This window comes from Helianthus annuus, chromosome 8 (genome assembly GCF_002127325.2).
Source record: "Helianthus annuus cultivar XRQ/B chromosome 8, HanXRQr2.0-SUNRISE, whole genome shotgun sequence".
In the NCBI taxonomy this organism is placed as follows: Eukaryota; Viridiplantae; Streptophyta; class Magnoliopsida; order Asterales; family Asteraceae; genus Helianthus; species Helianthus annuus.
Genome location: NC_035440.2, coordinates 3,738,228 through 3,810,316, shown reverse-complemented (window position 1 = coordinate 3,810,316; position 72,089 = coordinate 3,738,228). Strand labels below are relative to the sequence as shown.

Sequence of the window (72,089 nt, the reverse complement as noted above, 5' to 3'; positions counted from 1 at the left end):
TTGGGAAAAATACGTCAGTTTACACTGGTAAATACAAATCAACTGACTCATTTTAAAAATGATTGAAAATTGATTTAAATGCACACGGCATAAAATATTTTTATTAACTTGGGATAATTATGCAATATAAACTTGTGAACGAATTACATGTACTCGTACTTTTGGTGGCCCGGGATCTGCTGTCCGGGCTAAAGATTAAATGACACACCACATTAAAGAGTTATACACGACGGGTGTACGCCTACACCCTGTGCTCTGGTCGTGGCCATCTCGTAAGATAATGCCAAGGATATCCGGGACACGGTCAATAACCCCCCAAAGCCTAAAGTAAGACAAGACTGTTTAAACGAGTCGCACAAACTATTCAAGACTGTACACCCAAGGCGCAGGATTTGTGCGCTCGATCAAGCGGTATTCTATATACCGTACCCCAAGCCCGTATAGGGAAAATAAGTCAAAATGTATTTACCTGAGCTAAATATAAATTCAATCTCAGCCGTATACCACCAAGCAAGTACAGATAGCTTTTACTGGTTCTCCTATTCTGGAACAGAGGTTTATAATAACCTATTAGATTCCTAACGGGTCTTTATTTAAGCCTAAGCTTAGACCGGTTAGTTTTAAGGACGATACGGTTCAAGCGCACGATTAAGCGAAATACCGGATAGAATGTGATTTAGACCCGACAAGTTTGAATACTTGTATAATATGGGTATACTAAATACATTCTGGATTTTGAGATAAAAATGATAACGTTTGACCCGTTTCGGTCAATTTATGCAAACTAGTCACATAAACCGAACCGAACGCTAAAAGAGCGTTACGGGTAGGCAAAAGAGTCATATGCAAGTTCCCTGAGATAATATGCTCTAAATATGATATAATATCAGTAAGTTATGTTCTATTATGCCCCGAATGGATTTAAACTCAATTTACGCCTCATAAGGGCATTTTGGTCATTTAAAAGATTATAAAAGAGTCAATTTGGAAATCTGAGTTACGGGTCTGAATTATACAGTAAATATACTTAATTGTCATGTTATAACAGTAGGGTATGACCCGTAGACAAAACTTATCATTTAAAATCAAACTATGCACCGTAGGGGTATTTTAGTAATTTCACAAGGGCTAAAAACGACAAAACTGGAAATCTGAGTTCAAAATCTTATACTTACTGTTATTATATGAAAATATGCTAAATACATCAGTAGGTATGAGTCTTATATGTTTAATATGAGTATAACGCTTACAATGCGCTAAAAACGCTAAAAATGCGATTTAGAGCCGTTTCCGGGTTTTTGAAAGAAAGCTGAGATTTTTATATTTCCAGAATGCCCAAAATAATTTATTTAACAAATAAAATCAGTAGAAAAAGGTTTGGGGTCAAAAGAATGTATAAAACTCATTTTATGGCTTAAACGGTCAAAACCGGCATTAACCGAATCGACTTGGCGACGTATGATCCGATCAGCCAAAAATTAATTAAAAATCTTCAAAAATCCCAGAATATTATATAACATCAGTGGGTAAAAAGTTTTATATCGAAAAGTGGCCTTAAATAGGTTATACGCTAAATGCGCCGTTTATTAAACATAAAGATATAGTTTTACGCTATCGGCCATAACTCAAAATCTGGACCACCAACTAACCTCAAATTTTCGGTGCAAGTTTATAAATTAATAATAAAGATTTCTACTCTTTCACTTTTCCAAAAATCACGTTTTATATCAAAAAGGGCAAAATAGTCAACTTTTAAGCATAATCGGAAACATGCATATGGATCGGTTAAGCATAGACTTAAGTTGTAAAAATTCCAGAGAGTTGAACTTAAATAAAAATGGTCAAAAATAAACTCTAATACAGATCTCAAACATGCATGCACGGATCCGAATCGAGAGTCAACGAAAAAGTCGTTTTGCAAGACTTTCGGTTCCGATTCGTGTTTATACTAAAGATTGTCGAGTTGATTATGATAAAACACATTCTTATATTCATTATAATTTATTTTTGATGATCAAACTGATTGCATGTCATCCACATTACCATTTATGCTATATTTCGCAAAAACGATTTCTGTTGACTTTTTAAGAACACCTTTGACTCGACAAATAGCATGCTTAGAGTGGGAATCAGAGAATACCCTTTTGAGGGTTTGTTTCCCACATAAATACCAACTTATAAGTGGTTTCAAATTGAGAAATGACAGAGCCAAACTCGTTTAATCGAAAAGTCAAACTATATGAACAACGGTTTGACTTTTAACTAATAATCTATGCTAGAACGGATTAGAGGATGATATGAAGGCTTACAAAGGTTCTAATGAAGCTTAGATAACACTAGGAGGCTGCCTTGTCGATCAGATTATCCCTGGAGAAGCCTTGTGAATTCTTGAAGTTGTGAGTGTTCTTGTTACTATTACAAGAACTCAAAATGTGATGCCTTTGATCAGATTTTAAGGAGTTTTAGAGGTTATGAGAGGCTACCAAGTGTCCCATATTGCATGTCCATCTATTGGGGGGAAATGGAGGTGATACCAGCTGTCAAGCACTCAGAATTTGGACTCAACAGCAGCTGATCGCAAAAAGCTGCACCTGGGCTGCCAAACTTTGATTAAAAATGGCAGCTTTGGTCCCTGTCTTTGCACGCGAGGTTTTGGCTATGAATCTTGACTCGTAAACCCTCAAATCTGGTTTTTAAGAACCTTGGGACATTTACCAACATGGTAATGTCCTCGGATAACTTTGCGCTCACCCGAAAAGCCATGAAATTCGACGTTGACGCTTTTAACCCCTCAAGTACGGTTTTGGCCATAACTTTCTCATACGATAACGAAACTTCATGAAATTTTTACCACATATTCTAGTGAGTATATTTTAGCATTACAAAGCTTCGGGTCTGCCAAAAGTTCATTCAGAGGTATAAATTCAACATGTTGACACTTTTAGCCCCTATAGTTTGTAATTCCTCACTTTTGTGCAATTTCCGCTTCGTATGATCCATGATCCATCCGTTTAAGGTTATAAACATTATGTAGGGTTATTATAGAGTCTATTTATCCATTGTTGACACTTTGGACCCTTACGTTCCATAGTTTTCACCGTTTGTCAACTTTAGTCCCTCTAAAGTTTGTTTTTGCATATGCAAAGTCTATGACACGTGTCAATACATTATTGGACGTAAATTTTCGAGGTGTTACATCCTCACCCCCTTAAAAGAAATCTCAACCTCGAGATTTACTGAAACAAATGGGGATATTTTTCTTTCATCGTGGATTCCACTTCCCACGTATATTCGGGACCTCTACGGGCATCCCATTTAACTTTAACAATAGGCACATGCTTCCTTCGAAGCTTCTTCACCTGTCGATCCTCAATCGACAATGGTTTTTCCACGAACTTCAAACTCTCATCTATGTGTATATCTGTATGCGGTATAACCAGTGATTCGTCCGCGAAACACTTCTTCAAATTACAGATGTGGAACACATTATGAATAGCGCTAAGTTCTTCAGGCAAGTTCAACTTATAAGCGACTGACCCGACACGTTCGACAATCTCGAAAAGTCCTTTGGATCTCGGGCTTAGCTTGCCTTTCTTACCAAATCGCATCGCCCCTTTCCAGGGCGATACCTTAAGTGACACTTTTCCACCTACTTTGACGTGAAAATCTTTGCGCCTTGGATCCGCATTCGATACGGGTTTATCATTATCTCACAAGTCTTTCAACCGTTATGTGATAGTGCCTCTTGACTTATTGGCTAAATATATCCCTTAATCCTTAGGGTGTAATACATCACGAGCTCCACCAAGCTCCTTAAATAGGCTTTTAGCTCATGAGTTATATGATCTCTGATACATTCGATTCCTTCGAATGATTTTTATATATAATCAGCGCTTAACTAGCCTGATACTTATTAATTTGGCACACCCTTCCAGAGTAATGTCTTTGTTGAACCTTATTCCTTATCAAGGACTTAGGAGGGTTGCTATTTTCATAACTCTTTGATTTTTCTGCCAAAACCGGCAATCTTACAGATGATCATGGATTTGCCTGATCTTATTCGTTGTTTCCAAGGCAACTATCAGACCGGATGATTGGACTTACCAATCTTCTATTTTAACAATAGATAATCAGCATTCCATCTAAGCAAGGTCCCCAAAGGAGTAGCCTTGATACTTATACATCAATTATTATAGAAAAGCTTATCTTAATTGTGAAATGGTTATTCCAACCATTACTTAAGACTAATCCTAAGGGATAGTTAATTCTCACAGTTAGTCGAGCAGTCGACGATCCTGGGCAACTGATGGAAATTCTTAATTGTTGCCTATTTTGGGTTGCGGTATTTCATGCATAAGCAAAATGAACCGTCTTTCTTAATTAACGATACCGATTTCTTCAGGATATCGAGTTAGGCTATATGAATCCTTTATTTTAAAACTTACTTAATTGGGTTTCGAATTATCCAATGATGGTACTAGCCGACTTGGGGATTCATAAAGATACAACCCTATAAATGGGATATAGAAATCTTAATTCTACTTGCCTCTCAGAAGGTAAACAAGATAATCTTAGAAGAAGATAATCAAGATACAAGGAGATTACAGAGATTTTCCAAATCTCAGGCTCCAGTTCATCCATCATTTTCTGTGTCAGATAACTGACACATTTATGTCACAAGTCCAGGAATTCCTTAATCGGGAACATTTGCATGAAAACTTCCATTCTGGATATCTTCTTTGAATACCATTAGTTGACTTTAGTACCATATGACCATCGGGATATCTTTGTGGTCCCATGCATTAAACCTCCATACTGATCAGGCATGGAAGCAATCTATGGAACATGTTAAGATACACAAATCCTCATATGGCGCTTTTATCATACCATCTGGTATTCGTAATCGATTGAGATCAAGGAGATATCGACTATATGTGCTGACGCACTACCTCTAGAGAGAGGCTACTTCTAGACTTTTGCAATTGGAAGTTTCTGACACGAACAGAAGGGATGGTTCTTATGATTTCACTTGTAAGTTTTACCTTACACTTAATGTCAGGGGTTCTTACGGGAAAATTTCTTAAAAGTTTGCTAGGCTTAAAATCTTATGAGAGACTTAGCAGTTCCTGAATTCAAACGTAACCCTTAGCCAAAAGAGTACAATAAGGGTTTATCTGGAGTCAGTATTAATGTGAACTGCCTCTAATTATTCATCAGGAAGGTTAAACGCCTCCATTCTTAATCCCTTTTAAACTTAGCTATAGGATCTTTGACAATTTGTAGGGCAGTCTAAGCTTGACTGGTTATTTCTTAATTTATATAATCATAAGTAGCGGAGGTGGATCCATAATGGATTCATAGTAAGCAGGCTTTGAAACCTTAATGTGCCTGATACGTGGGTGAAAACCGGTGCTTGTAATTGTTTAATTTGATGTTTTTACACAAGTTTTAGTTTCGAATTGCCTACTCTTGATTAGATTTGTGTTTTGCAGGTTTAAGGGAGTTTAAGGAGCTTTTCGGGAGCTTTACGGGTCACCGGAGCGAAAACGGAACCACCGGGAAGCGACACGGGTCAACCGGAAGCAAGGAATGCGAAAAACAGAAAGATCAACGTCCAGGCACCGTCGCCGACGCCCTTAAGGGCCGTCGCCGACGGTCTATGCATATCTCCGTAGCCTAAGTTTCACCGTAGACAGGAAGTTAGGCCGTAGGCCAAAAGTAAACAAATAGGCACCGTCGCCGACGGGGCTTCAGACCGTCGACGACGGCTCGTCAATTGTTGGATCGCGAGATTGTTTGTTTGGGGGTTTAGAACGAATCAAAGGGGGTTGTTGGCCATCAATTCGGGGGTTACACTTCATTGGGAGTTTGAAAACAAGTCTTGGAGCCATTATTCACCGATCATCTCATCCCCAATCACCCTACCATCGATCCTACGACCCGAATCAAGAAATCATCATCATCTTCTTCTTGATTTCAACAACCCTAGTTCCATCCTCCCATCAATTCACCACACCACACATCCATTTACCATCATCATTCAATCAAAACTCCAACCCTCATCCATCATTCCATCTTCATGCTTCATGATGATCCAACTCAAGTCTACAACATCCGGTGATCAAGTTTCTTCGATCATGCGCGGCTAATTCCTCGGAGGTTTCACCCCGGTGTAGGTTAATTGTAAGTCTAGGGTTAAAACATTGTTCTTGGATTGATTTTGTGACAAATTGCTTATTGATTTGAAACTTATGATAATTGTCTTGCATTTGTATTGAATTCGTAAACCGTCGAGTGAAGATTAAACTTGACTTTGTGAAATGAATATGTGCAATTATGCCTTGTCTAGGTTAGAGTTTACATGTTCTTGGTAACGAAGTGCATTGTGGTCCGTTCTTTATAACGTTGATAGCTCTTGGCACCTAAGCCGTGTAACACTAAACTTGTTAATCGTTTTTGCAATTCAATCAATCTTAAAACGTGTAGGAACCTTAGGAATGCAATTACCGAACCGGGTGTGAGCCTTGTTTTCTTATTATTGTTCAACCAACCATTTTCACTTTTTGCGTTTAGTAATCGTGCGTAGTTAATTTAGTTAATCATTTTAGTTATTCTAATTCACAACTTCCAATCAAACAAAAACACAAAAACATATTTAGCAAGCTTCATAAAAGTGACATTTTCAACATTTCATTCAAAGTCCATTCGCAAACCACATACTCTTCGTGGTTCGACCCCTTGCTACCACTAGCTATTTGTTAAGGGTAATTAGGGTATATAAATATTATCTTTGACCGGAGTGCGACTCTCCGATCAAATTTTGGCGCCGCTGCCGGGGAGTGCGTGCGCTTTGTGCTTGGATATTGTTTGAAATTTTGTGATTAACTGTTTAATTTGTTTAGCTTTCTTTTTGTATTGTCTTTTTCCTTGTTACGCGGGGTGTGTTACTTGTGCAGGATACAGGTAGTGCATGCGTACACGAAATTCCGGGAGGACTTCACCGCTAGTCTACGAACCGGAAATTGAAAGACTCGCAAGAAGAAACTTAGCAAGCCGGTTAGAAGCAACTCTTGCTTCTAATCAAACCAACCAAACACCACCATTCACACCAACCATTGAAACCGATTCAATGGCAAACCACAATTCCAACCAAGATTTTAACCCGAACCAAAACCTCCACCCAAATCAATTCCAATCTCGAGGAGCCTTTTATCCCGCTCAAGAGCAACCGGGTGGTAACACCAATGCAAGACCACCCATTCCACCTTTCCGAAACCAAAACACCAACAATACCCAACGAACACCTCAACAACAACCTCTTCACCGACAAGCATCGTTACCTATTAACCTTGATGATCGGAATGTCAACTCCGATCGAAGAGGTAACCGTGATCACGGCAATCCCGTAAATGAAGACCCGTTTTTCAACATCGACGATCTAAGGAATGCTATTCCCGATGACGAACCGTATAGTGTTCCCGGTTATCAATCACCGGAACACGTGAGCATTCATACGGAAAATTCGGACGATGGGGGTTATTATGATGATCGAGCCAATGATGATGAAGATTGGGGTTACTTGAATAGGGGAAACGTATACAATGCTCGAAGGTACGACGATGAGGAGTTTGGGTCTCAAAACGCCAACTATGTTGGGGAAGAGGAATATGGCTACGGGGGTGGAAGAAACAATGGTTATGGGAACAACCGTCAACCACAAAACAACAACCAACGGAACCGGAATGAAGGGTTTTACAACAACAACAATAACAACAACAATGTAAACCCTAACCGGATTCCTCGTTTTGTGGGAGGTGGTAACCCGAGAGATAATCGAAGAGAGGAGCGACGGGATGAAAGACGGGATAATCGAAGACCGGTCGATCAAGAAGTTAATGGGCCACAACGTCGTCAACAACCTCCACGGGGAGTAAATGACCGTTTCCGACCGATAGTGACCGAGAACAACTCTCCAATAGTATGCGAAAGGAGGATGTTTGATTGTAAGCCGCATTACATCAACATCCTTCCTCATTTCAACGGGAGGTCCAATGACGAGCCGTACACTCATTTGACGGAGTTCTCGTCTATTTGTGATACTATTGGAGGGCATAATTTCGCACTAGAGGAAGTGAAGCTTCGGCTATTTCAATTTTCATTGAAAGATAAAGCAAAACAGTGGTTCTTTACACTTCCGGCCAATAGTATTCGAACTTGGGAGCAAATGCAACAAGCATTTTTGGATGAATACTACTCCATGGCCAAGACCGACGATGCTAGAGATGAAATTCGGTCATTCCGTCAACTTTCAAGTGAACCTCTACATGAAGCATTCACCCGATTCAAAGAACTCATGAGGAGATGCCCACATCACCAAATAGAAAAATGGGAATTGGTGAAATGTTTCGTACGGGGTTTGGATGATGCGACTTGGAATCGGCTCGAGACGACAAGCAATGGTACACTCTTGAGCAATCATGAGGATGACGATTGGGAATTTTTGGAGAGGATGAGCAAACGGTCCAAACAAAAAGAATCGGCCGATAGAGCAAAAAGGCATCCGGTTTCCCGATCACTTCCCGATCTCGATTCCAAGGATAGGATTTCCACCTTAGAGCGGGAAATAGCTCAATTGAAGAAAAAGAAGGAGGTGAACGCGGTTCAATTTGAAGTGTGTAAAGATTGTGGTGATATTGGGCATAGCACCAAGCAATGCCCAACGGGATCGAGTGACTACACCGAGGAGGTAAATCAAGTGTATGGGGATCGGAAGCAATACGACATGAATTCCAACACTTACCATCCGGGTTTGAGAAATCACCCTAATTTCCGGTATGGTAACGCCTCAAATCAAATGAATCCGAATTTCCAATCGGGTAATCAAGGTAGTCAAGGTGGGTCCTCATACAACAATCGTCAAGGTGGTAACCAAGGGGGTTACCAAAGGAATTACAATCAAGGGGGTAACCAAGGGTATCAAAACCGTGAAGGTAATTATCAACGAGGTTACAACCAAGGCGGAAATGGGAGTAGTGCTTCAAACTCTCAAGGTGATGACTCGATAAATTCAAAATTTGATGCTATTATGAATGCTATCAATCATTCAGTGCCCTCTCGTTGCTGATGCTAAATCATAATATATATAGTGCATTATGCTTAAATTCTAGGTTAACCGAATAAGAGCACTATCTCAACCAATGAATTAATGTTTGCAACCTACTGCCGATAGTTTCTAGTTCTTATGGGGGTCGGAAAAATTCTTATTTCCTCTTTTCCACTTTGCAAAGTGGATACCAAGTTTTTCTAATAAGGTCCTTAAAATTTGGATCATCCCATACTGTATAAGGGGACTCCATTATTGTCCTCATAATTTAAGGGTATTACCACCGAATGTTTATGACGCATACCTTACCGCGTGCTTTCCAGCATAACCACTGTTATATCTAATGGTTTCTACTTCTTTCAACAATTCCTTGCAATCAGTGGCCCCTTTTTAACTATTGAAGTCTCTTGACTTTCATGAGGCGAAGTACTTTTTAAGTACATCCTAAAAATGGGCTCCTTGTCACATATGATTTTCTTTGGGTCATTCTTCGCATATGGAGTATGAGTAAAACTCTTATTTGAGTAGCGACATGTGTTCTAGCGTAAACAACATTTGGCTTTCTTGAATCATTTCATGAGTTTTCCCATAACCTTTCTAACAACTGCGTTAACTTTGGTTTTGGAGATTAACTCCTTTAACATTGAGGTTCACTCTTGATGCACCGTTAACATTTGTCGCATCTCTAGCATTGCGACTGTTGTTTGTCTTATACGAGTTTTTCCCTACTCGAATCTTTTGGTATTAAATACCAAATGTGACAATTTATTGCGTGCATTTCAATCAGCTAGTCATTGCTCTGATGACTTATCATACATTAATCATGGTATTATTAAACCATATAAGCATTCCTAAGGAGTGTTATCTGAGTGTACATCAATCATATCCGGCCTAAGACATAAAAGGATCATTAATGGCCTTTAGGGCTTTGGCCGAGTCCGCTACCCTTTTAACAGGGGATCAAAATGTCCCAGCTGTCTTTGGCATATCGATGATTTTAGATAACTCGAAGGCTTGCCATAATGGCTTTCTAAAGTATGAAACATTAGTCCGCCAGGGAGGACATAAATAATCATATGGCACGAAGGCCTTGTTGCATACGACGTTATAAAATATGGTAACAAATGCCTGTCATAGAGGACATTAATTTATAATCCGCAATCTTATTAGATTAGGGGTTTTAAGATTTGAATCTAGTTCTTCACCATTGGACAGGGAGTCATAGGCTACCCTTGTCATCGTCTTGAAAGGCGATTTATTTTTATTTTGGCACATAGGCAAATCCTAGGACATCATTAATGGATGTTTACATATATACATATATGTATATATAATTATCATCATTGAGTATATCAGTCATGATCTTATCGATCTCATAGACTTTAAGGCTTGGGCATTGCCCATCACCTTCGACGATGTACCACAATGGTCATATCTGACAATGTCTCTAATGGACAATATAACATATAACCCGTGGGTGATATAGATCTTATCGGTGATTCAGGATAACACCACGAAGGGTAGTACAATAAACACACTTATATATAGGAAGTACCAGCAGCGTATCCACCATGTGTTTATTGTATTACTCTAGCTTCGTTATCTAATTCACTGTCAAGATGCATACAATCATAACCCTTGAATCGGGAAGTACTTTCGAAAGCTCCTTATGAAGATAGGAAGGCCCAAGATTGTACCTTAAATATTCTATAAAATAATAGGATCATCGTATCAGATGATATTAGTCATGATCACACTGATCATATAGACTGTAGGGTTGGGTATAACCCACCACTTTGAACAGGGGGTCATAAAGTCCACCACTACCTGGTCCTATTACAAATAGAACCAGGTATAGCCCATAAGCTTTTCATCACTAGGGAGGTTAATATTATGGTGACCATACTGATGATACTGGTCAGGATCACGTTGATCATATAGACTATGGAATTTGAGCATAGCTCACCCCCCTTGGGCAAAGAATTATAAAAATTATAATTGTCTTGTCACTATTGGACAATATATTATATCTCGTAGGCAAAATATCACTAAGAGATGTTAAATAACATGATCATCATATTATTAGTCATGATCGCATTGATCTTATAGACTATTATGTTTGGACCTAGTCCAATATTTTAGACAGGAGGTCAAAGGCCATCACTGTCGTTGTCTTTCGGATAACAAGTTTAACTTACAAGCATTTCATCACTAACGGATGTTTATAATATGATTGTCTCGTAGGATGATATAAGCCATGATTTCTACATCACTAGGGTAGATAAAGGAATTGGAAGAGTCCCATATAAGGATGACTGTTGTGATTTTTCGAATCACATTTGTCAAGAGTGCTAACACGTTCTTAGGTATTAACAAGGATCTGAATCCCTTGAGTAGGTTTCACCATCTTGGCCGTGAAGGCTAGGTCTTACCCTTAAGATTCTTTTTAAACTGTATACCGGCAGAGAAGGAAAGATATTTATTTTATTCAGGATTTTTATCATAATCCTAATTTAAAAGTTAATACTGGCACAAATGGCCTAGTCGCGCAGACAAGTTTAATTTATGAGCCATGATCTCAAAGAATCGCGGCAGTAAGGTTTGAATCAAAGTTCATTACCTTTTCCTAACAGGGAGCTGTAGGCTACCACTGCCTTTAGTCTTATACGACATCCACTATAGCCCGTAGGCGCTTCCCTTATAAGGGATGGCTATTCTACTTACAGGGAATTTTAAATAAATCCCAATTTTCAAATTTATTACCCGTAGGCACTTCATCCTTAATGGATGGCTATTTTACTTGCAGGGAATTTTAAATAAATCCCAATTTTCAAATTTATTACCCGTAGGCACTTCATCCTTAATGGATGGCTATTTTACTTGCAGGGAATTTTAAATAAATCCCAATTTTCAAATTTATTACCCGTAGGCACTTCATCCTTAATGGATGGCTATTTTACTTGCAGGGAATTTTAAATAAATCCCAATTTTCAAATTTATTACCCGTAGGCACTTCATTCTTAATGGATGGCTATTTTACTTGCAGGGAATTTTAAATAAATCCCAATTTTCAAATATGGCCTGTGTGATTTATACTGCATCACAATTTGCCCAGCATGTTATCACGCTTTCAGATGTTAACATACATTTGGAATCTTTTTGACAGGTTCTACCATCTTGGCCATGTCTGCGACGACACGTGGCTAGGTTTCACCCCTAAGATTCTCTTTTTAACATAACGCAGATCAATCTTAAGTTGAGACGTTAATTATGGATCTGAATCTAATTATGGAGATACCATCTAGGCTCTGTCTTAAATGACACCTGAGCTAGGTCTTGTCCTTTTTTAGATTTTGCCATCTTATAATAATGGTAGATCTTGCAAAAAGGAATGTTACTTTAATTTATTTCATATATTATATTCTTATATATTGAATAAATGAAATTTTGATAAAGTATTCCAATGATTTTAAAAATACTGAATTGTCCTAAAAGGAACTTAAAGGAAATAATGGTGTCCTCAAAGGGACCAAAAGATAAATACCGTTATAAAGATTTCTAAGGAAACGATCTTCAGTAAAAGGAATCTCTTCCTCGTTATTTTATTTCTGAATGCTTTCTCCTTGGATGTTCATTTCATTTTAGCCGTGGTACGAAGCTCAGCATCTCGGGGCTCCGGGTGTGGAGAACTCCTATTACGGCTCCTTCGCTTGGCGACGTATCCAATATATAAAATAATTGGAAGCAATAAATTCCAGATTAGAATCGGGAATATTCCTATGTTAAGTCTAGACTCAAGTATGTGCAATTGTGTCACTGAGATTAATCACATTAGGATAGTGTTTAATTCACTCAGCGTTGGCTCTGATACCAACCTGTCACACCCCGATCTCCACGTGTCACCGGTGGGCCCGGTGTGGGGTACGTGACGTGGTTGGCGTCGTCATAGACAAACAACACAATATAATAATGCACGGCGGAAGCAGAATAGATACATTTCAACTTTAATTAAAATGACATAATAAATATCACAAGTAGTTGAAACGGATCCACAGGCGGATCAAATAAAAATAAGATATATTGTTCAACAGTTTATTTGTCGTCCGAGCTTGCGAGACTATAGTGGACGCTCTTAGGAAACAGCCAGCCTAGTTCGTATGGTACCTGCACTTAACCTTTTGGGAAAAATACGTCAGTTTACACTGGTAAATACAAATCAACTGACTCATTTTAAAAATGATTGAAAATTGATTTAAATGCACACGGCATAAAATATTTTTATTAACTTGGGATAATTATGCAATATAAACTTGTGAACGAATTACATGTACTCGTACTTTTGGTGGCCCGGGATCTGTTGTCCGGGCTAAAGATTAAATGACACACCACATTAAAGAGTTATACACGACGGGTGTACGCCTACACCCCGTGCTCTGGTCGTGGCCATCTCGTAAGATAATGCCAAGGATATCCGGGACACGGTCAATAACCCCCCAAAGCCTAAAGTAAGACAAGACTGTTTAAACGAGTCGCACAAACTATTCAAGACTGTACACCCAAGGCGCAGGATTTGTGCGCTCAATCAAGCGGTATTCTATATACCGTACCCCAAGCCCGTATAGGGAAAATAAGTCAAAATGTATTTACCTGAGCTAAATATAAATTCAATCTCAGTCGTATACCACCAAGCAAGTATAGATAGCTTTTACTGGTTCTCCTATTCTGGAACAGAGGTTTATAATAACCTATTAGATTCCTAACGGGTCTTTATTTAAGCCTAAGCTTAGACCGGTTAGTTTTAAGGACGATACGGTTCAAGCGCACGATTAAGCGAAATACCGGATAGAATGTGATTTAGACCCGACAAGTTTGAATACTTGTATAATATGGGTATACTAAATACATTCTGGATTTTGAGATAAAAATGATAACGTTTGACCCGTTTCGGTCAATTTATGCAAACTAGTCACATAAACCGAACCGAACGCTAAAAGAGCGTTACGGGTAGGCAAAAGAGTCATATGCAAGTTCCCTGAGATAATATGCTCTAAATATGATATAATATCAGTAAGTTATGTTCTATTATGCCCCGAATGGATTTAAACTCAATTTACGCCTCATAAGGGCATTTTGGTCATTTAAAAGATTATAAAAGAGTCAATTTGGAAATCTAAGTTACGGGTCTGAATTATACAGTAAATATACTTAATTGTCATGTTATAACAGTAGGGTATGACCCGTAGACAAAACTTATCATTTAAAATCAAACTATGCACCGTAGGGGTATTTTAGTAATTTCACAAGGGCTAAAAACGACAAAACTGGAAATCTGAGTTCAAAATCTTATACTTACTGTTATTATATGAAAATATGCTAAATACATCAGTAGGTATGAGTCTTATATGTTTAATATGAGTATAACGCTTACAATGCGCTAAAAACGCTAAAAATGCGATTTAGAGCCGTTTCCGGGTTTTTGAAAGAAAGCTGAGATTTTTATATTTCCAGAATGCCCAAAATAATTTATTTAACAAATAAAATCAGTAGAAAAAGGTTTGGGGTCAAAAGAATGTATAAAACTCATTTTATGGCTTAAACGGTCAAAACCGGCATTAACCGAATCGACTTAGCGACGTATGATCCGATCAGCCAAAAATTAATTAAAAATCTTCAAAAATCCCAGAATATTATATAACATCAGTGGGTAAAAAGTTTTATATCTAAAAGTGGCCTTAAATAGGTTATACGCTAAATGCGCCGTTTATTAAACATAAAGATATAGTTTTACGCTATCGGCCATAACTCAAAATCTGGACCACCAACTGACCTCAAATTTTCGGTGCAAGTTTATAAATTAATAATAAAGATTTCTACTCTTTCACTTTTCCAAAAATCACGTTTTATATCAAAAAGGGCAAAATAGTCAACTTTTAAGCATAATCGGAAACATGCATATGGATCGGTTAAGCATAGACTTAAGTTGTAAAAATTCCAGAGAGTTGAACTTAAATAAAAATGGTCAAAAATAAACTCTAATACAGATCTCAAACATGCATGCACGGATCCGAATCGAGAGTCAACGAAAAAGTCGTTTTGCAAGACTTTCGGTTCCGATTCGTGTTTATACTAAAGATTGTCGAGTTGATTATGATAAAACACATTCTTATATTCATTATAATTTATTTTTGATGATCAAACTGATTGCATGTCATCCACATTACCATTTATGCTATATTTCGCAAAAACGATTTCTGTTGACTTTTTAAGAACACCTTTGACTCGACAAATAGCATGCTTAGAGTGGGAATCAGAGAATACCCTTTTGAGGGTTTGTTTCCCACATAAATACCAACTTATAAGTGGTTTCAATTTGAGAAATGACAGAGCCAAACTCGTTTAATCGAAAAGTCAAACTATATGAACAACGGTTTGACTTTTAACTAATAATCTATGCTAGAACGGATTAGAGGATGATATGAAGGCTTACAAAGGTTCTAATGAAGCTTAGATAACACTAGGAGGCTGCCTTGTCGATCAGATTATCCCTGGAGAAGCCTTGTGAATTCTTGAAGTTGTGAGTGTTCTTGTTACTATTACAAGAACTCAAAATGTGATGCCTTTGATCAGATTTTAAGGAGTTTTAGAGGTTATGAGAGGCTACCAAGTGTCCCATATTGCATGTCCATCTATTGGGGGGAAATGGAGGTGATACCAGCTGTCAAGCACTCAGAATTTGGACTCAACAGCAGCTGATCGCAAAAAGCTGCACCTGGGCTGCCAAACTTTGATTAAAAATGGCAGCTTTGGTCCCTGTCTTTGCACGCGAGGTTTTGGCTATGAATCTTGACTCGTAAACCCTCAAATCTGGTTTTTAAGAACCTTGGGACATTTACCAACATGGTAATGTCCTCGGATAACTTTGCGCACACCTGAAAAGCCATGAAATTCGACGTTGACGCTTTTAACCCCTCAAGTACGGTTTTGGCCATAACTTTCTCATACGATAACGAAACTTCATGAAATTTTTACCACATATTCTAGTGAGTATATTTTAGCATTACAAAGCTTCGGGTCTGCCAAAAGTTCACTCAGAGGTATAAATTCAACATGTTGACACTTTTAGCCCCTATAGTTTGTAATTCCTCACTTTTGTGCAATTTCCGCTTCGTATGATCCATGATCCATCCGTTTAAGGTTATAAACATTATGTAGGGTTATTATAGAGTCTATTTATCCATTGTTGACACTTTGGACCCTTACGTTCCATAGTTTTCACCGTTTGTCAACTTTAGTCCCTCTAAAGTTTGTTTTTGCATATGCAAAGTCTATGACACGTGTCAATACATTATTGGACGTAAATTTTCGAGGTGTTACAAATGGAACTGACGGCTCAAAGTGAGGTTTATCATCCTCATCAAGCATTGCGGTATAATTGTGTCTAACAGGTGGAGGACACCTCTTATATCCAACGCACGTGACATCTTCTTTCTTTTTCCGTATGTCAATGATGTGATCCAGCACATACCTTGAGTTTGAATAACTATCTAACTTAAGCTGGATTGCCTCACTTTCACACTTAGCACAGGCCAATTCTTTTAGTGTTTCCTCGAGCTTATTGATGTAATTGTTTATTTCAGTTTGTTTTCTTGAAACCATTTTCTTTAGCTCGGAATTATCTTCTTTTAATGTGTCAATTACCTTTTTAAACTCCTTTTCATGATTTTTATGAAACATGTTGGCTTCTATGCACTTTGAAAGATCCACGATCAAACTTTGATTGTGGACAAATGTCATGTCATACTTGCTTTGCAAATCGTCATACTTGCTTTGCAAATCGGCCAATTTAGCACTAAATTCAACACAACTATCACAACTGTCAGATTTTGGTTCATCGGCACATACCTGACTGGATTCACCCTCTGACCTTAACCCATCTCCCTCAGAATCAACAACCTCCCTCGATGATTCACATGTAGATCCATCCTCGCTTGAACTTGTAGCATCTTCAACTGAATTACCGCCATGTTCAGAACTGTCATCATTTCCCGAGGACTCACAATCGCTAACATTCTTGACAATTTCAGCATAAAACGCCGTTCTTGTTTGACCACTGTTCTCTAACTGAACTGTCGGATCACAATCGACAGTAGATTTATCCCAAAGCTTGATTTTTGAGGATGGTACTGAACCCTTTTGCTTATAAGAAATTTTCACAATTAAACTCACTAGGGATGGAGTTGATGAGGATGAGGGTGTGGGAGACTGAGCCCATGAAGGCGTTAAACCTTTACTCGTATACATATCCACATTAGGATCAGGTTTCCAACCATACATATCTGAACTCATATTTGGTTGATGTTTAAAGACAAATGCTTGAAAAACCAAATTAAACAAGTTTGATATGAAATCAGACCTTTCTGCTAATCCACGAACAACGAAGTCTACGTAGAACTGAGGATAATTTGAGAAAAATTAATTTTGTGAGAAATCACAAAAAGACAAAGGACTTTGTCTTTCTTTGACTCAAAATCCTTGTTAACCAAAGGGTTTTTCATGAGATTGAGAGATGAATAATGTGAATAAGACAAAACAATGGTTCTTCACCTAATAAGACAAAATTTGGTTCTTCACCTAATGGGTTTTTCGTGAGATTGAGAGATGAAGAATGTGAATAAGACAAAACAATGGTTCTTCACCTAATAAGACAAAATTTGATTCTTCACCTAATGGGTTTTTCGTGAGGAATCAATGACGAACCAGAGGTTTTTCGTCTAAAGCCAAAACAACGAAAGACTGAGGTTTTTCGTTGACTTTATGTGAGATATTTTCAAAATCTTATTCTGACACAGTTGGTGAAACAACCATCTTCGAAAATCAAATTTTTCAAACAAAATCTTATCTTGTCTTCAATAATACCCCACCGACAAGAACCCATACAATTTCCGGTGACTTTTTCCGGCCTGAAGGGGTATGGTCCCAAAAACCTTGCGCAGGCACATTGGACCATACCAACCTCTTTAAGGGAACCTTGCGCGGCTGCGCACCGGTTCTAAAGAAGAGAACTTAAAAGAAAGCAGTTTTCAACGCCCGCGCGCCGAGACAAAACTAATATCACATCCTTGCGCGGGCTCATGCAACGGAATAGATAGATTTGGGAACAAGACCCTAAAACATCTTCGCGCGATTAAAACCAAGACTTAAGCAAAAAGAAGTCCCTTTCTGTTGTAACAGAATTGACACGTGGCAAGAGGACGAAGGGTTACAGCTGTAACACCTTCTAGAAAACTTCATCGTGCATGAACCATTCAGTTAGTTACAACTGAATAGTTACGTGGCATCATCCTGGACGCTCGTCAGGATCACGATGATGGCATTAACTTGGAGAAGGATCCACTCACATTCACTTTCCACGTGGCATCTCCCCAGCCGTTGATCTCGCCCACGATCCGTGTGCATAAACGTCAAGATGATGATTAACAGCAGAGGACATAACCGCTTACGGAAAATTCTTTCCGTCAACAAACTTTCCCGCCCAAATTCGGTTATAAATAAGACAACTCAGGTATAATCTCTCAAGTTACTCTCACTTCACTTTCACTACTACTTCTTCTTCTTCATTGAGATCTGTACTTATTCTCACGCCGGAGGGTGGTCACGGAGAGAACCCTCATTCTCCCCGTGACGAGTCTAACGGTTGTCTGTTTTTGCAGATATCGTTCGGAGAAGAAGCTCAGCCAAACCCCGAATCAAACGAGAAGACTCACCATTTTATGCAGAACTAAACCCCTGATCCGATTGATTCCGGTCATTCGAACCAGTGTTTCTTCACGGCCAAAACAACTCACCGGATAAAATGGCGTTTTATGATATTCACTTTAAAACTCAAAACAACTCTTGATAATCTCCAACCTTTGCAAACAAGTTTTAAACAAGAACAACACCAAACAACACAGATTTTCGAGTTTTAAAAACAGAATATTTATGAAACACAGCTGGGTTTCATGATTTTTGACCAAGAAAAACTCAAAACCCACTCGAAAATATCACCAGAAATTCGGTTTTCAACAAGAAATCGAGCCTTACGCTCTTATACCACTTGTAGGTCCCGATGCGGATCGTCAGACTATGATGATTTCTTGTTTCGGATGCCTTAACGAGTGCGGAATCCCAGTTACGACATAAACCGAGCGAGAGAGTAAGCACAATAACAAGATTCAACGTTTAAAGCTTCAATGTATTCAACCAGAAGAGTTACAAAGTACAAAGTTTAACAAGAAACCCTCTAAACCTCTCTGGAGTGCGCTCTAGTTCTCTCTAACCTGATCTGCAACATGCCTTTTATACGAAACGTTATCCAAAGCCTACGAATAACCTACTGGTCCTGACAAGAAAGCCGACGACGAACTGAATCCCATGAAGAACATGGGTTCTTTGTATACAAAGCACGAATGATATTCTTTGCAGCAAATGGTTCTTTGTGAGGGGGTTCTTCGCCAATTCTTGTGCACGGGGTTCTTCGTGATATCAGATTCTTCACTGCATGTAAGGTCTGGTTACAGTTCTTCATGAGTCTTGTGGGTGAACAGGTTGTCTTCATGCAGACTATAATACACACAGCAGCAAACAGTTTGATCAACAACATGCAGAACACAGTCAAGATCGCACCGAGACACGATGGAGGATATCGCTTCAGTCTTCACTTCGTAATGCGGGCGAACGGAAACAAGCCACATCCACAATTATGCATCAACAAGTTTAAACCTATAGGCGAATATGTGTTTAAGTTCAGTTATAATCGATTCTAGTTCAATCAGGTTTACGATTTAATCAGTTTGAAACCAATGGTTTAGTTTGGTTTACGGTTTAATCAGTTTGAAACCAAATAATTAACAAACACCACCATTCACATTAACAATTAGCAATTAAGGATTTGGTAATATTATAATTTTTTTATTCCTTTACTTATTTTTCTGTTTTAACCCGTCTATTTTATAGCAAATTTACTTTGAACTTATTTTGATATACTATGATATTAGATCAAATGTAATATTGTGTTAGTGTAGGGTTACGAGTGTAACATTGTGGTCTATATAAAACACACCTATGGTAACCCTAATAACAACATTCAAATACAAACACATTTACAATGGCTGATTTGGTATGGATTTTCATGACAACCACTGGAAAACACCACCGGAGGGGCGACCGGCCAAATAAATGTCCCTTTGGAGTAGGGGTGTTCAAGATCCGATCCGATTCGATCGAGGGTCTGCTCATGCTCGGATTGAATTACAACCGATCCGATCCGAGCGGATCAAATTTGTAAAACCGATCGCAAAAGTGATGCTCATGCTCGGATTGAATTTGAATCGATCGGCTCGGTTTCGCTCGGTTTTTATCAAATCCTAAAAAAAAGCGAGCGGATCGTTTTCGCTCGATTGAATAATAAGGCTTTGTTCAACAAAAACAAATTCTAACTTAAAGTGCGAATACAAAAGCAACATAAAATAAAGTGCGAATACATAAGAAACACAAAATAAAGTGCGAATACAAAAGCAACACAAAATAAAGTGCGAATACAACCAACCAGGCCCAACTAGCAAGAAGCTAGAAAGGACCTGGGACAAACAACAGCTAATCACCAACCATGTTTACATCAAAATTTTGCCAACTGTCGAATGTCATCGATCTCCATCTTGCTCTATGCTACTATAACAAACATACCAAACAGCAAATTAAAAAAAACAGCAGATTAGACACACTTGTTGCAGATTGAAGAACTGTTGAAGACCGTCCGAAGATTGAAGACTAGAGATAGCGGTGATATGTGTGTCGGAGATTAGAGAGCGGAGCCAGAGAATAGAGGGTCGGAGATGGAGACCGTGAGTCTGTGACTGTGGAGACCGGAGAGTGAGACCGAGATTAGAGCGGCGATTTGAATACGGCTGATCAGGGAAGAATAGATTTAGGGTTAGATACTTAGATTTATATATTAAATATTAAGTTGGGTTGAATGTTATTTGGGCTTTTAGTTTTTTTTGGGTTATTATATTTTTTTGGGTTTTTATCTATAAAATCTATAATATAAATATATATATATATATATATATATATATATATATATTAATTATTAATAAAAATAATTCGAGCGAAACCGAGCGATCGACGAGCGAGCGGAGCTATGCTCATGCTCGGATTGAATTTGAATCGAACCGATCCGATCGGCTCATTTACAAACTGAGCGGGAATCAAACGAGCATTTTTCGATCGTCGTGCAGTTTGGACAGCCCTACTTTGGAGATCTCCAAATAATCGATCCCTTACCTTCTCCAGTGCCATCATCAATCCCCTCTCAAAATTAATGTCCCATCTCTATCGTCGTCCTCATCCCGTACTAAACGCATGCTTAATTTTTATTTTTCTTTTAACGATATGATTTAAGGATCATGCTAATCACACACAGCCAAAATAATTTTCACACCCCTAAGCGCTCCGCTTTGGCCATAGCGCGGCGCTTAGGGCGACAAAAGGTGATACGAGGTTTCGAATGACTGACTGAGTGACAGACTGACAGACGGGTTACTAGGTTTCAGTCGCCCCGTGAACCCTAAGCGCCGCGCTTTGGCCATAGCGCGGCGCTTCGATCCCAAATTCTGGCTTTAAATCACTGGCAGACAACAGATTCATCACTCGAATTGTTTTCTGTCGATCTTCTTTGCTCTATTAGTTAAATTTTTTGAAAAAACGATGTCGTGGTTCAGTAACTATCTTTTCGGTGATTATTCTGACGAGTCGGTTGTTCCTGATTCTTACGAGGGGACCGCTATTTCTGACTCGTTTGAGAAACCGGTGTCGTCCAACTTGAGGGAGACAGAGGTTGTATCTGGCATTCGTTATCGTGATAACACGGTGCAGCTGGATTTGAATACCCCTGTGGAGGACCCTTACGCACAACAAGGTTATTCGAATTTCGGTTACGGTGGCGAGTGTAGCTTTGTACAGCAGGAGTGTTATCCAAACGACAGTTACGGTTGTCAACAAGGTTATTCGAATTTCGGTTACGGTGGCGAGCAAAACTTTGTACAGCAGGAGTGTTATCCAAACCAGAGTTACGGTTGTGAACAGAGCTTTGAACATCAAGTCTATTCGAATCTCGGTGACGATGGTGAGCCGGAGGATGTGTCTGTTGACGAGGAAGGTTGTTACCCGGTTACATTTTCGTTTGATACAACGCAGACCTTTTCGTCACATAAAGAGTTGGTGCGTTGGGTACAAGACACGGCAAAAGACAATGGTTACCTCATTGTGACAAAGAGGTCGAATAAAAGAGGAGAGAATTACAAGATTAGGTTTCAATGTACTTTTGGTGGGGAGCATAAGAGTGTAGCTACACAGAGGAAAACGGGTAGCAAGAAAATAGGCTGCCCGTTCGAGATGATCGGGTTTTCGGAATCATCCGGAAGTGTTTGGAGGATCGAGGTGACGAAGGCGAAGCATAACCACACTCCTATTGAAAACTTCGAGGGTCACGCGTATGCGAGAAGGCTTTCTTCGGAGGACAAAAAACTGGTTAAGGAGTTGGCAGAGCAAGATATTCGCAACCAAAGTATTTGGCGAACGCTGACAAAAAACAATCCGGCTAGAAAGCTTATTCCGAAAGATATACACAACGCTGTTCAGAAGATCAACGCCGAAAAAAATGTCGGTAAGTCTCCGATGCAAAAACTTGAAAACATTCTTATCGAAAAAAATTACACTTATTACATGCGCACGAATGAGATATCGAACGAAGTTGAAGACGTCTTCTTTGTTCACGAAAAATCATTCACTATGTGGTGTGCCTTCCCGCATGTGCTAATGATTGACGCCACATACAAAACGAACATGTACAACCTGCCATTTGTTCAGGTCGTAGGCATGACGTCGACAAACAAATCGTTTACGGCTGCTTGTGCTGTAATTTCCGCCGAGAAGTCAGAGAACTACCTATGGGTGTTGCAGAGGATCAAGTCTATGCTGGCAGGATGTATGGAACCGCGCGTGATTTTAACAGACAGGGATTTTGCGCTAATGAACGCGTGTGAACAAGTTTTTCCAAAAGCGCATAAGTATCTTTGTCGGTTCCATATTCAACAAAATATTAATAAGAACAGCAAGAAGAAATTCTCTGACAAGGAGTGGAAAGAATTCGTACGTACATTTTGGACATTGTGCGAGTCTACGACCGAGGAAATATACATGTATAACTTGGAAAACTTTGAAGCACAGCTGAAAGAAGCTGACCGTGAACGTGAGTATTTCTTACATAATTATGTTCAAATTTTATATAATAACAAAAACTGACTATTTACGTTTTTTAATTTTAGAGGTTTATGATTATATGAAGAAATCCTGGTTGGATCCGTACCGTGAAAAGTTTGTATCTTGCTGGATTAACCAAACTATCAACTTTCACCAGACTACGACCAACAGGGTTGAGAGCATGCATGCAACATTAAAAAGTCACTTTCCAAGTCATCGCAACACACTGGATAAACTTGTACTGTATGTTGATCATGTTGTTGCTAAACAATACGCCGAGATTAGAAGTACCTTTGAAACAAGCCTCCGAAAAGTGATGACGCACCACAAGAAGCAGCCCATGCTTGCATATATTCTCAGAAAGGTTTCAATATATGCGATTGAGCTTTTGAGTATGGAACTAAAGCGTAAGGAAGACGGGTTGAGAGCCTACGGTGCAAGCTGTGGTTGCCAACTTTTTACCAGCTGTGGTTTGCCATGTGCCTGTCGTTTGGAAAAGTTGGAAAATAAAGGTAATTATTATTTTTGAACTTTCTCGTTATGATTTTGCCACCTAATTTGTTTTCATCCACAGGTCAGCAAATCCGGATCACACACATAGACGTGTTTTGGAAGAAGCTTGACTTCAAGCCTGCAAGGAATAAAATAGAGGATATTGATGTAGACGCGGAATTTGAAAAATTGAAAAAACAGATCGATCCAACACCCCCTCAAGTGAAAAGGAGCTTCTTTGAAAAGTTTCAGCAAATCCTCTATCCAGGGAACAGTAACAAAAAACCTCCTGCTGTTCTGAAGAAAACTCGTGGTCGACCAACATTGAAAACGCAGGAAGAAAGAAAGGTTGAAGCTGCTAGACAAAGCTCTTACATTCCGTCAGAAGAAACTTGGGTCGATGCCTCAGACGATCTTCCCCGTCACAGCTCGTACATATCAGCCGAAGATTCTTGCAGAGGAAAGAATACCAAACCGCTCAACCTACACCCTGATTTCCCGAATATCAAGCTCGGTCCTAAGACGGATATAGCGATCCGCAACTACGCATCTCAGATTCCCAAAGTGATCCATCCATACATCGTTAAAATAAAGGACGTGAAACCAGATGGTCATTGTGGATTTAGATCGGTGGCTGTTGGGTTAGGAGTGAAACAAAATTCATATTTGAAGATCCGGGAACAGCTTCTAAAGGAGTTACGTATGAACGAATCGCTTTGGAGGCAGGTTTTCGATCCGGAAAATGTAGGACATTATGATGCGCTGGTTAAACGGATCGATTTCAAGGGGGTGGGACGAGCAGGTATCGAAAATTACATGTCGATGCCTGAGACGGGGTTTCTTATTGCCCAATGATACCGTGTGATTGTTCACACCTTCGACATTCGTGGGAGCGATACAATTTTCCCTATGCTGGGCGGCCCAAACGAAGCTGAGGAACCTCACCTGGTAGTTGCGGTTGTGTTCGTCGACAAGGGGCATTTCATACATGTAGAGCTTGGAGGTTGTTATCCAATGCCTCCCCCAAACCTACTCTGGACAGCGAACAGAACAGAGCGCGCAGCAGCCTGGCATACATTATACATGGATCAGATCAACACGTACGAAATGCTTACGTATCGTGCCCCTGACCTTAATGCAACCCCATATGTTCACGATGTATCTTAAATGTGTTTAATAATAATCACGTTTGTGTTTGTGTATCTTAAATGTGTTTAATAATAACCACGTTTGTGTTTGTTCAATATACGCGTTACATCACGTTAAAAACCGAATGTCACCGACACGACCCAATCGGATTCAATACGCACTTGTACGACCCGAAATGACAATATACATCATAATACTGCAATTAATGAAAAAATACGTCATGTTCATGTACGGTAGGCGGCTGATACACATAACACTTCTCACAGGAGTACTTGTGATTTCAAACCTAAATGATACGAGATAACGGAATAAGACATCACACGTAACCGATTTGATCCGGAACTTGCCGTATAGTCCATATATATTAAAAAATGATGTATAAAGGAAAAAACGGCAAATTTAGACTATTTATTGATCCGTTTGTTAATTAAATACAATTTTAAAAAATTTAAAAAAACCCCAAAACGCCCCGCTATGCTCATAACGCGGCGTTTTGGTCCCAAAGCGCCGCGCTATGGCCATAGCGGGGCGCTTTGGACCCTCGTTATACACTGAAGCGGGGCATCTTCCCCCCCACTTCACCCAAACAACCAAACACACACACTAGGTGCGATTCACACACACTCGAGCGATTTTCGACGATTTTTTGAGCTTTTCACCGCATAAAGGTTAGATCTAAACCCCTTAATCTTTCGTTTATCTTTTCATTCAAAATTATTGGTTGTATGTTGTTGATTTGAGCTTGATCCGCTGTCCCTGTGGGTTCTGTTCTTCAGAATGAAAAACCAAAGCGCCGCGCCGAGGCCATAGCGGGGCGCTTTGGTTCATGTTGATTTTTTTTTTAATTTGTTTATTTATTATTAGTTTATTAATATTTGTTTAATTATTATTATTTGTTTAATAATTATTTGTTTAATTATTATTATTTGTTTATTTATTATTAGTTTATTATTATTTGTTTAATTATTATTATTTGTTTAATTATTATTATTTGTTTAATTATTATTATTTGTTTAATTATTATTATTTGTTTAATTATTATTATTTTATTAATATTTGTTTAATTATTATTATTTGTTTAATTATTATTAGTTAATTATTATTTGTTTAATAATTATTTGTTTAATTATTATTATTTGTTTAATTATTATTATTTATTTAATTATTATTATTTGTTTAATTATTATTATTTGTTTAATTATTATTATTTTATTAATATTTGTTTAATTATTATTTGTTTAATTATTATTAGTTAATTATTATTTGTTTAATAATTATTTGTTTAATTATTATTATTTGTTTAATTATTATTATTTGTTTAATTATATTATTTTATTAATATTTGTTTAATTATTATTATTTGTTTAATTTAATTATTATTAGTTAATTATTATTTGTTTAATAAGTATTTGTTTAATTATTATTATTTGTTTAATTATTATTATTTGTTTAATTATTATTTGTTTAATTATTAATATTTGTTTAATTGATCAACGTGCAGGGATGGATTTATCCGATGAGGAGATTGAGCATATGGATGAGGGATTGGTGGGGGACGAGGATGAGCCGGCATGTCCGTATCTTCAGTTTCCGGTGGGGTCACAGGCGAGGGGGAGATGCGCTAGGTTGCGCACCATACCGATTGGGGAGCACGTAGGCATAGACTGGGAGCTGCTATCTACCATGGGGGAGATCGAGCGGGCGCGTGAGATAGTTGGGCTAGATACTCCTTGGTCGCGCCTATTTGAGTTAGCGATGGAGGACTCGTACCCGGAGCTTACGGTCGAGTTTTGCTCTACGTTTACATACGCGCCGCATCCGGCGGATTACGTGGAGGACCCTTTATTTCCGGTACACGAGGTTACATTCCGTCTGGCCGGTCAGCAGTTTGAGATGAGTGTGCGGGAGTTTGCTGTCCACACAGGTTTGTACACTGAGCCTGAGCTTGATACTGATTTATATACGCAGGCTGTTACGATGATGGACAGGCAGACGCTTATTAGTTTCTGGAGGGCCATTTCCAGGGTTCCCTTTGGGAAATCCTGGCAAAAGGCCACCACCATCATAGATCCCTTGTACCGATACCTGCACCAGGTGATTGCGTCGACTATCGTGCCGCGGGGTTCCAGCAAGGAGAAGGTCAACCTTAGTGACCTTTTCTTTCTTTGCTGCCTACTACGCCGCCAGCCCTGCGATCTAGCAGCCAGCCTGGCAGAGTACTTTGCTACTGCATACCACCGGCAGCTCCGCGGGTTTCTTCACACTGGCTCGTTTATCACCGCCATTGCACGATCGCTAGGGATCGTGCCCGAGCTTGATCCGCTGCTGTCCGATCCGGTCCCGTCATCCAGGTTGGGCCGCGCGTCAGTAGCCGCTATGCAGATCACCCGTACCTTTGATGTCGGTCTGCGGTTCAGGGGTGCTGACGGGCTGATTTGGCAGCCAGAGGCGTTGCCGGAGGTCATCCCGGTTGTTATTGAGGTGAAGCCTGGGGTGTTAGCCCCTCCTGATGTTCAGCGGGACGCTCGGCGGGCTCAGCGACAGGCTCTGGGCATCCCTGAGCCTGAGGATCAGCCTGAGGGTCAGGCTCAGGCTCAGGCTCAGGCTCAGGCTCAGGCTCAGGCTCAGGATCAGGCTCAGGCTCAGGCTCAGGCTCAGGATGATCCGGCGCAGGAGGACCGGGTCGAGGAGGTCCACGTACCACCAGTTCAGCCAGCTCCTGAGCCGCCACAGTACCTGCAGCACGTTTACGCTGACCTACCTCCGGTAGCGCGTGAGGTGGCTCGGGACTTCGACCGGCGCCTCAGACGTCAGGGCGCACTCATTGACTGGATGGTCCAGACGCTCGTTGAGCTACGAGAGCTCGCTGCGTTGCCTCCACGTCCCCTCCCACCGTCCCCACCGCACGAGGATCAGTACATTAGTTTGTTTGTTTAGTGTTTTGTTATGTATTATGTACTCAGTTGTACCTTTTTGTTGTGTATTGTATGTACAAACTGATATATATATATATATATATATATATATATATATATATATATATATATATATATATATATATATATATATATATATATATATATATTGCAGTTAATCTTCTATTTACATCACGTTGGTTCTGGATTGTTTACGTTTAATTCTTATGGCTTTCTGTATATTTTATTTAACGTGTTCGTTTTATTTAACGCTCGTTGAACTTATGTTATACACCTTCTATAAAAATAATGACGTAACGACGTAATTATAAAACAACGTTAATTTAATAAAATAACAACGTTTTAATTCAAAAAAGGCAACATTCAATCATTCAAAAACAAATTCCCATTCACAACGGCAAATCTCACATAAAAATTTTTTACTCAAAAAATCTCTACCATACTAATTCAACCAAAAATCCCTACCAAACTAACCCACATCAACCCAAATAATCCCCAACCAAGGCTGTTGTCTTTTTTGCACATCCAAAGCGCCTCGCTATGGCCAAAGCGGGGCGCTTTGGCTTGGTCAACAGACAAGGACTGACAGAAGTCAGTCCTTGTCTGTTGACCAAGCCAAAGCGCCCCGCTTTGGCCATAGCGAGGCGCTTTGGATGTGCAAAAAGACAAACAGCGTGTGCGAATAGACCCAGCCATGATTTAAAGCCTCCACCTTTAGGATAAAGATAAGATATCTCATTACCACCACATGACAAAACACATGCTTAATAAATGTTGTAATTTGTTGGTTAAAAAAACTATGTTTTGAGTACTAATGTAATATCCCCAAAAATTGTATGAAAAATGTTATTTGGACTACAATAAATATATTTATTACAAGTTACGCTTACACATTTTGTAGCAAAATTTAAAGAAGTTGTACATTTATATGCACACTTAACTTTAATAAAAAGAAATGCATTGAGAAAAAAACTGACAACTTTAGCATTATTTGAAAGTATTATGAAATTTACTCTACTTGCGGAGAAATTTCTCAACTTAGTATATATTTTTCATCCTTGTTCTTTAACCGATTCAAACTACAACCTTAAACTTTAATAAAGTTATCATTTGAATTTTTAACAAATTTCCTGTTACATAATTTTTATGGTTCGTTTTTCTATCAACGCTCCACACAAGTTACTTTTACTAAGTTTCGACATGAATTTTCGTAATGTTGTCTCTAAACCGACAGGTTTTTTTAAATGTTTGTATAAATCGTTCGGTTTTTTAAACCTCTTGACGCTAGTGATCTCTAAATACACCATTGCGTCATGTTTTTTGTTATAAATATTGGTAACGTTGTTTTTTAACCGGCTAGTTGTTTTAAACGTTCTTTTTAAACCGCTCGACACTCATCTCTAAATACACCATTGCGACATGTTTTTTATCTACATTTAAACTGACTCGCTGTAATGCACGACCGTCGTATTTATCTTTATATATATTAATTTAGGGTGAATTTTGTTCGAATAACTTGCATTCGTATACAATGTACATAACTTTTTCATGATTTTCAAATATACCATCGGGATATGGTTTTTTTTATCCTTAAGTTCGCGTTTTGCGTATTTTTTTTCTACGTACCAAACCCTCCGCGGAGGGCGGGTGATAAATATATACACACATCTAGTATTTTAAGTAAAGGTGAAATAAATAATAGATTTATTTAGGCTCGCCAGACAGCTCAAAATTCATAAGTGAAGCTCGGATTCGTATACTAAACAACCTTATTTTCTAGATGATCTCGAGTAGTTTGTGAGTAACTTAGCTTGTCAACAACTCAGTTTTAATGAGGTGATAAGCTTTTTTGTCATAAAAGTAAAATATGGAGCATTTTGAGATATAATAGTTCTTTTTGTGATAAAAGTTAAAACAAAGAGCATTTTGAGATATAATAGTTAGTCAACAAATGTGAAAGAAAGATAAAAGGATCCAAGAACCTTCAACTAATTTCATCCACATATTGTGTAAAAAGATACAAAGTAGGATAAGGTTTGTACCTACCTAAACAATAATAATGTCTATATATGTATTTACTCAAATACACACACTAGTAGATGAACCAGAGAAACAAGAGCATTACAACATTCGTCAACAATGGCTGTTGAATTTATGGAGACTCTCAATGAAAACATAAGCGCTAACACCGGACTCTCTCCAAATACTTTATTTACTCTATTCGCCACCGGTGTCACCGTCTACTACATGGTTTCCGTTTTCTTCAGAGGCTCCTCCGATCACCATCAACAACACACCCCAATGTCTTCTGAAGAAGAAGAAGTGCAAAGCAGGTGCAGTATCATAAGTTTTTTAAGTGTTTGAATTAGTATTACTCTTATGCCTTTTTGAAAAGAAAAAAAAAATAGTATTCTGCTTCACTTTTGGGAAAGAAAAAAAAAAGTAAAGTTTTAATGGCAGATTCATATTCTTGCTTTTATTATACTAATTCCAAACAAATTATGATCTACAGATCAATGGCATCTTCATCTTCCTCCTCTTCTCACTCATTGAAATATGAAGTATTTCTAAGTTTTAGAGGAGAAGACACCCGCAAGAACTTTGTGGATCATCTCTACGAGGATCTTGTACAACAAGGAATCCACACATACAAGGATGATGAAACACTTCCTCGGGGTGAGTCAATCGGTCCAACCCTCTTGAAAGCTATCCAAGAATCACGCATCGCCCTTGTTGTATTCTCTCCAAACTATGCGGATTCATCTTGGTGCTTGGACGAGCTTGCGTGTATTATGGAGTGCAGGGACACCAGCAGGCAAATCGTGATGCCCGTATTTTATCACGTGAATCCATCGGATGTGAGAAATCAAAAGGGGAAATATGGAAAAGCATTTTCCAAACATGAGAGGAAAAATAAGCAAAAGGTTGAATCATGGAGAAACGCTCTGGAAAAGGCAGGCAACCTATCTGGATGGGTCATCAATGACACTCAAAACAGGTAATTTTCTCTCTTTTTTTATTTTTGTTGAAAGGTATAGATCAGTGGAAAATCCCTAGGCTGGTGAAACCCAAGCCGCAAGTTTGAATCCCTCGGCGCTCGAAAGCTACCTCCCGGTTGGATCGGACTCGCCCCCGTGCGGGAAACCCACTAGGCCCGGGATCGAACCCGGGACCTGTGGGTGAAAACCCTCACACCTCAACCGCTGAGACACGGCATCATTGGCATTCTGTAACAAGTCTATGCTTTTATTGTTTGACAAGTCAAATGAGCAAATTTGATAGATAACAATAAAACTGGTCAAATAAGTTAGTAGGCGGGTTTAATTAAGTGAGTGGAAGCGTGTTCTAAATTCTAATTATGCTCATTTAATTACTCATTGTGCAGCTATGAAGCCAAATGCATCAAAGAAATTGTTGATACAATTTCTAAGAGCTTGCCTACACTAACTACAAACGCCAATAAAAAACTCATTGGAATAGAGGCTCGCTTGCGAGATCTGAAATCAAAGTTGAAAATTGGGTCAGATGGTGTACACATGGTTGGAATATGGGGGGTTGGAGGTGGCGGTAAGACTACTCTTGCATCTGCTGCTTATGCCGAACTCTCTCACCAATTTGAAGGTCACTGCTTTCTTCAAAATATCCGTGAGGAATCAAACAAGCATGGTTTGGAAAAGTTGCAAGAAAAAATTCTCTCACTTGTTTTGAAAACAAAAGATATTGTGGTAGGGAGTGAGATAGAAGGAAGAAGCATGATAGAAAGAAAGCTACGTAGCAAAAGGGTTTTAGTTGTTCTTGATGATGTTGATAATGTTAAGCAACTAGAGGAGTTAGCCGGAGCGCATGATTGGTTTGGTGAAGGGAGCAGGATAATAATTACAACCAGGGATGAGCATTTGCTAAGTACCCGCTATGCAGATGAAGTATATGAAGTGAGCTTGTTATCACATGACGAGGCTATGGAGCTCTTTAGGAGACATGCATATCGGAAAGATAAACCTATAGAAGATTACGAGATGCTTTCAAAAGAGGCAGTTTCTTATGCTGATGGGCTCCCTTTGGCACTTGAAGTTCTTGGTTCTTTTCTATATGATAAAAACAAGGATGAGTGGAAGTGTGCCTTGGCCAGGTTAAAAGATATCCCAGATGATGAGGTCACAAAGAGACTCAAAATAAGTTATGATGGACTTACAGCTGATCAGAAAGTGTTATTCTTAGATATTGCATGTTTCTTTAGGGGAGAGAGTAAAGAGGAGGCAATGAAGGTGCTTGATGCTTGTGATTTACACCCTGGTATAGGGATAAAGGTGTTGGTACAAAAGTCTCTCATAAAAGTTGATTCAGATGGAGATTTTGAGATGCATGACTTGATAGAAGAAATGGCCCACAACATTGTTAGAGGGGAACACCCTAAAAATCCAGAAAAGCATAGCAGGATTTTGAAGGAGGAAGATTTAGCATACCTCTGTGATATGGGGGCAGATGCACCGCCAATGGTTAGATTAACTTTTCAATAAAATATTTCATATACATCCACATCTAATGACCCTTGTGTATAATGTTACTAACACAATTTGTTTCCCTTGATTAATTAACACAGGAAACTGAAGTGTTACTTTACAACGAACATCCACGCCTATCTGATGTTGTTGCAAACATGAAGAAACTTCGGTGGATTCGTTTGGATGACTATCCAGCATCTTCATTCCCATCAAATTTTCAGCCAAAAGAGCTTGGTTATCTAGAGTTGCATAAGAGCCAACAAAAAGAACTCTGGCATGGGTATAAGGTAGATGAGTATTGTTGTTGTTTCACAAATCAATGCAATAAAACTGTGAAATGAATCACAAAATGAACATAATTAGTTATTAGAGTTACTAATGAGTTAATTGCATTTAGTTAGTTGTTTGTTAGATTGTGGTTATTGAGTCGTAGACATCTCTATAAACAGAGGTTTATATAACACATTACATTAACAAAAATACATGTCATGCTTTGTCTACGAAATTAGGAGTCGATTAGCTTAGTTTCGATTTCGTGAATAGTCAACATTATACGCATGCCAAATGCTTTAAGGAAACTTTTGATGATATTGGTAGAAGTAATAAATTTAATATAACAAATTGTCTATAATATAACAATAGATTTTTGGGCGAGGATCGAGGAGACTTTTAAACTATATGATGTAAAAATGATATGATGTTTTATGCAATTGGAATTTACTATGCATGTTAAAGAGGCTGTTATTATAAGATATAAAGATGCTAAAATTTGTGTATAAATCAAGAGCTCCTGCCTAATGATCAATATATGGGCAAGAAGTATGCCAATGTGAAAGGAAATTGTTGTATACTTAATTATTTATTATTTGACTTTTCCTTCTTTTCTTTTCTTGAAACAGAGTCTACCAAATTTAAAATTTCTTAATCTTGAGGGCTCTTGTAACCTAATCAAGACACCAGATTTTGAAGGCCTTCCATGTCTTGAGAGATTGATTTTAGAGGATTGTAAGAGTTTAGAAGAGATTCATCCATCAATTGGATATCACAAAAGGCTTGTTTTCGTGGACATGAGCTACTGTTCAGGACTTAAAAGGTTTCCACCCATCATTGAGATGAAAAAATTGGAGACTCTTGATCTCTCTTATTGCAGTAAACTTCAAGAGTTTCCGGATATCCAGTCGAACAAGGTTAGCTTGGTAACCCTTCATTTGCATTTAGTTAGTTAGTTGTTGTTTTGAGTTTGTTACACATCTACAAACAGAGGTGTATATTGCATATTTCATTAAGAGAAATACATATTATACTGTCTCTGTAGATTAAAGACAAATTAGCTTAGTTTCAGTTTCCTGTATAGCTTGGTAACTCTTGATCTCAGTTTTTGCGAATTACTTCAAGAGTTTCCGGATATCCAGTCGAACATGGTTAGCTTGGTAACCCTTTATTTGCATTTAGTTAGTTGTTGTTTTGAGTTTGATGATATTGCCAGAGGTAATAAATTTAATATTACAAGTTTTCTATAAGATATTACAGAGGATCGAGGATACTTTTAGACTACATGATGTTTTAAGCAATTGGAATATACTTTGCATGTTACAGAAGAACGAGGTTGTTATTATAAGATGTTATATCATATGCTAGTTTAATTTTTTGTATAAATTAACAACTCATGTCCTGCCTAATGATCGATCAATGGTCCATGGGCAACAAGTATGCCAATGTGAAAGGAAATTGTTGTATACTTAATTATTTATTTGACTTTTCCTCCTTTTCTTGAAACAGAGTCTACCAAATTTAAAAATTCTTAATCTCTCTAATTCAAAGAACCTAATCAAGACACCAGATTTTGAAGGCCTTCCATGTCTTGAAAGATTGATATTAGAGTATTGTGAGAGTTTAGAAGAGATTCATCCATCAATTGGATATCACAAAAGGCTTGTTTACGTGAACCTGACCTTGTGTACAGCACTTAAAAGGTTTCCACCCATCATACACATGAAAAAATTGGAGACTCTTGATCTCACTAGTTGCTATGAACTTCAACAGTGTCCGGATATCCAGTCGAACATGGATAGCTTGGTAACCCTTGATCTGTGTAATACTGGTATAGAAATAATCCCACCGTCAGTTGGACGATTTTGTACCAACCTTGTTTCCTTAAATTTACGTGGCTGTAGCAAACTGAACCTACCTCAGTTTCCACGTTCTTTAAGGAAACTCGATCTTAGCAATTACAATTTGGGAGATGGAGACATCCCATCTGATATATTTTGTGAGTCATTAAACCTACAGGTACTAGACCTAAGTCTTAACAACTTTTCAACATTACCTTCTGGCATCTCACGACTCCCGGGTCTCAAGCTCCTCAATTTGTCACACTGCATAAACCTTGTAGAATTTCCAGACCTCCCATCAAGCATAGCTATTCTCAGAGCAGAAGGTTGTCCCTCACTTGAAATTGTAAGAGATTTATCAGACTATAAATGGTTATGGAAAGTGTCACTTTTGGGGGTGGTGAAACTGAATAAGAGGGTACTACTTTCTATGCTTGAGGTATAACTCTTATCTTGTGTTTTGAATTTCAATCTTTTTTCTAAACTTTCAATATAAAAATAGTATTCATAATAATTGGAATGAAAACATGGCAGGAAAATGCAGTTAAAGATCGTTTTATGAGTGTCTTACTTCCCGTGGTTGAACCATCAAGCATTTATACCAAACTTGTCACATTGCAACTTCCACACAACTGGTACAGTGACTTTAGTGGATTTTTATTATCATTACGTGTTCCTGATTCCCATTACGTTACCGATACGTATCACATAGTTATTAAGCAGGAGATGTCCACGGATCACCCTGAAGAGTTTGGTGAAGATTGGGAACAACGTAAGTTTGGTGAAGATCACTCTGAGAAGTTTAATAACGATTTGGGACCATATGACTCTGAAGGCGTGGGCACGGATTACTCTCACGAGTCTGATGAAGATTGGGAACAATGTAACTATGAAGGGGTGGGTTATGTACCGTTTAGTTCATTGAGGCACATCCCATGGTTCAATCCTACATACACTCAAAATATTTCATTTCAGGCTGAAGATGTATATAATCGTATGAATAACCTGGGTCTTAATGTAGAACTTGTTCGTAGTAAAAGTAAAATAGGTGATTTAAACGAACACCCAATCGATTACTCAGAGTGTTGGGATGAAGAATATGAAGATAACAAGACATTTGAGATCACATATGATTCACAGTCCTCTAAAACACAGATTTCATGGAAACATTTGTAATCGATCTCAGTTCAAATTTCAAACATTTGCCCACATTTTGTTACCATTTAAAGTTTGGTTTTGCTTCTCCAGCATCATTGAAGCCTAAAAAAAGTTGTAATAAATTTTCCTTTATTATCTCGTTAGACTTCACATTCTAGATTTTGTTCATTACCAGGTTTCATATCGTTTTTGTTGGTTGTTGCTCCCCTTTATGCATACTTTCGTGCGTATAAGCTAAAAAGGTATGTTATTTGTAGAGGATACAAAATGGGTTAAAATGAGATAGAGTTGAAACGACATTTTTATACGGGTCAAAATAAGGTTGGTTCTCCACAAACACTTTTTTTTTCTATTTTTCTATGTTTTTTTCGATTTTAGTGTATTGGCTATCATACAAAAACATTATTGTTACAATAATATTGATAACAAAACACAAATCAAATTGACTAATCGGTTATAAAAGGAACTGAACAAATATCTGGCACCTACCAGGCCATCGATATTTTCTTTACGGTTACTTATTTCCTCAACAAATCAATTCCCAAATGTTGTATTTTTATTTATTAGAAACCCAATATTCTCATAACTAAGTATATACTTGGGTGAGGATGAAATAACTCCTAGTTATATATAGCATTTAAGGGTGCTAGTTTCGAAATTGGTCGACTTATATGATTACCAAACCTATTTTTAGAATACGTTCTATGTAACATTTTTCATGCATGAGTAAATAATAACTTGTTTCAAGTTGATGCATGACGAGATTGCAATCCACTGCGTATCACATAAAATGGAAGCTAAAAAAAGGCTAGATATGTTTTAACTAGTGTTTACGTATAATTAAAGTGCAAAAACTTTATTATCACATCATAAGTTCTATCAAACAATACAAATAAGACTATTTATAAACTATTATGACAACCTTCGGTTACGTCAAATAAGCCAACATATATTTCACTAGAGACTTAAGTAAAACATAAACATCATCATCATACTCAGTAAATCCCACCAATAGCAAAGCTAAGGTAGGGTCTGAGGAGGGTAAGATGTAGACAACCTTACCTCTACCGCGTAGGAATAGAGATACTGCTTCTAGTGAGACCCCCAACTTGATAGTAGTTTTGCATCAAGCCTCGGACATAAGACACATAACGCTTAGCAATCAAGACAAAGACCGATTACTCGATTAGTGCATGTACCCTTTTGTCTTTTAGCTATCAACGCCACCACATGATGCATGATTAACCATCCTCAGCTTTTAACGTTATTTTCACGAAATTAGTAAAATAACGTTAAAATTAGTGCACTTTCACTTTTGCCCCCCATGGCCCACACATATATACATTATATGCGCATACCGCAAGCGGGCCGTAAAATAAAACATAAACGAAATTAATATTTCAGTCAAATTAACTAATAGCTTAAACTTAATTACGATTAAAAGTATAAAATAAAAAGTAATTTACCAGAAGACTTAACAAGGACTGTGAAGTGTGTCGGGTACATAAGCCGATTGAGACAAGGCTTGAAATCTATAAAAAAAAAGTGCCAGTTATTACATTTATGTAGTAGATATGGAGAAGATTCTTAACATTTGAAATTTTTTTAGTAAAGATGGAGTTAGTGGATTTGTATGTTAGGGTAACTTTGGTGATAGATGGTTGTGGATTAAGAAAAACTAGTTAAAACTTGATTAATGGGCAAGAACCATAGATGGATAATTGATGATTTAGTAACGAAGTTAGATCACTTGTTGGATTTTTGTAACACCATTTATTACCTAGCGTTGCATATTTTTAAGTAGGGTGAGTATGAGTTGGTTTGGTTTGATTGTTGTTATTTGAAGACCATAATTTATTGGCAATATTGGTTATCAAACGATGATTTAACTTTTTGTTCGACCAAACCATTTAACGAAAATTTTAAAATTATTTTCATTTTTCATTCGGTTGTCTTTGTTTTTCGATTAAATTGACTTTCTATTCATATATACATAGGTGAAATAATTTTGAGAAACCAATTCTTAAAATAGAACAATTTGGAATTTGATTAGAGAAAAATTGTTCTATGGATTCTTTAACAGAATGACGTAGCTATGATTTCGTATAGAAAACTAGATGTTTAAAACCTTCATATTCAGTTACCTTTTAGTATAATTTTTAATTTAACATTGGTTAAAGATTCATGAAGTTCATTTACAACAACTGATGACGTGGTTGGGGTTGTGTTAAGAGTATGCGTGTTGGACCTCACTAAAATAATGCTCGCGTGATGCAACAGAGAACACGGGTAATCACGAACATGTTAATTTTTAAAGTAAAAATATATAGCAATATCATACTCAAACAAAAGGGATTTAAATGCTCCTTCTTATTGTGTAATTTTGTTAAAAATATATTAACATATGAAAAGTTATCATCGTTTAAAAATCATGAGGGTAGATATGGAGGCTCGAGAGCTACTCGTTAAAAATATGTTTAAGCTAGGGGTGTAAACAAGCCCAGAGGCTCGAGAGCTACTCGTTATCGGCTCGGGTAAAAGCTCAAACGAGCTGAGCTTTAACGAGCCCGAGCCCGAGCTCGAGCATGAATTAGAGCTCGTTTAGTTATCGAGCCCGAGCTCGAGCTTTGAACACAAATCTCGTTTAGGCTCGCGAGCCTAAACGAGCCCAAACAAACATTTATTTATTTTTTATATAATATATTAATAATGATGATAACATTGGCGAGTCGAGCTCGAGCCGAGCTTTGGCTCGTTCAAGCAATATTGAAGCATGCTCGAGCCAAGCTTTTAGCTCGTTTGAGGTTGTTCTCAAAATAGCCCAAGCCGAGGTCGAGCTTTGGGCTTTACTTGCGAGCCGAGCTCGAGCTAAAATAAGTATGCTCGAATCGAACCGATCTCGAGCTCGAGTTCATAAAAACATGACGAGCCGAGCTTGAGCCCAGTTGTGCTCGGGTTCGGCTCGGCTCGTTTACACCCCTAGTTTAAGCTAAGTGATGTAAAATGAGACCACAGGTCGATGTTCAAATTCATGTTTATAACGAGCTTGTTCATGTAAGTGTATTGCGTGTTACATGTATGTGAGAATTAGGGGATACATTTATTAGTATAGGCATCAATCGTAGCGGGTTGGCAAATTAAAATATTAAAGTTTAAAAGGATTGACGTGTGACCCAAAAAAACTCACATATAAGATAGGGCCGTTGGGGGATCAGTTGAAGCCCAATAGGCCCAACATGTATAGGTTAATGGATAGCCATTAACTTAAATCCAAGTGCATCATATATTTCAAACCAGTAAAGAACCTTTGTCCTCTAGCTGTGTTAGGCTTGTTTGGATTAACAATTTTAAAATGATTATTATGAATTAAAAAGTCAGAATCAAAATCATTATATTAATTAAAGTTAAAGATACTGACACAACCTTATGTTTGTTTCACTAAGTATTTTTTTCTTATAAATGTATACTTATGAAATACATTAACCGCAACATATGAAAACCAATGTATGTAAATCATCACTACTTGCTGAAGTTTCAAGAATGAAACTGAAAGAAAATATCCATTGATAACATTTCATTCTTTTATCTCATCTAAAAATTGGAGAGTGAATTTCAAGAATTGTCCTTTATCTTTATATCCATTTTCAGGCGCTGTCCTTTATGTTTAAAATTGATGAGTTTTGTACTTTATGTTTTCAAATCATACACGTTTTGTCCTTTAGCCCTAACCTAGTTAGAATTATCTGTCAAATCTGGTCATGTGCAATGCACATGAGTGTAAAATTGTCTTTTCAACCTATTCTTTAAAAATACATATAAAAGAAAAAAATATTATATATAATAAAAAAAGGGCTTCTTCCCAAAATCAATCCCATTTCAAAACCCTAATTTCACTCAAAGAGCTGCAACAATTCACGGTATGGTCTATCTCTTGGTTCAACTCCTCAGATGTCTCCACCAACTGCCAGCATCAAAATTGGTACATATTCAAGGAATCACTGAATCAAGGTTTCAAGTATTATTAAAGATGGAAATTGCAAACACAAACAGCAAAAGCAACATTGGTCTAACGGTCTCAATACATTAACTTATTCGTGCTAGTTTTGATACATAAATAAACAGACCCTGTGATCCTAGTTTTTGGCTAGTTTTTGAATAAAGGATATGATCTCATCACAGACTTCTTGAGGTTTATCGTGCTGGATAAAATGGTGGCCTTCGTCAAGTATGACAACTTCTATATATGGAACTAGCGTCTTCATAACGCTTCCCTCGATGTATGGCTTTGAAAAGCTTTTAAATCCGATATCTTTCATGGGCGGACCTAACCTTTGGCCAGGGTGGGCGGCCGCACTCCTTGAAAAAAACTTAGTGTATATTTTAGGCAAAAAACCCGACCGCACCCCTTGAAAATATGGTTGAATACCTCATCCGCACCCCTAGCTAAAAATTTAAGGGTCCGCCAATCTTTATCTCCGAAGTAGGTGGAGACATCTGAGGAGTTGAACCAAGAGATAGACCATACCATGAATTGTTGCAGCTCTTTGAGTGAAATTAGGGTTTTGAAATGGGATTGATTTTGGGAAGAAGGCATTTTTTTATGATACATAATATTTTTTTTCTTTTATATGTATTTTGAAAGAATAGGTTGAAAAGACAATTTTACCCTCATGTGCATTGCACATGGCCAGATTTGACAGAAAATTCTAACTGGGTTAGGGCTAAAGGACAAAACGTGTATGATTTGAAAACATAAAGTACAAAACTTGTCAATTTTAAACATAAAGGACAACGTCTGAAAATGGGTATAAAGATAAAGGACAATTCTTGAAATTCACTCAAAATTTGATTATTTTCATGGGAATCTTGAAAACTAAAGGCCAATAAATAACAATAACCCATTAGTAAATTAAATTAGACTTAGGATAATCTTAAAAAAAAAAAAAAAGAATATCAATTTATGACGATTGTTTCCTTAAATTCTTAACATCATCCGGGTTATGGCTATTCTCTTCATGCTCATCACAAGAACCGACATCATCCGTGATCCCGCTTGAACCCGAAGATGATGAAACCGGAGTCGAATTCAAATCAGTTCTTCTCTTCTTACTAGCTGACATGAAATCGTAGAAAACTAGCTTTGATTTTACCGATTTACAATCAATTATCCCAATTGGCTCTTCATTGTACTTGCTAACTTTACTTCCTCTTTTCTTCAAGAAAATTTTGCAAATAACCCAATTTTCCATACCCTGAGACAACAAAAACAAATTGTTAACTAAATATGTTTGTGTATTCGAATCAAAATTGTATCAATTAGAAGGAAACCTGAGTCGGGTTCTTGGGTTGAGGGGTTGCGAGTCTGTACTCGTGCATGATCCAATCGGTTCGTGACCCGTGTGGGGGTTTTCCTTTGTAAAATACGAGTGTTTTCTTCATGCCCACAACTTGATTGTTGTCTGAAGTAACAATTTTTTTATCTAATCCGGTTGCTTTCCAATACCCGGATAAAGTAGCCCGATTCGATCGGTTCCCATAAGGGTATTTGACTTCTTTTGTGCTGAAAAAAAACCTTTCTTGCTCGCAGTCACCTAAATTGAGTATACAACACAAAAAAGGCTTAATATAATGAATACGATTGAAACTAAGAAGAATATATTAATAATCAAACAACTTCTTTGACTCCAGGTGTAAACGAGCCTAGTGTGAGCTAATTTACGCTTCAGCTCGACTAATTTAATATACTTGAGCTCGAGCTCGACTCACGAGTAGTTATTTTAGCTTCAACTCAGCAACAATATTATTTTCTCCTCTGGCCTCTGATGTTTGTTGTTTTTTGACAGAGTTAGCGAAATAGACGAAAATGACAAAAAAAAAAAAAAAAAAAATAGCAAACGTAAGAGACCCAGAGGAAAAAAAAACTAGACCTGGCAAACGGGTTGGGTCGGGTCGGGTCGGGTCATGGGTCAAAACGGGTTCGGGTTAAAACGGGTCAATTAAAAAAGGGGTTGTTTTGGTTCGGGTCAAAACGGGTTCGGATCGGAACGGGTTTGGGTCAGAACGGGTTTCGGGTCGGAACGGGTTCGGGTCGGAAAGGGTTCGGGTCAGAACGGGTTTCAGGTCGGAACAGGTTTCGGGTCGGGTTGGTTAAAAATGTTTTTTTAAAGAGATTGTACCTCAAGGGGCAATTTTGTTCGGTTCGAAACAGTTCAAGAGTGAATTCGCAGTACGGCTAGGATAATTAGTTCACGTATACATTATCTAATTAACAAAGATACATACCTATATAAACTTAAGTTCGATCGATCTACATGATCTGCATTAATTCACATATACATTATCAGTTGATGCTAATATCCACGCCAACAGCGATGCATTTACCAGCCTTTACTTAGCCATTCAATCCGATTTGGATCAAGCGCGGGAGGTCCGTGTTTTTTCATATATCAATTATATTGTACATTGTTGTTGCAGACGTACCAACCTATTTTATTTTGGATATATAGAAATCGGAGGTTGCTGCGGCCGAGAAAAACAGGGCGACAACAGTTGCTCTTAATGCCGAAATCCAACGGACTAAAGCTTGGGTCGAAACGGTTCGCGTCAAAACGGTACGCATCGAAACGGTTCGCGTCGAAACGGTTCGCGTCGAAATGGTTTGATTCGAAACGATTCGCGTCGAAACGGTTCGCATCGAAACGCTACGGGTCGAAACGGTTCGCGTCGAAACGGTTCGCGTCGAAACGGTACGGGTCGAAACGGTACTGGTCGAAACAGTACTGGTCGAAACAGTACTGGTCGAAACGGTATGGGTCGAAACGGTTCGATTCGAAACTCGTGTTGGCCCAAAACCCGTTGCGATCCGAAACCCGTCCAATCCGTGTCGGCCCGAAACCCGACCCGAACCGACCCCGTTCCGATCCAAAACCTGCGTCGTGCCGAAACCCGTCTCGGCCCGAAACTCAATTTGAACTGAACCCGTTCCGATCCAAAACTTGTTTCGCACCGTAACCCGTCTCGTGCGGATACTTGTGCCGGCTCGAAACCCATTCCGATCCAAAACCTACCCTATTTCTTTATGACACTAACCCACATTGACCCATTTCTTTAATGTTGTCGACCCGTTTTGACCCGAAAATAAAAACATGGAATTTCAAGTGACCCATTGTGACCCATTTAGTTAAAATATCTTACCCAAACCAACCCATACAATTTTAAAAGCAACCCAAATTGACCCACTTGGAAGGCTTTGGGTCAAGATTGCCCCCTCTAGAAAAAACTATTTTGACTAAAGTGTCATTTTGGTCGAACCTCAGAGACTAAAATGACAATTTACTCTATATTTTACTAATAATTTTATCATAAATTTATAAGCAACAGTATTATTATAAAATTATATAAATATCAGACTCGTTGAAGCTCGATAAATGAAGCTCGGACTCTGTTAGTTTATTCAAAAAACTTATTTTTAAGCTCGAGCTCGTTTAAATTCGACCATATTCGAGCGTTTAGCAAAAACATCTCTGGTAGCTAACAAACGGCTTGACCAGTATAGCCAGCCACTGGTCATGTGTATAAACAGAGTATAGCTAGATAATAATGGGAAGTACATACATAACCAAATAATAATCATGAAAGCAAAATAAACAAAAATAATAATACAATCATATTCACATATATCTAAAACATTACCTGGTAACTCCCAAGGATCAGACTTGCAAACATCAACTTCGGGAATAATAAAAGCAGGCAAAGGAAAAGATTGTACTTTGCGCTTCAAGTATTGTACAACCACTTCCTCATCTGTTGGATGAAATCTAAAACCAGGAGGCAACCTTAACACACCATCTTTTATAAAATTAAGCTTTTCCATTTCCTCCCAGTATAATTTTTCCAACAACAATATCTTTGAATTGAAACACAAGAGTTTTAGTAATATGGGAAATGTTTAAGAATCCATTTTGAAGAAGTTAAGGATTGTGGTTGGATGATGAAGAAGGAGGAGAAGATGTGTGCGTGTGGATGTAAGGAGGAAAGTGAGGGTTCTTTATAGTAATTAATTGGAGAAGAAGGTGACCGAAAAGTGCGTGTGTGTGTGTTTGCGTAAACAAGACTCAACCTTCTTCTGCCCTTTGACGGAATATTGTTTTGAAAAAACATTATTATTATAAAATGTGTAACTGATTAAGTTCATGTCTCTCTCTTTATTTAATTTCTTTTTTTATGGTTTTATGTTATTATAAAAAAAATGAGTAAACTGTCATTTTGGTCCCTGGTGTTTGTCACTTTTGCCACTTTAGTCCAAATTCAAACCTTTTAAATCTAGGCTCCTATGGTTTCACTTTTATTGCCATTTTGGTCAAAAAATGAAATTAGTTGATATTCGATTAACAAAATCTTATTATTTTGTCCTTTTCCTTAGGGGCAAAATGACCAAATATCAACTGATTTCATTAATTTAATTAATAATGTGTTATAATAAAATTATATCGACCGTTTTGCCCCTAAGGAAAAGGACAAAATAACAAGATTTTATTAGCCAAATATCAGCTGATTTCATTTTTGGACCAAAATGACAATGAAAGTGAAACCACAGTGACCCAGATTTAAAAGGTTTGAGTTTTGGAATAAAGTGACCAAACTCAGAGAGTAAAATGATAGTTTACTCTAAAAAAAAATTCCAAATGTTAGTCAAGGGCGTATACAACTATACAAGTAGTTAAACCGTACAAAACCCACATCAAATTATTTACTTTATTTTGACAACAACTATTTTTTCCTATAAAGTAGGGGTGTAAATGAGTCGGGCCGAGCCCGAGCTCGACCAGGCTCGAGCTCGGCTCGTTAGGTTTATATGAAGCTCGAGCTCGAGTTCAGCTCAGTTCGAGCCTACTTTTTTGAGCTCGAGCTCGGCTCGGGAGTAAAACCCAAAGCTCGAGCTCGGCTCGACTCGGCTCGAACTATTTTGAGAACAACCTTAAATGAGCTAAAAGCTCGGCTCGCGCTCACTTCAACATCACTTAAACGAGCCAAAGCTCGGCTCTAGCTCGGCTCATCAATGTTATCATCATTATTAATATATTATATATAAAAAAATTAAAATTTTGTATGGGCTCGTTTAGGCTCGCGAGCCTAAACAAGCTTTGTATTTCAGCCTCGAGCTCGGGCTCGATAACAAAACGAGCTCTATTTCAGGCTCGAGCTCGGGCTCGTTAAGGCTCGGCTCGTTCGAGCTATTAACCGAGCCGATCACGAGTAGCTCTCGAGCCTCTGGGCTTGTTTACACCCCTACTATAAAGTATAAACCTACAAGTTTGATTCACAAGACCGATTTACAAAACCAAAGTGTGCGGCAATGTTTTAAAAACCGGTTCAAACCGGCCAGTAGTACCGGTTGAACCGTGCAGTAAAACCGGTTAAACCATCTAATACACTCGGTTAAATCGCCCGATACACTGGGTTAAACTGTTTCAGAGCTCAATCTGGTACGATATAAAAACCGGATTTTAAAACATTGGTGTGCGGCTAGATCGGTGAACCAGGAATCAGATCCTTTGTCATTCTGTTTGTATGAGTTAAAATGTTACTAGTTGGGCTGGTAGGGTTTTGACAAGGGACAATTGAACTAGTTACCGGCTTGACACAACCATAATATTGTATACATTGCCCAACCAGTTCACATTTTTGTTGGTGATGAGTGAGGACCCCATGAAATCTTCCTAGTAGGTCACATGTCCTTGTAGTATTGTTACATCTACATGCTTAACTGTGGAAGTTTGATGGGATGTATGTGGCCCCAAACGTGTCAATCGTCATGTCGTGTAAGTTGGTGCAGGTTATGTAAAGCACCATCATTGGTTTTATGGTCACTGTGAGACTCATCTAATGTGCTACCTCACCCCCCCCCCCCCCCAAATCGCACCCACCCACTCACACACACATCCTAAGGTACATACGTCGTTGATGAGGTTTCCCCACTATCACGAACAACATTCCCATAATACTCTCAAACCAGCATGCTTAACTGCATAATTCTGATAGAATATGTTGCGTATGTGGTCCTAAACACATCATTTATGCTAAGACATGGAATCTATTTAACCAACATCTCCTATCCACTACTAATTCGAAGTTCGCTTAAGTTGTCTAGATAACACCCTTATAAATCAAACTTGGAATACATAAGGTATCAAACATGAAACCAGGACTCTCGCATGAGTTAAATTCAAGATCGGGTTTTATAAACCACTGAACGAAAACAACAGTGACAACTATATATGACGTAAGCACACGTTTTCCATAAGTTCAATCCAACAAAAAAAGGAAGTTAAAAGGAAATATTATAAAAAAAAAAAAAGTAAAAAGGAAATATTATTTTGTAATTCCCATTGCACCACTTCAATATTAAAGCCCACTAAACGTTATTTTTTTAATTCAAAACAAAACTCATCTCCCATTGTACAAATTTATTCATAAGAAAAACTATAAGTAGACATTTATATATGAATCATCACTAGGGCTCTAGTGGTGGCCAAAGGTATTTAAGTTCCACTTATAGTGGACCTCGGTGAGTTTTCCCCTCAAGGTCTCAAGTTCGAGTCTTGGTGATAGGGGTTTCTCATTGAGGGTTTAAATTGGGGATCTATTGTGCGAGGGGACTCGCTAGCGTGGACCCAATTAAGACAACGTATGCTAGACCTCCCGACATTCGCGAATAATTCACACCTTTAAAAAAAAAACATTCATATATGAATTATAAAAACACAAAAACTTTGAGGTAGTTGGATGGGTGATGATTACCCTGAATGGAAAAATCGTAACATCGTTTCTCTTTAGGATACAATTCACGTCATCAAATCTTTAGTTGAGTTGGGATTGAGATTGCACCCTTTTCAACCTTAAGTTTGTTATGAGCTATGACTTTCTTTCCTACCCGGAAAATAGCTTTGGCAAATTCTAAATCCTTCTTGAAATTAATATAACATTTATTTTATTAATAACATATTAGATTTAAATAAACTCAACTTTCGTCAATTAGTCGATAGCGCTTTTAACTTTCGATTTATTTCACAACACTCCCAACTTTCAACTTTTTTTTCCTTTGGCACTCCCTAACTAACTGAACTCTAACACAGTTAGCTGACGTAAGATACCACGTCATAAAAAATGTCATGTTAGCTGCCACGTCTGCTGTCACGTCATAAAAACGTCATGTCAGGCGCCAAATCAGCTGTCATGTCATAAAAAAATGCCACATTAGTTGCCACGTCGGCAAAAAAAAGCCATGTCATCAAATAAAGTGTCACATTAGCAAAAAAAAAACTAATTGGGTTATGGTTTAATTAGTTTGGGAGTGCCAAGGGAAAATAAGTTAAAAGATGATAGTGTTGTGGTACGAATGGAAAGTTGAAGTGTTAACGGCCAATTGGTGAAAGTTTGGGTAATTTAGATTCAATATCCCATTATTAATTTAGATGGTAATTTGACAAAAATTGGTTGTTCAAAAATTTATATATTTTTAGAACGACGGCTCACACTCTCTCTAATTCTACAGTTAAACTACATTTTTTCGTTCATCGCGAGGATTAAATTTTTATCACTTGAAAAGATAAAGTCTTATCCAACGCATAAATACTGCTAGACAGTTGTCCCTTATATAAAAATTGATCTGTGGTGCTAAAAACATCGAGTGTTGATCGGTTTCTGCTTTTTGGTGTTTTTATTCATGAGCGAACCAAAACTTGTATTCATAGATTGTTTATTCTTGGAAAAGATGGTAAGTTGGTTAATGAGATGTTTGAGATGGTGAATTGATAATGATATTAGTTAATCTTATCATTTTATTCCAAGAATAGATGGATATGTATGTATCCATGAGCTATTTATGAATGTTTATCTTTTATTTTCTAAATTTAATATAAAGGAATTTATCCTTATCCTAACTCATAATCCGCAAGAGAGAATAATTTAAAATTATTGGTGCAATAGAGTAAGAGCTAGTGTTATTATTATAAAAAATAGTTAAACCAAGACAAACTAAAATAATTTCGAGATAAGTTCAAGCTCAAGTCGGAGTTTGTTTAATGAACAAGTTCATGTCTACCGAGGTTAATTAATATAATTATGTCGTTCAAAAATAATTTTGATATTATATTATGTGAGTGGGGTTCCTGCGCTAAATGTGTTTTTCCTACAAAGTGTAAGAAGCGGTCCTAGCCATTGGATGGGTGTATTTAATGGCTGAGATCAAGTTGGTGGCATTTTTGTAATATTTGTGTGTCATTAATTAATTGTTATAATAGGTTAGGGGTAGTCTGGTCATTTACCCGTTTTAAATCAATCGAATAACTGCCAAAAATAACACACCTCCCATAATCTCGCACATTTCCTTCACTATATCTAAAACCCACTATCGATAACCATCTCGCATACCAAAATTAGCTAGAATCATGGATCAAGATTACAAATTCGGCATAAAATATTAGCGTAAGAGATGATCATAGTACTGTGTTTTGTTGCACTTGATGTTGGATACTAGATGTGTTCATAGTAGTGTGTTTTAGTGATAAAACACAATGTGACGAACAAGTGACTAACTTGGTAAAGGTGTTTTTTACATTGATATTGTTTTAAGGATTGATGTGTTAAAGCTACATTGTTATTAGATCCTGCATATACATGTATTCAGTGTGTTTGTTAAAAACGTGTTTTTTAAGTTTGATCATAGTAGTGTGTTACTGCACTTCATGTTGGATACTAGATGTGTTCATTGTACTGTGTTTCGGTGATAAAACACAATTTGACGAACAAGTGCCTAACTTGGTAAATGTGTTGTTTTTTACATTGATATTATTTTAAGGATTGATGTGTTAAAGCTACATTGTGATTAGATCCTGCATGTACATGTATTCAGTATGTTTTGTTGAAGACAATGTGTTTTTTTAAAGTTTGATCATACTATTGTGTTTTACCGCACTTGATGTTGGATACTAGTACTGTGTTTTACTGCACTTGATGTTGGATATTAAGTGTGTTCATAGTAGTGTGTTTTAGTGATAAAACACACTGTGACGCCATGTTATTTTTTTCAGCGAATCACTTTAGAAGAAGAAGAAGAAGAATTGCGACTTGAATGATAAACAATGAATCAATCCTAATATACGTGATAGAGGTAGGCTGTTTACATCTTACCCTCTTTAGACCCTAACTTAGCTATGCTGTTGGTGGGATTTACTGAGTATGATGATGATAATGGTGATGATGATGATAACTATCAATTCGGTTTCAATGTGATATTTGGTTTTCTTAAATTTCTCATGCATTAGTTATAATAAATATATACCATAAATAGAATAAATATAAAATTACCTACTTGTCATTTTCATTAAAATAACTACTTGCCACATGTTATTATGTGGTCGTTTCCTACCCTTTGTAAGAAAAAATTGTCTTTGTAACCAACTCATACTCTATATTATATAACAATAATAAAAAATATTAATTTTTATTTTTTGCTATATATTTAGCTATAAATATATAAAATAACTCTATATATATATATATATATATATATATAAATTAAATAGTGAATTTCAAAGATTGTCCTTTATCTTTATACCAATTTTAAGGCGCTGTCCTTTATGTTCAAAATTGACGAGTTTTGTCCTTTATGTTTTCATATCATACACGTTTTGTCCTTTAGGCCTAACCCAGTTAGTTTTTTCAGTTAAATTTGGTCATGTGCTTTGCACATGAGGGCATTTTTGTCAATTCAAAGGTTGCAGAAGCTTTGAACTATAAATCTACCGTTGAACTTACCTTTGAATTCACAAAAATGCCCTCATGTGCAAAACACATGACAAAATTTAACTGAAAAAACTAACAGGGTTAAGCCTAAAGGACAAAACGTGTATAATATGAAAACATAAAGGACAAAACTCATCAATTTTGAACATAAAGGACAACACCTGAAAATAGATATAAAGATAAAGGACAACCCTTAAAATTCACTCTAAATTAAAATAGTTAAATAGTAAACAAAACGATGTCAAACTTCAAGATCATTGAAAAGATGAGACAAAGTTTATTTACATCTTAGACGTTCTTTATGGATTATGTTGAATTTCATGAACATCTCGTTTTAAGCCATTTTAGACAATTAATTCACAATTCGTTATAAATATTTAGCGGCATATCAAGAAATTATTTTATGAATGAGTGAACGAGAGGTTCAAGCAAATTTTAAAGGGGTGTGATCGGATTTTAACCAATAAAATACACTAAAAAGATTTTTTTAGGGGGTGCCCGCCCACAGAACCCTCAGTTAGGTGAAGGTCTGTCCCTTGACAGTCATGTACATACAAAATAACCTCTTATTTGACTCGATGATATGAAAGTAGGCGATTCATATACAAGATTTTTGGTTCACACACAAAAGATAACATACTTTATAGTAATTGTTTAATTTGGAAATAAGTTAGAAGCATGCAAAATGGTCTTTCAAAATATAAGTAGTTTGGGGTTGACGGCTTAACCAACACCAATTTTTCTCGATCACAACCTCTTCATTGATGGTTGCAAGCCCATATAGATAAAGACCTTACAATTTGCATAGGGTGCACGCATGTTTAACCAACTTTAATATTGTGGGTGAGATTCTTTTTTAAGTTGACAAGCAAACAAAGGCATCTCCCTAATTGCCTTATACAAATTTATCTTTAACTAATTAAACTCTTATGTTTATCATGTTTAACTAATTAAACTCCTATATTTTTCAGTGTTATTATTCTTAAATCCATCACTAATCATCACCGATTGACAAGATGAATATGTTGTTTTATATTTATTTCGAGCCGAAAAACCATAGAGTAAATTGCCATTTTAGTCCCTGAGGTTTGGTCCAAATTATCATTTTAGTCCAAATAGTTTTTTTTTCTCCTCTGAGTCCCTGACTTTTCCATTTTCTTGCCATTTTGATCACATTGCCTAACTCAGTCTAAAAATCTGATTATAACCAGGGGTATTTTTGGCATAACTGTTGTGTAGTGATAACCAGGGGTAGTTTGCAACATAATTTATAAATATCATAATAATTTAATGCCAAAAAGTCCCCTGATTATAACCTGGTTTTTAGACTAAGTTAGACAATATGATCAAAATGGCAAGAAAAAATAAAAGTCAGAGACCCAGAGAAGAAAAAAAACTATTTGGACTAAAATGACAATTTACTCAATAACATAGTTCTCTACAAAAAAATTAGAGTAAATTACAATTTTGGCCCTCGTGGTTATATCACTTTTACCTTATTCGCCTAAAATAGAATTTTTTTTAACATTTGTGCCCCCATGGTCTCTATAACTAACTATTTTGGCCCCAGAGTTTAACTCAACCCATTACACTGGTTAATTAGTTGTCACATGCAACTCACATGAACTAAGTGTTTTACTTACTTTATAAACAAAACCCTAGTCTTTTCTTTATCACTTCATCTTCTTCACCATTCCCTCTCAAACCCTAATTTTACACATAGTGATCTGCATATTGTTCAGAAGTCTCACATATACACACACCAAAGCTTTCACTAAAACACCAACTACAACCACTAACAGTTACTCCTCCACCTCCTCCAATGTCCGCCATCACAGCATGCCAGCTGTAACCGCCACCCTTCTGTCTTTCTCCTCTAAACTCAAACTCCACACAACAATATCACCCAGCACCACCACACCACCATCATCACCCACCACCACCGGTAACGACTCAAAATCCCAACTCAGTAACAACTCGTCGCCGAAACGCCTCTTCAAACAACATTATTTGTATTACCGCCGCCGCATCATCGATTTTCCAATCGATGTCTTGCTCATACACTGAAATAAGAACAATTTGGTGTATGAGAATTGGAGGTTTTGCTGTTTTAGGGATGGATGACTACAAATCTGTTGAGTGAGATTATGTAAGTTTCAGATTATTTGGCAGAGGTTGTGGTTTGATTTGGGGGATGGATTTTAGGGTTGAAAATGAAATTGGGTTTCGTAGGAACACTTATTCTTGCTTACAGTAAATGAATTGGGGAAGGGTTGAAGAATCCGAGGGATGAAGGCAGTGGCGGATCTAGAAAACCTTCATAGGGGTAACGTTTTAGAAAAAAGGGGTAACGAATCGAAAAAACTTTAAAAAAACGTCAGTTTTTTTCAAAATTTACACTACCGCCGAAGCGCCAAGAGGTAGCGGAGGCTACCCCTTATCTTAAGGTATGTCCGCCCCTGGATGAAGGTGGTGGAGGTAGGTGTCAGTGGTGGAGGTGAGTGGTAGAAGTAGCTATGGCGGTAGTGTGGGTGGTGGTGGATTTGGGGATCTGAACGTATTATATGTTATTATATACATTATTTATATAGGGTCAGGATTTAGAGAGAACGGTAAAAAGTGTGAGAACGGTGAGAACGATTTTGAAGTTGACATGTGGCATTGATGCTAAATTACACTAAGGGGTAATATTGTCAAAAAAAACCCACACACATGAACTGGGTGTTCAAATTAAAACGCCATAAAAACACCAAATTCATAAAAGCGCCATGAAAATACACAGTTAAAACGCCATAAAACACTTAGTTCAGAAAAACGCCATGAAAAACTCAGTTTAAAACGCCATAAAACACTCAGTTCAGAAAAACGCCATGAAAATACGTAGTTAAAACGCCATAAAAACACATAGTTCAGAAAAACGCCATAAAAATAACTAGTCTAAAACGCCACAAAAACCTAGTTCAGAAAAACGCCATAAAACCCATTTCATTTTTTTTCTAAAAGTATATCAATAGTATACTCGTTGGAAAGATAAAAAAACGCTGAGTTTTATTGTGTAATTTTTTTAGAAAAATAATCACGTATAAAATAGTTATTGGCGTTTAAATATGATGGGGGAAAATGGCATGTGATTAGCATGTGTACTCTTGTTTAGATCTTCCAATTTTACCCCTCCTGGTAGTTATAAGGTTCCCATTATTTACAAAAATTTCACGGCATCATCTTAACCACAAATCACAAAGATCCTATGGCTGAAAATCGTTCTCACTTTTCTCACACTTCAAATCGTTCTCTCCTCATCCCTTTCCTATTTATATATATTATATTAAACATACACACCTAATATTTAAATGAAGATAGGTTATTTGATATTATATATAATTAAATGAAAATAAATATGTAAATGACATGCTTTAGGGAGGTGAATTTACTAATATGCCCATCATGTAAGTTACATGTGATAATTAATTAACCAGGGTAATGGGTTGAGTTAAATTCAGGAGCCAAAATAGTTAGTTATAGAGACCATGGGGCATAGATGTTAAAAAATTATATTTTGTGTTAATAGGGTAAAAATGATATAACCACATGGGCCAAAATCGTAGTTTACTCTAAAATTTAATACAACGTATATTAGTTGAAGTTATTTCTTGATAGTTTTAGAAGTAAATGTTCAAAAGACGGGTAATTGGATTTAATTTTTTTATTGGTCAACAAAATAAATGTTCGGTTATCCGGGGTAATTCAATGGCAAAAGATGACCATTCATGCCTGCGATCGCAAATAGTGCTAGGTACCTCAAACCCACCATCACTAGTTTCAGGGAAAACCCGCCACCCAAAGCTCACTGCGGCAAAACCTGGTTGGAATCAAATTCGAACTTGAGACCTCTGGCCTGAAACTGAAATCTTCACTTCCCCTCCAATGCTAATTGAGCTATAGCTCATTGGCCAAAATTGGATTTTAATAATCTCAACTATTACCTATAAGTTGGGACTAAACCCAAATCAGTAAATGTTTAACTTTAAACGTATTTTTCTCCATTGATCTCATATCAAGAATACATTCCATCGAAAAGTAGACGGGGTCAACCTTCAGTTAGTATGGGATGATCGGGGGAGTATATACGTTAAAGTTTGGATTGTGTATAAACAGTTTCAGAGTTGAGATTAATCTCAAAAGGTGAAAGTTAAAATTTTTAATATTTAAATTTCCTTAAAAGATTAAACACTTTTAGAAGTAAAAGAAATTTATGACATTTTTAGTTGTGATTTTAGTTTTCGGGAAAACATAAGAAAGACTTTTAACTACTAATAAGATCAAGTACTCAACCATAATAACTCAGATCAAAATATTATTGTTTCTCTAATCATATTTACACTATACTCTTTTCCATACTAAACTTCTATTTTGCTCCCTGATCTATGAAGCCTAATCACGATTTTGCTTCTCGCCCCCAAACAACATCCATTTTAAACGTTAAAAATTGTCACGTGCGTAACACATGATAGACAATTATAACCATAACTAGACCAATACCTAGATTGAAACCTGAGAGTTTTTAACGTTTAAAATGGATGCCGTTTGGGGGGGGGAATGAAATCGTGATAAGCTTCATAGATCAGGGAGTAAAATGACTATTTTTAAAGGATTAGGGCAAAACCGTCAAAACGACCAAACCACAGGGAGAAAAATGAAAGTTTTTCTCTTTTTTATAATAATATTTCAAATCAACCTAAACCTTTTATATACGTACTAAAAAGATACATGTTTTGGTTCGTAAACTCGAGTAACCAACTAGTTTCACCGTCTAACGTAAAAAAATGAGAGTGGTTAAAGAGGAATAAATGTGAATGGTCCTACATGCCTCCAAAACAACGGACACACACGTCGTATTGTGACATACGAAGCCAATTTCGAAATGAAGTTGGTGTCCACAAGTTCATGATTTCCTTGTCTCACTATCTTGGATCATATTTCTGAATATGCCACATTTAGCTACAATTTCATCACTTTCAAAACACTTGTTTGTCATTTATGCTTTATATTCCTACCCTTTGCTATTCATCATAATTTCAAGTTTTCAACTATAAACCATTAATTAAATTCCATACCAATTATGTAATATCATGTGTTTTAATTTTGCAACCATCTAACATCATTTTGAAACAAATAATTTTGGGTCTTAAAAAAATTATTGGCTAGATTTAGTTGTCCTAAACGAATTTCTAAACTCATGATTAATTATGTTTATATCATCTGAAAATGAGTAGTTTATATAGAAGTGATCATTCCATCGATGTGGGTAGTCATGAACGTATTGTTGAAAGCAATGTATAAGGGTGTAAACGAGTTAGCCAGTTAGGTTGTTCATGTGTTACTCGATATCGGTTTACTAAAATTTTTAATAAAGTCTAATTAAATCAACTCAAGCTTAATCTTTATACTTCGAGCTTAGCATAATATTGATATATATAATTAAAAATAAATATTATTTAGATTTTGTTTAGTTATTACACAAATATATAATTTGTTTATTACACACATGTAAACTACTCTTAACATGTATGTAATCATAAAAATACATATAATAAATGATAAACGTACCCTATATATATATATATATATATATATATATATATATATATAATGTTTGTTTTTTACGACATCTGGAAGTTTTGCAATTATTTAGAGTTCTGAAATAAACTCAACCCTATATACTAAAACAAAAATAGTTAAATAACAAACGAGATGAGTTCTAACTATTTTTAGAGTTTGAAACAAGCAAATTCGAGCCCTAAGGTTTTTAAGTTATGGGAGTCAAACTCGAGCCTAGCTGAGCTCATCTCTACTTATTTAAACCTACACAATTTTAGGCATCACATTGGACTTTCATGAACAACTAGTTAGATTTTCCCGCGCTTCGCGGCGGGAATTCAGTCGGTATCTGTTTGATTCGTTATGTTACCGGTATTTGATATAGTAATCGCAAGAGAAAACATTACATTGATCTAAAACAATAAAAATGAATATCGATACCGGTACCGATGTTGTTCAATTGATAATGGTTCAGTTCATTTGTATTCTATGTTTATTTTAGTTTAACATTGCGATATATATATATATATATATATATATATATATATATATATATATATATATATATATATATGGTGAAGTTATTGTAAAAAAGACCAAAAGTGTGAGAAAGGTAAGAAAGAATCTCAACCATTAGATTTAAATTAATTGAAAAGGGTATAATTGTAAATGCATTAACAAATTCAAATATGGTAATCCTTGATTTAAGGATTTGGAGAGAGAAAATCCTTGATTTAAGGACTTATAACCGTCCATAAATAAAACACCATTCAGAAAATATAACACCATTCAGCACAAATATAACACCATTCACACAAAAAATAACATCATTCAACACAAACATAACACCATTCAGCACAAAAAAAAAAAAACATCATTCACAAAAAATAACATCATTCAGCACAAAATATAACACCATTCAGCATAAAAAAACACCATTCACACAAAAAATAACATCATTCAGCACAAAAATAACACCATTCAGCACAAAAAAAAACACCATTCAGCAGTAAATAAAATAAACACCATTCAGTACAAGAATATAACACCATTCAGTAAAAGAAATATAACACCATTCAGAAAAAGAAAAAAAACACCATTCAGAAAAGAAAAAACACCATTAAGAAAAGAAAAATAACACCATTCAGAAAAGAAAAAAACACCATTAAGAAAGGAAAATAACACCATTAATGAAAAGAAAAATAACACCATTCAGAGAAGAAAATAACACCATTCAGAAAAGAAAAAAAACACCATTAAGAAAAAGAAAATAACACCATTAATGAAAAGAAAAATAACACCATTCAATAATCCTTACATCTCTGTATCATCTTCTTCTCCGCTGCCAGCACCACCACTGTCGGTCCGCCACCGCCGTCGTCGAAGACAACCACCCGACAGTAAAATCTCATGGTTCCCAACCACCGCCGTCGTCTAACCCAACCACCCGCCGTCGTCGAACCCAACCACTGCTGGTCCGCCACCACCATCGTCGACCACCACTGTCGGTCCGCTTCCGATTGATGTTTGATCTTCCGATTGATGTTTGATCTTCAGATTGATGTTTGATCTTCAAATTCGTGATGTTTGCAGGGATTCTGTTCTGGATATGGAAGAAGAAAGAGAGAGAAAGAGAAACGTATGATAGAGAGAGAACAAAATTGCAGGGATTTTGGATTGAATTGATTTACAAAATGAAGATAAAAAGACACAATTGCCCCTAGATATTTCAATTCAATCCAAATTGATAAAAATATTTTACATTTTGGTCCCTATTGATCTCAACCATTAGATCAAAAGGTATAATGGCTGATATTTTTTCTTACCTTTCTCACACTTTGGGCCTTTTTTACAGGATCCTAACTCTCTCTCTCTCTCTCTCTCTCTATATATATATATATATATATATATATATATATATATATATATATATATATATATATATAGGGTAGGGTTCTAGAGTGAACAAGGAGTAACTTGTTAACAAAGTGAACAGATCTTGACCATTCATTTGTTAGATGATGAGATTTAATGTAAATGGCAATTTAGTAATTAGTTGATAAAAATATAATAAATAGAAATAATGAGTAGGGATAATAGTGTAAAATTACACCTATTTTACTTTTTGGAAACACAAAACGTAATTTTCTTTGTTTTTTTCTTCCATAATCATTGCTATTGTGGTTTTGAAAAAAAAAATATCTAGTTGAAAATAAGAACCACCTTCATCTCACCCATATTCATACCGAAATGGCGATTGTAACTACGGCCATCAGACTAGCATTCCGGTGAGGGAAAGCAATAGAAGTTTATTAGTGGTAAGTTTATTTTAGTACATTGATTCTGGTTGTTTATGAATATTAATTCTTTTAATTTACTGAATTAGAAAAGTTAGGGTTTCATTCAATCGGTGTGTATGAGATCGTTTTGAAGGTTTAGTAGGTGTTTAATCAAAAGATTATGGTAGGAGTTTGTGTTTAGATTGAGAACTTGGGTTGTCGGTTTGGGATTTGTGAATGATATGTTTGACGATGCTCTGTTTTTCGACATTCTAATCTGAGCGATGGGTTGCAGACCCCTTGTTTTTGGGATATTTGGTGTAATGTTCTTATTGTACACTTGTGTAAGGTCTTTACAGTAGTTATTATTTTGTTGATGTACACTTGTGTATTAGGCTGAGGTAAATGTATATGTGGGCTGTAAATCTTGTTGATGTACGCTTGTGTATATCGTTCACAATAGTTATAAATACACTGTGTATACACATATGTATAGCAGTGATGTGTGTGTATACACAAATGTATAGCAGCGTTGTATGTGTATACACATATGTATAGCAGTGTTATATCCATTTTTTTTAATTTGTATGCAATGTTTATGTAAATGAATAATGCTTGTATTCTATAGGGGTTAAGTATGTTACACAAATTTTTGATGAATATCGTTTATACTTTTGTTGTCATATTTCAGTTGATATACCAATTCTCCAAATGAGAACCAATAAGTATTTAAAACATGTTGTTGTTTACCATGTGGAATAAGTTGTTGGGCATGTGATTGCAAATTTGGTGAAGCAACGAGTGAATGGACGATATGTTTCCTCTGACTATTTGGAGTGCAATACCACCCTTCTGACTATAATGCTACCTGGGTGAGCCCTCTGTTACAGAATGTGTGTTTATAATTTAGTTACCTAGTCTCCAGTTGTATTTTTTGCAACTTTTTTGTCTTCACTTTTATATCTCATTGGTTTAAGTGGAATAATTAATAATTTTATAGGGTAATTAACTTTCCATTGTTCTATGAAACATGAGTGAGTTAATCTGATTATATTCAATTTCTAACTGTGATGACTCAGAGCTTGCTCTGGCATACGGTGCAATTTTAAGAGAATGTATTTGTCATCAAGTAGCTGCAAAGTAAGTATCATTAACGAAAACCAATACTTTTCAGTTGTTATAATCTAACTTATGTTTTGTGCAATAGATATATTCTGAAGTCAGATCACATTAAAATCTTCTTCAAATACATACAAGATCCAAGTTTTGATATAGGATCAGATGCAACATCAACAATTAGAGTTAAGTATCAGCCCCCTTACCTGTATTAGCTTCTCGAAAGATTTTGGCGAGTAGAAAACAAAAGAGTTCCCGAAAAGAGTAGAAAACGGAAAGCAGATAATTTGGCGAGTCCATAATCAGTTCATGCGGTGCGTGTGCCGTTCTCCGATAACCTGGAAGGTATACCTTTAAATGGTTGATATTGTTGTTAAAGATTATTTAGTTGAGTATGCAAAGTCTAAATTGTGGCGTTTGTTTGTGTTATTACAGTAGATGACGGCAACAAGGAAAGAAATACGCTGTGAAGATTATGTGTTCCCATGGTAACACGCGTCGCGATAAAGTAATGGTTGAAGCGGTTGCATACAACATGGCGAATAGGCTTCATGGTTAAAATGTTCAATGCAGACAATAGTAGTAATGACTATGTGTTTTTATTTTCCGATATGTGCGTAGGTGATATGGTTGGGATTTTTTTGTTCTTTGATGGAAATTGGATGTTAATCTGGATTGTTTTAATGTTTTTGTGATTTTAGCGTTGTTTTTTGGGACATAATGTACAATGTGTTGTATATGCACATGGTATGGTATAACTAATATGATTTAACGAAGTATGCAACGTAGATTCAGTTGACCAACGTTATTGTATGAATACACACAAACGTACATGGTTAAAGTGCACAGATGTAAAAATGATAAGTACATGGGTAAAGCTTCAAGTTTATATTTTCAAATGAGTTGAATAACACAAACAGTTGTTTTATACTTGAAATACACAAGTGTATATATGTGAGTACATAGAAGCTTTAACGTGTGTACACAGGTGTATTGATGTAGTTTCAGAATTTAAGATGTGATCAAACTATACAACAAAGCATTAAGTATCATTATGAATATATTAAATGATTCGAAAAAATTGGATGGAGATATAATAGAATCTTTGATATAATAAAAGGAATCTCCTAAAATTCCTAAAATAGAGGATATGTAACTGCTACAATTAATGAAAACCAATTTTAAATTAAATGTAGAATTACAATCATAACATTTTCATCAACTAATCAAATGAATGGTTGAGATTGGTTCACTTTGTTCACAAACAAGGATGATGTTCACTCATGATCCTAACCATATATATATATATATATATTTGGATGAGTTAAAATGAGAACCACTACGAGTTGTGAGAACCGTGAGAACTTTTTGATCCCGTGCGAGTTTGGCCATATTTTTTTTTGCACAAACGTAGATGAAAAGATTATAAACACATCTGTAAAAGAAATTAAAAAAAATTGTCGAGTCGTTAGTTTTGACTGATGCAATTTTTTTTACGACCTGAAAAAAATAGTTATATTCAATAAAATTTTACAACAGCGCGTAAAAAAGACTTGCATCAGTAAAAACTAATGACTCGACAATTTTTTTTTACAGATGTATTTATAATGTTTTCATCTATGTTTGTGCAAAAAAAAATTGGCCCAACTCACACGGGATCAAGAAGTTCTCACAGTTCTCACAACTCGTGGTGGTTTTCATTTGAACCGTAGGGTAGAGATCCTAAAAGAAATTCACCCTCTTTGAGAAACATTCTGCACCATACATTTTCCCTAAGTTTTTCGTAATATACACATATTTATAGTATAAAATTGACTATATACATATACGTACATTGTCAAATCTTGAATTATACACACATATATATAGTTAATTTTAAACTATACATATGTGTATATTACGAAAAGCTTAGAGGAAATGTGTTGTCCAGAGTGCTTCTCAAGTTTCTCAATTAGCTTAGTACTTCTCACGTGATCCTAACCCTGTATATATATATGGTAGGGTTTATGCGAGAACCGCGAGAACCAATGTGAACACAAGAAAATAAACCTACAACACCACCACCCAAAACCTAAAAAAAATCTACCCCCCCCCCAAAAAAAAAAAAAAAAAAAAAAAAAAACCTAACCTCCCCAATTTGTTGTGTTAACATTAGTTCTCACAATAAATGGTGATTCCTAACGGATCATTCCCCCATATATATATATATATATATATATATATATATATATATAGGGGTTGGTTAACGTACAAATGTGCTTATCGTACATTACGTACGCTACAATCCCAGCCGTCAGATCATCTTCCCGCATTGAAAATCGCATGTTGTTTTTTTGTAACAATTTCGCATGTTGGTTTTTTAACGTGCGATTTCTTCAAAATTACCACATGCGAAATTGTTACAAAAAACAACCTGCTATTTCATCAAAATTATCACATGCGAAATTGAATTACCACATGCGAAATTGTTACAAAAAAACAACCTTTTATTTCATCAAAATTATCACATGCGAAATTGAATTAACACATGCGAAATTGTTACAAAAAAACACCTGCTATTTCATCAAATTTATCACATGCGAAATTATTACAAAAAAAACAACATGCGATTTTCATTGCGGGAAGATGATCTGACGGCTGAGATTGTAGCGTACGTAATGTACGATAAGGAAATTTGTACAGTACCCTTTACCTATATATATATATTTAAAACGAACATTGTGCCGTCGATTGAATAATATCTGTATTAGTGCCAGTATTTATTTTTATTGTTTTTGCTTTTTATAAACTTACATCGTATTACTACCATATCGTACCGAACAGCACCAATACCAATATGCATTAATTTATATGGTTTCTATTTGGTAACAGATATTTTGATCATATGTTAAAAGTTATATAAAAGTATGTTTAAAATCATATAATGTAATAAACCAATATAATAATGAGACCTTAGAAAAAATAAATATTAAAAAAAGAAACACTGTTCATCACAGGTTTCTGTTAATATATATAATAATATAATATAATAATTAGCTTTTAAGATATTTTTGGCGAACTAAAGAGTATATAGAGATGTATGGAGGAATATTGGCTGGAATTATCATAACAATTTGTTAGACAAAGACATTTAAAAAGTAATAGACAGAAAAGTCAATTTGGCGAATATAGCTTTGAGATTAATTAATGTGTTAATAAAACTAATAGTTTTTTTTTTTTTTTGAACGGCAAATTTAAATTAGGACCACTGGAGTATCATCGTGTCACCAGCGGAACCACTCGATCATATCCATCTCCACTGGGCATAATACATATATACCAATTCAGGAGGAAACCCAATAAACATCGGAAACCCCCCCCCCCCCCCCTTGTAGGAATCGAACCTAGGACCAATCGGTCCCAAAGTTTTATCCCATCCCAAGATGCCACCAGACTATAAAGCCATGGACTACTAAAACTAATAGTAATAGAGAAATGATTAAGGTTGTGGTTGAATACGTGACTGTGTAGTTGGGGTTTGTTGGTAAATCAAACAAAATAAATAGGGTGGAAGCAACGTGGGACGGTTGGGGTTATTGGTAGCGGTGTTCAAGGAAATTCAGGAAACTATGTATTTGCTTCGTTTATGTGATTAGAAAGAGGGAATGAGTTTGTTACAAAACAACAACAAAAATACCGGTATCGAAAATCTAAAAAAACGGATACAGGTATTGAAAATATACGATATGGTACAATTCGATACCGGTATTTGAAGATAAATACTGGTACCGGAAACATCAAAAGTCGGCACCGATCAGCACTGAAAGTATTTCGGTTCAGAAAATTCGGTATCGGTTCGGTTTTGATACCATTTGCTCTTCCTTATTTAGAAATATATGAAATAAAAATATATATGATTAGTAATTTTATATCTCTCCAAATTAAAGTTCATAATATAAAATAAAGGTTAAACTACATTTTACATCCTTTTTAAGTTGTATTAAATTACAACGGATGTACTATATGTTATAATTTCTTTATAGAAAATCTCCTTTTTTTTAAAAGATTACAAAAGAACATCTGTTGTAATTTCGTTAGTTAAATGACATCTTTACAATTATACTCTTTCTTATTTTTCTTCTTGATTTAATTTTCTTTTAAAATAATCCTTTAATATATAATAATAAATATAATGTATATATAGGGTAGGGATCCTGTACATTAATCCAGAAGTGTGAGAAGTGTATTATAACACTACATATAACACTATAGAACACCATATAAACGCCGTATAACAATATGTAACACCATATAACATTATGTAACACTATATGACATTATATAACAATATATAACACTATACATCTATCATAGACATGCTATCAGACAAACTATAGTGTTATATTTGTTATATAGTGTTATATAGTGTTACATACTGTTATATGGGTGTTATATGGTGTTACATATTGTTATACGATGTTTATATGGTGTTATATAGTGTTATATATAGTGTTATAATACACTTCTAGATTAATGTACAGGATCCTCAAAAAGTTGATAATACCATTTGATATATGGAGTGGGGATCCTACGGAAAGTGTGTTTTTCCTAGAAAGTCTAGGAAGCGATCTGAGCCATCCAATGGGTGTGTTTAATGGTTGAGATCATCTTGGTGGCATTTTGGTAATATGTGTTTCTTAAAAATAGGATTATTTAATTAATCAGGGGTAGATATGTCATTTAGCTTGTTTTAAATATGGAAATAATTGTCATTCCATAACCACCCCACATTTCTTACGATTTTTTTTCTCTCTCCCTTTCTCTCTCTCTCTCTCTCTCTCTCTCTCTTCCTTCTATCCTTCATGAAGAAACACATCAAGAAAACACATCGTATTAATCTGCTTGCTGTTAAAACACAACGTCAAGAAATCCTCCAGCATTACCAGCATGGATGGTAAAACACAGCGTATGAATCTGCTTGCTGTTAAAACACAACTGTATGAATCTGAATGCTAAAACACAATTGTATGAATCTGCTTGATGTTAAAACACAACTGTATGAATCTGAATGCTAAAACACAATTGTATGAATCTGCTTGCTGTTAAAACACATCTGTATGAATCTGAATGCTAAAACACAATTGTATGAATTTGCTTGCTGTTAAAACACAACTGTATGAATCTGAATGCTAAAACACAACTGTATGAATCTGCTTGCTGTTAAAACACAACTGTATGAATCCGAATGCTAAAACACAACTGTATGAATCCGCTTGCTATTAAAACACAATTGTATGAATCTGAATGCTAAAACACAACTGTATGAATCTGCTTGCTGTTAAAACACAACGTCAAGAACATTCTGGTGGTTTCCAGACATAATTAAAAATCGATACAGACCAGATAATAGTAAACAGAAAAAGAAGTGTATTTGCCATATCCGCAATCAAGAATTGTGTTTGAAGCCATAACTATCTCTCACGTAAAAAATGATTTACGAATAAAGTTGAACAAGATTGTGAAATGAACGAATGAGAATTTGATTGATATTTACATCTGGTAGTAATTCGCAAATCATGGAGAATCAGTTACCATAAAATCGTGCATAGTTAGTTAATGAGATATACATTCCAAAATTAAAATAAAATATCAAATTACACAATTACCCTTTTAGTTAAAATCCTTCAATGCCACATGTCACGTTCTGCTTACTTCCTATACTTTCTAGGAAAATAAGACTTTCTATACAACTCTTACTCTCTGATATATGTTCCTATTATATCATCAAAATTCACAAAACGACCCTCGTTAATAGTGATCGAAATTGAAGTACCCATCAACTTTTGGAGCAATTCTTGTCATTTACCCTATAAGGGGGTGTTTGGGATTGCTTTTTCAAAATAGATTATGCGTTTTGAATAATCAGAATCAGATTATTAACTGTAACAAAACGTGTTGCAGAAAGATAGTGTTTGGATTTGATTATGTTGTTTGATATCACAATAATCAAATAATCAACATTGTTTGGATTTGATTATGCTGTTTGATATCACAATAATCAGATAATCAACCATTTGAGTGTTTGGCAAGTATATATATTTTAAAAAATAAATAAGTGAAACCGTAAAAAATCAGTTTTTGGATTATCACGTTTTCCTGCAGCAAGGGGTGACCTACTTATGGATTATCACGTTTTGAACTCTACAAAACGTAAAAAATCACTTTTTAATAATTTTTTACCAAACACTCAAAATAGATCTTTTGCGATTTCAAAACACAATAATCAAAAAATCAGGTTGAAAACGCAATCCCAAACACCCCCTAAGTCGGTTTGCATTTGGATAGTGAAACACGACTACTTGTCCCTAAGTATCACATATCTAAATTATCCGACTTGTAGAATTGATCTAAATAATATTAAACATATAATATATTCCCTAACCTACATGAAACATCCATCTCTCCTTTGCAATTTGCATCCCCTATTATAACACTTCAACTATTTTGCTCACACGCCTCCTCATAATCGACAAACCCTCTAATATATAACAACAATTGGGTATAAACTTTCAAAATTTGTCAAATGAATAAATATTTTAGAATAGAGTAAAGTATACGAATAGTCCATGTGTTTAACCAAAATTTAGATTTGTATGTAACTTTTTAAAAGTACAAGGATGGTCCCTGTGGTTTGCAGTTTGTAACGCATTTAGTCTACAACTTACAAATCTAATGGTTTCAACAGGTCAAAGTTAGAGACTAAATGTGTTACAAAGTGGAAACTATAGGGACCATCCATGTACTTTTGGCAAAAGTTGAGAACTATATGAGTTATAAAGTGCAAACTAAAAGGACCATTCGTGTACTTTTAAAAAGCTACAAATCAAATCCAAAATTTTAGTTAACCACAAGGATCATTCGTGTACTTTACTCTTTAAAATAAGTCATTTATTCCTAACAATGTTTATAAAATAAGTCATTTAGTAAACAATTTTAGTTGAACCCGAGCTTGACCTAGCTCAACTCAGCTGATTTCGATTCGGCTTGTAAACGACCCTAATGTTACTTTGTTGTTAAAAATAAACTTTGGTATATGCCGACAGGAGAATAAATAATTCGGGAAACATAAGTTATGGTTTATGTAAAAGAAACGTCCTATTTCGGATGTATTGCGGCCGAAATTTTCACACTTTTTGTTGCTAAAATAATAAACATAAAGAAAGGGAAAAGATGTTTTAGGAGAAATATGCGTGTGGGAGTTAAAGTCTAAAGGAGAAGGAGAAAAGATAGAAACGTCAAAGCCTGCAATTATTCTTTTTATTACTAGTCATTATATTTCCATTTAATAATTAACCCCTTTTTAACATAAAATTACCTACAACTACAAAACACAATGAGGGGAATTGACACTTCCTCATTGCTTGTTACTTTTCTATTTAAACTAGTTGTTTACTATGCGCGCGCGTTGCGGCGCGCTAAACCAAATCGTTCTATAAGAATGACAAAACATGTCAAATAACAAAAAGTAACTCAAACTAAAACGTCACGTATTTTCGGTACCGGTTCGGCACCGGTATTCACCGATTTTTACCCTCAAATACAACCCCCGCCCAAGGGGCCACGCCGAAACCCAAGCCCACCCGGGGTGGTGACTTGGGCGTTTGTACCCAACCCACGACACAACCCCAACCCCAACCCCATACCCTATATTCTAATATTTCCTAGATTTTTTTTAACACATAGCCGTTGGCAAACGGCTCGCACAAACGGCTACTTATCTTGGCCAATGAGATCCCGTCATGTCATCTTGCTAGCCCCGCCCAACGCTCGGGCTGAAACCCCCCGCCTAAGGGGCCACGCCGAAACCCAAGCCCACCTGGGGTGGTGACTTGGGCGTTTGTACCCAACCCACGCCACAACCCCCATATTCTAATATTTCCTAGATCTTTTTTTTAAACACATAGCCGTTGGCCAACAGCTAGCCTAAACGGCTACTTGTCTTGGCCAATGAGATCCCGCAATGTGATCTTGATAGCCCCGCTCAACGCCTGGGCTGAAACCCCCGCCCAAGGGGCCTCGCCGAAACCCAACCCACGCCACAACCCCCGCCCCATTCCCCATACCTCATATTCTAATATTTCCTAATTTTTTTTTAAACACATAGCTGTTGGCAAACGGCTAGCCCAAACGGCTACTTGTCTTGGCCAATGAGATCCAACCATGTCATTTTGATAGCCCCGCCCAACGCCCGGGCTGAAACCACCGCCCAAGGGGCCACGCCGAAACCGAAGCTCACCCGGGGTGGTGACTTGGGCGTTTGTACCCAACCCACGACACAACCTCCGCCCCATACCACATATTCTAATATTTCCTAGATTTTTTTTAAACACATAGCCGTTGGCAAACGGCTACTTGTCTTGGCCAATGAGATCACGTCATGTCATCTTGATAGCCCCGCCCAACGCCCGGGCTGAAACCCCCGCCTAAGGGGCCACGCGGAAACCCAAGCCCACCCGAGGTGGTGACTTGGGCGTTTGTACCCAACCCACGCCACAACCCCCGCCCCATACCCCATATTCTAATATTTCCTAGATCTTTTTTTTTAAACACATAGCCGTTGGCCAACAGCTAGCCTAAACGACTACTTGTCTTGGCCAATGAGATCCCGCAATGTCATCTTGATAGCCCCGCTCAACGCCCGGGCTGAAACCCCTGCCCAAGGGGCCACGCCGAAACCCAACCCACCCGGGGTGGTGAATTGGGCATTTGTACCCAACCCACGCCACAACCCCCGCCCCATACCCCATACCTCATATTCTAATATTTCCTAAATCTTTTTTTAAACACATAGCTGTTGGCAAACGGCTAGCCCAAACGGCTACTTGTCTTGGCCAATGAGATCCAACCATGTCATTTTGATAGCCCCGCCCAACGCCCGGGCTGAAACCCCCGCCCAAGGGGCCACGCCGAAGCCCAAGCTCACCCGGGGTGGTGACTTGGGCGTTTGTACCCAACCCACGACACAACCCCCGCCCTATACCACATATTCTAATATTTGATAGATTTTTTTAAACACATAGTCGTTGGCAAACGGCTAGCCCAAACGGCTACTTGTCTTGGCCAATGAGATCACGCCATGTCATCTTGATAGCCCCGCCCAACGCCCGGGCTGAAACCCCCGCCTAAGGGGCCACGCCGAAACCCAAGCCCACCCGAGGTGGTGACTTTGGCGTTTATACCCAACCCACGTCACAACCTCCGCCCCATACCCCATATTCTTATATTCCCTAAATCAATATTTAATTAATATATGTACTGTTCATTCGCTTCAAATTTTATTAGTATATAATTTTAAACTTTCAGTTTCATTAATATATGTGTGTTTAGTTCATTTGTTTTTAAAAATGTTCTTTTTACTGGTTAGCTTTGTTTATATGTGTGTTTAGTTCCTTCGCTCTAACTTTAGTAGTGTACATATTTAGTCTCTCTACATTTATTATTTTTAGTAATTGATTGTCGCTTTCTGTATTTTCCTTTTAAACCTTCAACTTCGCTAATATATGTGTTTAGCCCCTATGTTTTTAGAAAAAAATTCTTTTTGTTGGTTAACTTTGTTTATATGCGTGTTTAAACTGCATAGAGGGGAATAGTGTCAGTCAGCTTGTCTGACACTTCTCCATTGGTCAAGCCAAATTACGATTTTTCCACATTTAAATTTATAGTTTTGTCGTTGGTTTTTTTTCTCCTAGGCAAACTACGATTTTGCTACCAGTGTAAAATTGCAGTCATGCCATCGTTTTTTTTTACAAAACTGTAATAATGTTTTGTTTTAATTTGTTGACTAGGTGTAATCTTTGTTTGTGTCAGGCAGCTGTCTGACACACACTCATTTTTCTCAAAAAATGACAATTTTCTCACAGTTTAAAATTATAGTTTTTCCATCGTTTTAGTTTTTTTCAGCAAAAATATGGTAGTGTTTTGTTTTAATTTCTTAAATCAATGTAAGTTTTTTTGAGATCGTGTTATGAGTAATATGTACAAGTAAATGAAACACAGAGGTACATATTATTAGAGAGAATATTCAACTCAGTGCCCCGCAATGCGGACGGGGCAAAAACTAGTACACTACAACAACCAAATTCATTATTTTTATTTAGTTTTATATTTTATATAAATACAATAATAAATAAAGCCACAGCTCTAAATTCATTCATTTAAAATTAAGGGTTTGATTTGCTGAAATTAAAATAAAATTAATCTAAAATATCAAATTAGTTGTTTAATTAAGCATATGGTTGTTATTAGTTTTTTAATACGCTTTTTTATAAATAAATAATGAGTAAAAATAAAGAAAAGAAGTAATTGAATGTAGAGGGAGTTGTGAAGGGGGCTCAAATTATTACTAGCAAGTTTTTTAGTCTATTGATAATATAAAAAATGAAACGTTTGAATTAAACTTATAAATTGTGCAAAAAGAAAAATTTGTGACTAAAGTTTATTAGTTATAATGCACTCATATATAACAACAATTTTGATAGTAAATATTTAAAAGGGGATAGTGGACATGCATATGATCTAAGAGGTAAGTTTCTTAATTTTGCATTTCTATAGCAAGGTGTTAACAAGTCGACTAGAATCTATTGCTCAATTTGTTTATTATCTATTAAATGTATAATTATCTTTTTAACATTATATAGTTATCTGTATTTGGATCAAATTCATATGAGAACTACCTTTGAGTTAAAAGAACTTGTGAGAACTCCAATTCTCGTGGAAGTTTTTCGATCAAATTTTGCTCAAAGGAAGAGTAATACGAAACAAGCCCCCTATGAAAAAAATCCGAAAAAAATTCACGAGTCGTTTTTTTTTTTTTTTTTTTGCGACCTATAAGAATCATTTACACCCACCTTAAATTACTATAGCGCCCAGTGGGGAGTAACACTGCTACCGAAAAAAAAAGTGGCAAGGAAATTTTTTTCCCCTTGGAAAGCTAATTTTTTAAAATGATTTTTGGTGTAAAAAAAAATTGGAAGTCGATTTCCTACAAGTTCTCTCAATTCAAACCGGTTCTCATATAAACCATCCCCATCTATATTATATATATCATTTACTTACTTCTAGCATTGTTTATCATATATTTAATACTTTATTACATTGAGAACAAAAACTGATAAATCTATGTATAAATAATTGTCGCTAAAAAATAATATACATAAATGGAGTTCTAATTAGGTAGTATAGCCTGTAACCAACATAATTGAACAGTTTGATACTAAGGTGGTGGTGGAGCAATAGTTTAATAAAAGGAAGTGGTGAAATTCAACTCTTTAAAGAGGTTGCCCTCCTTTGAAGCATACCACATTGACCTTCACCACTTTTTTTTATACTAAAGCTTGTAAAGACTCACATGTGTTACGAATTTCTTTTTTATAAAAAAAAGCTCTACAATGAGGAATCAATTGGTTATCAAAGTTTCTTTTCTTAAGCTTGAGTATTATATAAAAAAAAGTTCTACAATGAGGAATCAATTGGTTATCAAAGTTTTTTTTTTCTTAAGCTTGAGTATAAATTTCAAAATTTATACCCATGTCTCACTTTTATTATCTATAAATCAACAAGCTTTTTTAAAAAACGTGTGCAAAGCCTATGTTAAATAAAAAGCCGTGTAATTAGTAGTAGGTTAAAAGCTAGGTTTGTGTCTTAGACCGATTAGTATAATTTTGTAATTATATAATTTGTCCATTTTAACAGCTCCATTTCACGGGTTATCTAATGAAGTTTACTTAAAAAAATAAAAAGCCGTGTTCACCTTTGCATGTGAAATTGGAGCCCACTAAACTTTATATGGATGCTAATTAATTAGGCGTAAGAAAAAAAAAAACTAGTAAATCGTAATGCTCTTTTAGGAAATAAAAAGGGTCTTATAAGACGCACCAAAATCGTAATGCTCTTTTAGGAAATAAAAAGGGTCTTTATAAGACGCACCAAAAAAAACTAGGATTTATACACGGCAAAATTAAACATATTATTAAAAGTGTAGATGTGTTTTAGACACACCATTGTAATGGTTTAAACATATTAATATAACAAGGGGCGGACCTAGATTATAGGCTAGGAGGGCGGACGCTTCCCTTGAAAAAAAAATTAGTGAACTTTATATGCAAAAATCCTGACCGCACCACTTGAAATATTGATTAAGAGCTATGTTCGCATCCTCAATATATAATTCCTGGGTCCGCCACTAAATATAACCACGTAGCATGTTCATATATTAAAGTATCATACCTAGATACGTACTATTGTACGTTAGACATGCTTTTGTAATCGCACCATTGCTAGTTTATTTAGACACACATTTATAATTGTACAATTTAGACTAATCACTATAACTAGTATAAACGCATCATTTATTATCAACATTGTACAGACATTAAAAATGATTTTAAAAATCTAGATAGTAATATTGTACTTCAATTAAAATTATAAAAATTATTGAGATTATAAAATAGTAAGAAGAGTAATAAATATACTAAAGTTATTTCACCATAAAAATAATTGATATAAATAAATAAAAAGTTAATAATGGATGTTGGTTCCCCTTTTCACATGCTATTATCATATACATGGCCCTTTTTTTTTAATATGGAGAGCGAGGAACGGATGTTTTTTCTTCAATAAGGAGGTGTTGCTAGACCATTATTTTCTCAGTATTAAATCGCTTGGGATGCTTTGCCTAAAATATGGGTCTACGTAAATTTCTATCCGATAGATAGAGTGGTGTAAATATCTTATGTATATGTTGTAAGAGTCGGTTTTGGTTGTTGTCTGTGGCCCGACTTCTGGTTTTTGTGGTTGACTTTGGGCGTGTTTTAATGAAATATACAATTTGAAAAAAAAAAAATCTGGTTATTCCCTGTGGTTTGTAGATTTTGCATTGATCCTCACTTTTTAAAGCAATATCACCTTATCACTTTTAACTACATATAATAAAATAGCGAGTCCGATGCTTTTTACAATAAATTTCACTTTTTATTTGTCTATATTTTCTCTTATATGTTATTATTATTATTATTATTATTATTATTATTATTATTATTATTATTATTATTGTTATTGTTATTGTTATTATTATTATTAATATTATTATTATTAATTGTTGTGGTTATTAAAGCAAAATATAAATAAATAAATAAATAAATAAACAATCAGCCATGATGGGCGTATATTTTCATTGGACAATTATTAAAGCAAAGGTAGTCGCACAAGTTAGAAGATGTTAATCTAATAGGTTTTTTTTTTTTTTTATAATTATTGGCAGATATGCACATTAATATTACTATAATAATAAATGTCAATCATTCCAATATAATGGCCTTTTCTTTTGCCATTCAATTAGATTACCACTTGATAATGGCTAATGGCTATGTTTCAACTCAAATATTTCGTGCCGCCTTCACTTGTTTTTATTTATTGCTTTTTAAATAAATATTGCCTTATGTTCTCATTATTTTATATTAAAGCTCACACTAATCAAGCTTCGAAGTATGCTTAATGCTTTA

General features: G+C 36.3%; 2 protein-coding genes across 5 annotated transcripts; one reads left to right on the top strand and one right to left on the bottom strand.

The window, feature by feature from the left end:
• The first annotated feature begins 30,059 nt into the window (after positions 1-30,059).
• On the top strand, positions 30,060-35,887 carry LOC110871773 (TMV resistance protein N). 4 transcript variants are annotated; one of them, XM_035976358.1, is made up of 8 exons: positions 30,060-30,314; positions 30,494-30,979; positions 31,367-32,477; positions 32,582-32,770; positions 33,383-33,670; positions 34,773-35,033; positions 35,129-35,229; positions 35,307-35,887. In XM_035976358.1, the coding sequence occupies exons 1-8, from the start codon at positions 30,121-30,123 to the stop codon at positions 35,311-35,313; spliced, it is 2,637 nt and encodes an 878-aa protein (XP_035832251.1). In that variant the 5' UTR covers positions 30,060-30,120; the 3' UTR covers positions 35,314-35,887. The 4 variants fall into 4 exon arrangements, with proteins under 4 accessions (XP_035832251.1, XP_021976197.1, XP_021976198.1 ...); XM_022120505.2 differs by having other exon boundaries at positions 34,263-35,033; positions 35,318-35,887; XM_022120506.2 differs by having other exon boundaries at positions 34,263-35,033.
• Positions 35,888-39,751: 3,864 nt separating this feature from the next.
• Positions 39,752-43,787, bottom strand: LOC110871771 (NAC domain-containing protein 83). The gene is made up of 3 exons (XM_022120502.2): positions 43,445-43,787; positions 41,081-41,343; positions 39,752-41,004 (listed from the first exon to the last, which is right to left on the bottom strand). The coding sequence occupies exons 1-3, from the start codon at positions 43,623-43,625 to the stop codon at positions 40,711-40,713; spliced, it is 738 nt and encodes a 245-aa protein (XP_021976194.1). The 5' UTR covers positions 43,626-43,787; the 3' UTR covers positions 39,752-40,710.
• Positions 43,788-72,089: the final 28,302 nt, after the last annotated feature.

Excerpts from the sequence above, each read along its gene's own strand:
- LOC110871773 (XM_022120503.2), top strand. The coding sequence starts at position 30,121 with ATGGCTGTTGAATTTATGGAGACTCTCAATGAAAACATAAGCGCTAAC. Across the intron at positions 30,315-30,493 it reads GAAGAAGAAGTGCAAAGCAG|ATCAATGGCATCTTCATCTT; the intron begins GTGCAGTATCAT and ends TATGATCTACAG. Across the intron at positions 33,671-34,262 it reads CGGATATCCAGTCGAACAAG|AGTCTACCAAATTTAAAAAT; the intron begins GTTAGCTTGGTA and ends TTCTTGAAACAG.
- LOC110871771 (XM_022120502.2), bottom strand. The coding sequence starts at position 43,625 with ATGGAAAAGCTTAATTTTATAAAAGATGGTGTGTTAAGGTTGCCTCCT. Across the intron at positions 41,344-43,444 it reads TGATCCTTGGGAGTTACCAG|GTGACTGCGAGCAAGAAAGG; the intron begins GTAATGTTTTAG and ends TACTCAATTTAG. Across the intron at positions 41,005-41,080 it reads AACCCAAGAACCCGACTCAG|GGTATGGAAAATTGGGTTAT; the intron begins GTTTCCTTCTAA and ends TTGTTGTCTCAG.